General features: G+C 32.4%; 1 long non-coding RNA gene and 1 other non-coding gene across 2 annotated transcripts; both read left to right on the top strand.

Moving 5' to 3' along the window:
- The first annotated feature begins 9,389 nt into the window (after positions 1–9,389).
- Positions 9,390–9,496, top strand: LOC124898224. Its single transcript, XR_007055200.1, has one exon. It is a non-coding gene; the product is annotated as a small nucleolar RNA R71 (small nucleolar RNA).
- Positions 9,497–24,060: 14,564 nt separating this feature from the next.
- LOC107869716 lies at positions 24,061–52,862 on the top strand. The gene is made up of 4 exons (XR_007054816.1): positions 24,061–24,207; positions 24,353–24,433; positions 51,711–51,795; positions 52,496–52,862. It is a non-coding gene; the product is annotated as an uncharacterized LOC107869716 (long non-coding RNA).
- The last annotated feature ends 19,227 nt before the right edge of the window (positions 52,863–72,089 follow it).

The raw sequence follows: 72,089 nt of genomic DNA, 5'->3' as shown, positions 1-72,089 counted from the left end.
AGGTATACAATAATGCCATCATTCAAAACCAAGTCAAATAACCATATGCAAGCCCATACATACATACATATATATATATCATCCCGGGATAAGGAACAACGCTTAACATACACTTTGAAAATCTCAACCTGGGTTGAGTAGCATAACCGTCATATAATGAGGCACCCACGGGCTATATGGGCCTAACTCTCCCCTAGCGGAAGGGCCTCAGTGCGTGTAGCCGCATGAACTAGAGAATATCCATAACTATATATGCCATTATGGGGTACTCAAACCTCTCAGCATAATCAAGGTGACTTAATCACCAATGTATACAATATGGGGGACTCAAACGTCCCGGTCATATAGACACCCGCACCGGCTAGTGCAGTTTCCAGTGTTAGTCCTTTGGACTCTACTTTCATGGCTTGGCTATACATCCCGCTTTAAAGTTCAATTTAAAACATTCATTATACACATACATAACTATTAATCCATTTAATTACCAAAGGTATCCCCTTGCTATCGCCATACCAATCCTATTTGCAAGAATACAATATGCCATAACCATTATCAATCAACTTTGGGAATCAAACCCATTGTTTAAACCAAGACATCAATACAATTCAACATTTAGGGACTTGAACCCATTTAGCCAATAAATCCACCAAGTTTATTATTCAAATCAATTTATGGCCAACAAGGCCTTCATAAAACCATTTACCAATTTGACATGACCCGAACCAGAGCCTTGTCATAATGGGCATTCCAAGTCCCACCAGGACTGGGGACCCTCCGGTTACCCAACCCAACCTCCAAATACGCATACCTGAGTCGAATGAATTTTAATCGTATAACAAGGCGTTTATTACAATTTTAGACTCTGGGATAGGTCCATGACTGTGACCAACCCAAATAAGTCCAACTATCCGTTATCCAACCAATAGCCAAAACCAAAATAAAACCATAAACCAATCAACATATCCCATACCAAATGAGTTCCATTATGAATATATATATAATCCCGAAACATAAAAGGATGGAACAATCATAAATACAGTCAAACGGTATCATCCCCAATACCAATGTCAATACTAAGGTTGACACCACTGTCGACACCGCCCATACCAACCCATGGTAGTTTTACAAAGTCTCTAACCAAAAGTAAAATAATATCTGATAGGTACATGCCCCCAACCATAGACAAAACCAATGTCTATGAAATAACCAAAGTATGTAAAAATATCGATGACATGAAATGAGGCCTTCCAGAATATGGAAGATCACCACTTCAATCTAACCGAGTTGATCCCAAATCTGATGACTAATAAGGAGGAGTAGAATGGCCAGTTCCTGTATCGTGTGGGGATATAGCCGCCCAAAGATGAGTTAGCAGGTGAATGCTAGCATGCACTTAGGATATGGATAAAATAATTTCATCCTTTTAAATAAAGTAAACCATCTATATGCATTCACAACTATACACATAAATATATAACCATGGTGGGAGAGGGAACCAGGTTTAGCATACCATTAAAACCATTAACCTGGGTATGTGTAGCTTAACGATCTTAAAACCACCTATGGGCTATATAGGTCCAGTGTAACCCCCTGAATGGGCCTCAATATGTGTAGCCGCACGAACCAAAGATACTATAGGAGTAGAGAATTCTCGAGTACCCTTCGCTCTCTATGATACATATGTACAAATGTACTTAGGGGATTCCTATGTACCCCATAAGTATCATAAATGGTCACCCTGACTAATTCTCATATCGGCAAACATGAGTTTCTAGTGTTCATCCATTGAACTTACACCTTCATGGTTAGCTATCACACCCCGCTATTATTGCCCAATTAAGACCATTACCACATAGCCATACCACCATTCCATTTATTATTTATGAAGAATATAGTAGTAGTGGTATCATCATACCGACTATAGCTTGTAAGCACTGTCCTTAGCCATCCTTTTAGAGATTAAGGGATTCCCATGTACCTATAGATTACATTATTGAGTTGACTTGGAGGATTCCCATGTACCCCACAAGTAGGTCATTATTAAGTTTTCTTGCGGGATTCCCTTGTACCCCACCTATAACCACCAAGACTCACCATTTAACCATTTCAAACCATTCAAACCATTTATACCATTTAGGGTTCCATTACCAAGTTGTACCATGAAATAGTTCCATTAAAACTCCAATAATATAGAAAAAATATTCTCATAGGCATTTTATCAAACATGTTGGGGGCATAGTGTTTCCAAAGCCAAAACCATGTACCAATTAACCATTTCCATGCAACCAATTGTTAAAACCGCCATAATAATATAAAACCCGTAAGTAAAAGATATGGGACAACCATAACCAACCATTATAATCGAAACCCCAATAGATAATTGAAACCTAAAACCATACAACATTCATGCCATGAAAACAATTAATAAAACATGCCTTTAGTTGGAACTAACAATGGGGAGGAGTGACATGCCTTAGATTAAGAAGATGATGGAGAGAAATCACCCTTGTAAGTATTAAATTGATCCTACTGATTAAACCCTAGCCTTCCTTAACCCAAGAGCCTTAGAGAGAATTTAAGAGAGTTTCAAAGTGCTTAAGATTAGAATATTAGGCTAAATAATGTCCCAGGAGTGGTATAAGTCATGGGCCTTAAGAGTTTAAGAGAGTAAATGTCCAGGTTACCCCCAACTTAAACTACATAAAATCCTGCAGGAGGGTACGACTCCACTATACCACCTATACCCTATCATACGAGTGGTACCCAACACTCGTACCCTAGGCATCCCTTGGACCCCCTCAATACTGGACAACATACTACCACCAAGCCTCAATCGTACCCAAGCATATCCCGTACCTTAGGCAAAATTAATAGGGGTTGACACTGTCTAACATATGAGTTGGACCATACCACTCGTACCCTATTTCACGACTCAGGTTGAGCTACTCATACTTATATCCAAGTTAAGTTACTAAGTTTCAGATTAAGTGAAGCAAAACCCAACCCTATGACTCATCACCCACCATAATACTCGTACCCACACAAGTCGTATCCATTTCAGAAACTCAACTACCCAACACCATCAATACTGGACAACATACGACTAGGTCTCTTGACCTATACCCTCACCATACAACTAGTATGGTGAGTCATATGATATCCAGAAAGTCCAAAACCCAGGAAATTTTTAAGGACCGAAACCCAGGGTATTTCACAATCATCAACAATCATAGACCAATGCCTTAGTTCAAAACACAATTCATATGTGATAAGATTCTTCTTATTGGTATTTTCATAAATAGGTTGAGGGCATACCATTATCAAACCATTATTTATGACAAAAACTATCAAGTTAGGGTTAACCATGATCCCTTAGTTTAAATCACAATTCCCAAGCACCCACATGTGCAAAACCATTATTAAAACATGCATAAACATAATTTATATCATGAGAAAGCATTGCGCAAAATATTCATTCAAATCCTCAACCTTGGTTTTAGAAACCACCCTTAATAACTCATAAACAGTGTTTAAAACACATGATTATAGTTAACTAACAATGAGGGAAGAGTCGTATGCCTGAGTTATGAAGATTCACGCAGAGATTTTGATCCTTAAGCCTCTAGATGACCACCTTGATAAAACCATATATTAATCTCCTTGAGATGTTTTTAGAGAGTTTTGAGAGTGTTTTTGATCTTATAAAATGAAAAATAAAAAAAAAGTTTTATAAGATGTGGGGTCTTAGGGGCTTGGGGTGGGAATTATCCAAAATATCCTCAGCTTAAAAGCTGTAAAAAGAATGTAGGAGGGTACGGTTGGACACCTTAACTCGTATCCATATCATACGAGTGATACCCTTAATTCCTAACTTGATCAAAAAGTTGGACACCACATCCTATCCAACATACGACTCCTTATACTAACTCGTACCATCATCATATGACTAGTACCCTTCAAGTTACACCCTAAGTAGAACATCAAAGGCTAGGCACTGGACAACATATAATTGGGCATTATACCTCTCATATCATTAACGTACGACTCCTATGGAGTCTTCTCGTACCTTGAATAGAACTTAGCTAATATCACACTGGAAAATATCCACCTAGGGTCCTAGAACCATAACCACATCATACGAATAGTAGGGTGTAAGCCGTATAATGATCAGAAGGTTCAAGACTCTGAAATTTACAAGGGCCAAAGTTTGTGGTGTTTAAATCTCCCGCACTTAGGATCATTCATCCTCGAATGATGGGATGAGGCAATACAAGCACTATTATACCCTCAAACGTCTCTACTCTTATCTTTAAGATAGAAAATAACATACCAAAGAATTCATAATCCATCATTAACAAAGATAGAAAACAAAGATGTCAAGAACTATCATGTACCTCAAGCACGATTTTCTGGAATCCAAAAATAGGTACGGATACTTGAACTTTATGTCCTCCTCGGCTTCCCATGTAGCTTTCTTAAACTTTTGGTTCCACCATAGAACCTTCACCAAAGCCAAATCTTTCATTTTCAACTGATGAACTTGCCGATCAAAGATCCTCACTGGGACTTCATCATAGGACAAAGAATTCGAAATACCAATTTTCTCAAAGGGAATAACCAATGAAGGATCAGCCACACATTTTTGCAATATAGACACATGGAATACCGGATGAATGGAACTCATACTCGAGGAAAAAACCAACTCATACACACCACCAACCGTTCTCAAAATCATATATGGGCCAACATACCAGGGACTGAGCTTTCCCTTCTTTCCAAATCGCATTACTCCCTTCATGGGAGACACCTTAAAAAATACCCACTCTTCAACCTCAAACTCCAAATCCCTTCGCCTCACGTCCACATTGGATTTTTGGTGACTTTGGTCGATCTTAAGCATATCTTGAATTACCTTTACCTTCTCTATAGATTGGTGAACCAAATCTTGGCCAAACATCTCCACTTCTCCAACCTCGAACTACCCAATAGGAGATCTACACCTCCTACTATACAATACCTCAAATAGTGCCATACCAATACTAGTATGGTAACTATTGGTATAAGAAAATTAAATCAAAGGCAAATGGTAGAACCAACCATCATCATAGTAAATCACACAGGCTCGCAGCATATTCTCTAAAGTCTGAATAGTCTTTTCGGCTTGTCCAACTGACTATGGGTGAAAAGCCGTACTAAGACTTAATTTAGTCCCCAAACCACGATGAAAAGAGCACCAGAAATGCAATGAGAACTGGGTACCACAATTTGAAATAATCGAGATAGGCGTATATTCAGCTTCACCACTTCCTGAAAGAACAACTTTGCATAGTCTTAGCAAAATAATTAGTCCTCACTGGCAAGAAGTGAGCAGAGTTATAAGAGCCATGTCGTGCCAGTAAGTTCATGGGAATGATATCCGTGTTATGCGGGTCAGTTTAAGGAAACAGGGTCCGCACCACTGGGCTATTGCAGACCTTCAATAGAATTCGACTTTGCTACCAAAATTCCTAAGGCGATGCGGAGCACAGTCTGAGGGAATAGCCTCTATGCCGTGCAGCTTATTCCTTATCATCTCATTACTTTTTTACTTGGTTCAACCTTTAAATGAATGCTTCCCGAGCTCAATCTACTTTTTATTATGTCTAGAAAATCAATCCTAAAGCTTCAATCATTACTCGTTACTTGTCATGCATCCAATTTTAACAAAAATTAACCCTGCATCACTAATCATATCCATTAGCTAAGTAATGTAATTATAACTCAAACACAATAAGAATAATATATTTTATCTCTTAGAATATGTCCTAGTATAGGTAAATATTGGCTCTTGGGCACATAAATATGCCTAAGATCACTACCCCAAACTTAAAATCTTATTCATTCTCGAACAACTCTTAACTCTAAGAATCATAAACCGAGGTGACTCCACACTTCTACTACAAGAAAGACACTCAATCTAGTACTACAATGGGTAAAAAGAATACAAGTCCTTACACTAAGCATGTTACATACACAATTGACAGTTCAAGAATACTACTCCAAAACATCCAAGCCTCAAAAATTAACTCATCTAGTTTGCAAACTCATACAATTGATCAATCAAATACATCATACAATTCACCCTACTATCATCAAATATGTGCCCTCACTATGAGAAAGTTTCCCATAATAACTCACATAGATGCAACTTATTACAAATTGGGTATAAGAATCAAATTACGCTCACCCTCACAAAGAATTCACAAGTTACACAAGGTGAACCATAGGCTTTACCTTAGCGTAGTACCCCACTAATATCAGAATGATGAAGCTTAGGATCAAATAGGTCTTTAAGGGTTGTATTATAGGCTAAGGGGTGGGTAGGAACTATTTTGATCAGGAATAGTGAATATCTTCCCTAAGCGCTTTAATAAATCACAATTTTCATTCAATTCACCTTTAACAACTAATTTTCACCACTTTCGTCTGCGCCTATCTTTTGTTTTGCCCCATCTCATTAAGTTTATTCACATGCACTATACTGGAAGTATTGTTTATTAATTCATGATTTAGTTTTACCATTCTTCACACCCACTTTATATTATGCACCCTTATGATAGCCTCCCTCAACTTAAGTGATTAGCTTTAGTTGAGGTGCATAATATCCAAGGAGGATCAGGGTCAAAACAGGTTCATTGTAACACAACTGGGCTAAAAATAGGACTTTCCTTAACATAAATTTCTCTAACTCCCAACCACAACATATCAATTATACACACCAATAACTACTACTTTAGGGATTCACTTTCACCTTTCTCTTACTAGATTTCAAACTCCTTAACTCAATTAATTTTACACTCAAGCGCGTAGGAGCTTTGGATCAAAGAAGGGGATACATGCTATATATGAGGTTGCCAAAGAAAATAAGCTAAAGGCTCAGTTGTATTGACTAGGCTGATGCACAAGGGTAAGTAAGAGAGGTTATGAAATATGAATATCAAAGAAATGCCTATATCATCTCCTAAACCCACAATCTTTATTTTACTTTTCTCAGCTCAAGTAGGATCATTATAACCTCTCAACCAAATAATCGCATGAATTCAATATTAAGCCAACAAGTATACGAGTCATAATTATGAACCTAGAATCCTTTAAAGTAGTAATTCACATGATCAACATGCTATTTACAAACAAAACACTTGCATCATGCAATCAAATATAGCACTAACAAGAATATGCCGCACACACACAAAAACAATTACTCCTAAAAATGGAAATTTCCCCACCCCACACTTAAAAATCTACTTTTTCCCCAAAGTATACTCAAAAGCAGAGATAAAAATACTCCCTGAGGTCTCTAGGCCTAGCTAGTAGCATCTTTATACATCAAAAGGGTCCTTGGGACCCCATACTCAGTCTTCACTATGCTCCTTAGCTTAGATTTTTTATACTCAAACTTTCCATTAACCTATGACTCAACAAAAACAAATAATGGTGAAGTAAAAACTAAAAATACTAAAAGTAGAACCTAACTTAACTTGGGTTGCCTCCCAAGTAGTGCCTGATGTAGTGTCACAGCATGACCTACATCAAATTAGCCATTTTCGTTCATCTACTTCCTCCTACTTAGAGGCCATCTTATTATTTATTTCTTACCTCTTGAATGTTAACTCTCAAGAAAAAATTTCCAAACATTAGCCTTTTTAGGATCATCAGTCTACATCAATTCAGGCTGGGGTATTTGTGGCATGGGCAGCTCAATGAAGAAGTTTAAAAAGGTCTTTGATGGAGTAAACTCCACTACCCCATACTTATCCCCTTTAATCACTGTAATTATGCACAAGTCTTTGTAGTTTGATAGTGTTTTGAGCCTCTTTATCATCCAACCTCATTGTGAGTATGCCTTTTTTTCACATCTATCAATGCTCCTCCCATTTCTAAGAATAGACGACCTAAGATGACCGGTACTCTTTCATCTACCTAAAAATCTAAAACAATAAAGTCAGTAGGAATAATAAACTTACCAACCTTGATGAGAACATCCTCTATGATTCCTTCATGATAGGCTAGGGTCCGGTCTTCCAATTGGAGTATCACAGATCTCAGTCTTGGCTTTCCTAAACCCAGAGTGTTGAATAAGGAAAGGGACATCAAATTGATGCTTGACCTCAAATCACTAAGTGCATGGATCACCTCACTATTGCCAATTTGAATAGGGAGCATGAAACTTCAAGGGTCGTTGAGCTTTTTAGGCATCTTCTGCATCACCAAAAAACTACACTCATCAGTGAGTGCTACTGTCTCAACATCCTGTATCTTAACTTTGTCAGTGACCATATCTTTCAAGTACTCAACGTACTTGGAAATTCCCTACAAAACATCTAAAAGCGGGAGGTTGATGTAAAGCTCTCTGAATATGTCAAGGAACTTCTTGAAGCATGCATCCTTTATTTCTTTTATAAGACTCTATGGGAAAAGTGGTGGTGGTCTATTCTTCACCTGTTCATCAAATTTTGTTTTTGAGTACTCAGACTTTCTCAAATTTTTAGAAACTTTGTCATCTACCTGTTGAGGAACGAACTCCGTATCTACCTCTTTAGTTGTCATTGGAGGTTCTTTATTGAGATCTTTACCACTCCTCAAAGTGATTGCCATTACTTGTTTAGGTGATTCAGTATCACTTGGCAAACCACCTTGAGGCCTGACATTTTTCACTCTTGTCATCTGACCTATCTGGATCTCCAAGTTCTTTATAAGAATCTACTGATTCTTTACATCTACTACCAACTGTGCTTGAGTAGCCATAATATTCTTCAACATCTCTTCAATATTGCTAGTTTAAGTTGTGGTCTGATTCCCTTGAACTTGCTATTGCTGAGCTTAATTCACTGGCCTATAATATTGATTTGTATTTTTCCTGATTTCTACCCCATGAAAAATTAGAATAGTTTCGCCATTTTGGATTGTAAGTGTCACCAAAGTTCTGTTGTCCTTGATGATTAGAATTAATGGACTCTGGATTAACAACACAAGCCTTCGTTGCATGCCCACTACTTTCACAAATCTTACACCAAGTATTCGCCTGATGAATTGCATTAGCTATTGTTGCAGGCTGTGTAACCCCCTATTTTACATTGCTAAGTTGAGTAGTTAACTAATTTTGTAGTGCAGCAATCTGAGCTGATATAGAATTAAACTGGTCTACTTCTAACATACCTACAACCTTTTTTGGAGCACTTCTTGAGTTCGCATGCCCCTCAGGATTCCTTTGTGAAATATAATTTAGCAGTGCATATAATTTATCATATGTCTTCTCAAGAGCTTACTTACCTGCTGCTGAATCCAAGAGAATCTTGGTGTTTGAAACAAGAACCTCTATGAAAGTGTAAACCAATACATCATTAGACAGATGATGATGGTGAGGGCAATTTCTGAGCTTACCCTTAAATCTCTCCCAAGATTGGTAAAGACTTTCTCTTTCTTTCTTCCTAAAACTTAGAATCTCTCTTCTAAAATATGTTATCTTCCTAGATGGAAAGAATCGAATAAAGAAATTTCAAGCCAGATCGTCCAAAGAAGTGATGGAATTTGGTGGTTCAATATATAACCACCTCTTTGCTTCCCCAATTAGAGAAAAGGGAAAGAGAGTCTGTCTAACATAATCAGTAGATACCCCAGTAGGAATATAGGTATTGTTGATTTCAAGAAACTGTATGTGCTTTTGTGGGTCATTATGTGATAACCTTGAAAGTTTTCCACTCAAACACAACAACTTTACCATATTTTGCTTCAATTTTAACCAACCACCTGCCTCTGGATTGAGGATGCAATTAGTATCATGGTTTGTAAGTGGGATTGCCACTTCACTAACAAGTCTAGCTTATGCTAGAGCAGGAGCAGCTGGAATTAGTGGAGTTGGGGCTTGTGCAGCATTTGGATTAATTGGATCAATAAGATTAGGATCTTTTTGCTCTTCCATTTGAACTTACTGAATTGGATAGTGAGTTCTTCGCCTCTGATGAAATGCCTATTCTGGTTCAGAATAAGGCTCTACTAACTCTCTGTCTCTTGCCAGTCGTCTGGTACTTCGCCGGTCTTGCAAAAGTCAGCCACTAAGATCAAGTCAATAACACTTACACTTATTATTAAAAACCAAATAATTTAGAAAATTACTAATTATACTAGTTCCCAGTAATGGTGCCAAAAACTTATTGCGGTCTATCATACATGCAAGTGCATGCGATCGTACAAGTGATATAGTAACTCAGATTGCCGGATATCGTGCCCACGAGGACTACAAAACTTATAATTCTACTAACTTTTAGTTTCGACAAGAATGTATCAAGTGGTTTAAAGAATCAAGGTGATTGTGAAGATTTAATGAATAATCTAATTAATTAAGAAATAATAGAGTATGACAATAGCAACAAAATCAAAGTTATAAATAATATGAGTGAGGATTCCAGGGTTGAGACACTTTTAACAATCTTACAAATCCTTATTCTTATCATAGTTTTGTTGATTATTGGGTTATTGATTCATTGGGTTTAGAGTATGATCATAGTCTCTTGACCTCTAATCTTCTAGCTAGATGGACATTATAACTACATCGTTGAGCGGGGATGCAATAATCTATCTAGATGCATTAAGATATCATCCTGCAAGTGAACCAAACAAGGCTTCTAGGTACATCTCTTTCCTAAACGCTAATTCAAAACACTTATTTTATAAAATAATAAGAACCTTACTCCTTCAAAGGACTATAGGTTTATTTTAATGGTGTCTAATCATCAAAATACTAAGAATAAGAGATAATGAATAACCCATATGTAATTCAACAATAAATTACTGTAAGAATGTCAAAGTGTAATCATGTTTTTGGGCTCAACCCCAGAACAAGGGTGTTTATCCACTCATGGACATAGTCATAATCACCATAGATAAATACAAGATAAAATCCATCAATAAACTAAAGTAAAAGAAGAAAAACTCTATTTGAAGTATTTTCCCGCCCCTATCCAAGTTTCAAAGTCGTCCAAGGTGTCTAACATCTAGTTCAAGTGTCCTATTTATAGGAGGACAAGTTTAGCCCAATAAATACCTACCACCGCATCGCAGGACTCAATCCGGGGAAATAAGAGTCGTATCCCGCCAGTAAGTTCATAGGAATGGTGTCTGTGTTGTATGGTTCAATTCAAAAAAATAGGGTCCGCACCATCGGGCTATCCAAGACCCTTACTAGAATTCGACTTTGCTACCAAAATTCATAGGGCGATGCGGAGCACAGTCCGGGGGAATAACCTCCACGCTGTGCAACTTATTCCTTCCCATATCATTCCTTCTTTACTTGCTTCTACCTTCAAATGAATGCTTCTCGAGCTTAATCCACTTCTTCTCATGTCCAGAAAATCAATCCCAAATCTTTAATTATTACTCACTTCTCGTTATGCATCCAATTGCGTCCAATTTTATCAAAAATCAACATTACATCACATATCATGTCCATTAGCTAAATAATGCAATTATAACTCAAATACAATAAGAATAACACATTTTAGCTTTTAGAACAAGTCCTAGTATTATTGGCGCTTGAACATATAAATACGCCCAAGATTAGAGAGCTAGCATGTAACTCAAGGATAGAGGAATAAAATAATGTCATCATTCAAAATCAAGTTAAATCATAATATGCAGTCACATACATACATACATATATATCATGCCCGGATAGGGAACAAGGCTTAGCATTCACTTTAAAAACCTTAACCTGGGTAGTGTAGCATAACCATCATTTAACAAGGCACCCATAGGCTATAAGGGACCAGCTCTCCCCTAGCTAGAAAGGCCCCAATGCATGTAGCCGCACGAACCAGAGAATATCCATAACCGCAGATGCCATTATAGGGGACTCGAACCTCCTAGTATAATCAAGGTGACTTAAACACTAATGTATACAATATGGGGGACTAGAACCTCCCATAAAAATATCCATTTGGGGGACTCAAACCTCTCGATCATACAAACACCTGCACCAGCTAGCGCGATTTCTAGTGTTACTCCTTTGGACTCCACTTTCATGGCCTGGCTACACATACTGCTTTAAAGTCCAATTTAAAACATTCATTACACACATACACAACTATTAATCCATTTACTTACCAAAGGCATCCCATTGGTATCGTCATACCAACCCTACTTGCAAGTGTAAAACATGCCATAACCATTATCAATTAATTTCGGGACTCAAACCCACTGTTTAAACCAAGACACCAATTTAATTCAATATTTAGGGACTCAAACCCATTTAGCCAATTAAACCACCAAGGTTATGATTCAAATCAATTTATGGCCAACAAGGCCTTCATAAAACCAATTACCAATCATCAACAATCATAGGCTAATACCTTAGTTTAAAACACAATTCATATGTGACAAGATTCTTCTCATTGATATTTTCACAAATAGGTTGAGGAAATACCATTATCAAACCATTATTTTAGGCCAAAAACCATCAAGTTAGGGTTAACCATGACCCCTTAGTTTAATTAACAATTCCCAAGCACCCACATGTGCAAAACCATTATTAAAACATGCATAAATATAATTTATATCATGAGAAAACATCACCCAACAACATTCATTCAAACCCTCAACCTCAGTTTTTGAAACCACCCTTAATGACTCATGAATAATGTTTAAAACACATGATTTTAGTGAACTAACAATGAGGGAAGAGTCACATGCCTGAGTTATGAAAATTCACGGAGATATTTCGATCTTTAAGCCTCTAGATGACCACCTTGATGAAACCCTGGCCCAATCTCCTTAAGAAGTTTTTAGAGAGTTTTAAGAGTGTTTTTGATCTTCTAAAGTGAAGAATGAAAGGCTAAAAGTGTTATAAGATGTGGGGTATTAGGGGCTTGGGGTAGAAATTATCCAAAATACCCTCAGCTTAAAAGTTGTAAGAAGAACGCAGAAGGGTACAATTGGACTCTTCAACTAGTATCCACATCAAAAGAGTGATACCCTCTACTCGTAACTTGATCACAAAATTGGACACCACATCCTGTCGAACATACAACTCCTTAGCCTAACTCATACCATCACCATACGACTATTACCTTTCAAGTCACGCCCTAAATAGAACATCAAAGGGTAGACACTGGACAACATATATTTGGGAACTAACTTCTCGTATCATGAACTTATGACTCATATAGAGTCTTTTCATACCTTGAACAGAACTTGGCCAATATCATACTGACCAACATACGACTAGGGTCCTAAAACCATAATCACATCATACGACTAGTAGGGTGTGAGTCGTATGATGATCAGAAGGTTCAAGACTCAGAATCTTTTAAGGGCCAAGGTTCGGGGTGTTTCAGGTAATTAGGATTTTTATCATATGAGACGATCACTAGAGTTGTGTTCACCCTAACTTCATAACTCTACAGAGTTATCATGCTCGTCAAACTATTTTGGTGTCTTGCATGTAAAATCTAACAAGTTATGTATCACCCAATCGTCTCTCGATCTTGGTTTGGGTGAATTTCACTCATCTCTTCTTGGTTTGAGAGTGTCGCATTACTAACCATTATTTTGGATCTCATATTATCTATCACCTCTCAGTCTCAAGTTAATTAGATAAAAGTTGGTAGCTTCAAATTACTATTGTGATTTTTTTTCCTTATCTCTACCTCTCTCTCGAGCATGTATCGAATACAGGCAAGTTCCTAATGTTTGTAACAATTAAGGAAGTAATCAAAATGAAAGAAATTCCAATACATGCAAGAACACTAATTTAGAATGACTTTGCACTTTCTCTGGTTTGTTAATCCATCAGGGTTCCCATAACCCTAGTTATGGGGTTTAGCTGCTCGTGATTGGAACAACACACATAGATTCCTTAGATGAAAGCATAAGAATGAACTTACGAAGACTAATAATGAAAATTCAAAATTGTAAATTAATTTCAAACCCTAAAACCCAATAACAGTTCTTCCAAGATCAATAATGTATCTCAGACTTCAAAACAATGTAAACAGTGTATAAAGTGTGTAAACTGATATTAAGGCATCCACTTGGTATTATAGATATATCAGAAAATCTATCCTAAACAAAGTAGGAAACTTGAGTCGACACCAACCTACCCACTACTCCACTTACGAGTCGTAGGTTGTACGTACGGGGCATAGGTAGGCTCGTGGGAATCAGAAAAATCTTTAGACTACCGATAACTTAACTATGAGGCAAACTATAGTCCATAGGTAGTACCCACACCTCATAGGTAGTCTTCGTAGGAATCAGAGTGAAACACCAACTTTCAGAATCATCACATCTCTACTTACGTGGCCTACCTACTGGCTCGTAGGTACTACCTACGAGTCGTAGGTAGGCTTGTAGGTGCCTTCCAGCTACTCTTCATCACTTTTTGCTCATTCTTTACTCAAAACTCTATTTTCCTAAAAAATAATACAAAATCACATCACATCTAACAAAAATACCTAAGTACTTGCATAATTTCCTTATTTAAGCATCGAAAGTGTCATGAAACCATGACACATCAAGGGGCTGGTTTTTCAACAATTAGACAGACTTTGAAATACGTTTTCTAGAAAATTTTAACTTGCTCACATAAGTATTGGTTGAGAAAAAGTTAGTCAGGAAGTAGTAGAAGGTTTTTAGACTTGACGAGCAATGAGTAGAACAAGTTATGTGAAAGTTTCAACAAGTAAGTAGCTTTTTCAATCTTGTTTTAGTTAATTTTATCTAGCTATGATGTGAGTTAGATTGATCCATGAGAATTGCTTCCACTGTGCATGTTTTAGCACTTACATGAAGTCCGATGTGTATTATATTACGCATGACTAGCGTGTCTACTTGTTCAACTTTTTATAAGTTTAAGTGTCTACTTGTGCACATCCAAACTCGAAGGGCATAAATGCAAATTAGCCCCAAGTTAAAGGGTACGTTGATATATTATGCCTTTCTTTTACACTCCCTCACATCCCAGGTAATGTGATAAGTAGTTTGACTTGACTGAAGAAAAATTATTAAAATTTATTATTTAAAATAAGTCATACATGTTTGTATTGTTTTAAATTATTTTATTAAAAATAAAATAAATATTTTAAAATGAAATTATCAGAAATGTGTTATTGTTTTTCAATCGACTGAAAAAAGTGAAAATTAAGGTAAAGTATATAACTCTTCCTTTCGCTTCGAGGGAAAGGGATTTAAAGGAGCATTGGGTGATAGTTGGGATGTAAAGACATGTGGGAACTCTTTTTATTTATTTTTTTCTTCAAAGGCTTTAGGTGAAAAAAATAAATAAATAATGTGGTCATCAACTTTCATCATGCTAATTAAATTAAATTTTGAACTTTTAAAATATTCAATTTTTTTATGGTTAAATTAAAATATTCAACTTGTTCGCGATATTGGCAACCTTCAAATAAAAGCATGTATGGCCACTTTGTTCTTCTTCTTCTAAGTTTATAGTACTGATGTACAAACTTTTGGAATAGTTCGCGCTTTGCGCAATTATTAAAAAAAAGTAATATTATGTAGTTATAAAATAATTAATATTGCTTCAATCACAATAAAGTGTAATATGTTATTAAATTATATTGTATTTAAATAATCACTTTAACCGTCATATTTGATTAAAATACTAAAATATATTATTTGTAATTCTATCATTTTTTATAATTTTTTTAATATTTTATAAAAAATAAATTGTCAGGACATATTAGCGGATTGTATGTCAATATAAATACAAAATAACCAATAATTAATATTGCTTCAATCTAGATAAGGTTTAATATTTTAATTAAATTATTTTGGTATTTAAATAATCACTTTAAGCATCGTATTCGACGAGAGAAAATACTAAAACATATCATTCGTGATTCTATCATTTTTTTAAATAATTCTATTACTATTTTATAAAAAAGATCATCTGAAAACGTTGGTGGATTACTACTATGAAGAAGAGTGAAGAAGCATACAGCTGTTGGTCAATCTGTGTGCTTCTTGTCATTCTTCCATAGTTAAGGGCACTTCTGTCAATTGCTAATACTGATATTTAAAAGAAATTCTATAAGTTTGCTTTATGTGATTGTGCTTTTGCAATTTTGGTCAAAAAAAACCAGCCCATACTATGTTTATTACTTGGATCAGCCAAAATCTATAGTTATTCTTTTTTGCCGTGTGGGTCCTAGCATAGAAGTGGTGAACAGGTGTAATTGTTTTTGTTATACGTGTATTCTCAGGATGACAAATACAACAGTTGTCCTCTGAGATTGTTTATTACGGTGATGATATTCTGAAGTATGAGAATTTGTTTGGCCTTTTCGAGACATATTTGGTGTTGTGTGTGAAAGTTAGATAGCCCCGGAGTTACTCAATACGAGCCGGTACGTACGAATGGATGGCTGACAGATACACAATCGTCGAAGCAGTTACCAATAATAATGGATCAGAGGTACCCCTTCCGGCTCCAACAAAATTGGATACACTTTTTTTCTCAGCTATTGAACAACAACGTCCAGGTGTCAAATTTGGTAAACATCCATCTTATATTCTAGCCTTTTTAGGTGAACTAACTAGCGCCTACTAATCAAATTAACTGTTAACATGTTAATATTTATTACTCCAGACTTATTAGCAGTAGTAGTTAATTGTAGCTCTATCTAACATATAACTAACCAAACCAAGCACTTTCGGGAAGCGGTCGTCATAGACCAGAGGTGAGTTACTCACGTACCAACAACAACTTCACTAAGCATTCTATTTCCTTGTTAAACATGGTTGGATTGTAATAATTTTTGCATCTACTATTTCGACCAGCAAGAAACCTTTCCTATTTACTATATGGGGTGATCTAGCCGACAACGAAAGAGTAGCATTACTGCACCATCTACATGAGTACCCTGTCATTCTTGCCAGACGTATAGGTGTTACTGAATTTCGTGGTGGTATATTCGTTAGCCCATCTTCTACTGCCCTTCTTTTTTACTTTTTCCTCCTCTATATTGAATTAAAAAAGTTTCCTGTCTTTCACATACGCAGAGACTAGAAACAAGATATCAGTCGACAATATTAACAAATCCTCAGTATGCGCAGGCTAGTACACTGACAAACTGGTATATACTAACATGCTCCCTCTTCGTACTACTATGCAAAAATATGTTTTTACTGTTTCAACTAACTTTTCCCTGGGTGAAGCACAACAAGCGAATGTTATTGTCTTACACTTTAAGAAGCTCATCATCATTATCATCCTCGCTAAATCTTGTGCCAATTAAAGATCAAGTGCTAGCTATATCCACTATTCCAGAGCTGTTATCGACAGTTATTTTATCCCATAACGTATACATGTAGTAATTATTTTCTCACCCAAGTAAACCGGTATCACAGAGTACAACTTGTGAGGTCAAACAAGTTTCTAACATTATTCTACATTAACACTGCAGGTACAAAGTTTCCCGTGGAAGCCAGATTATCACTCCCTGACTGTCCTCAATTATTTTATCGGCTTGCATGCTCAAATTGCAGTCAGTTTATGCACCCAAAAACCAAAAAAATTATTCACTGCTTCAGCCGTAATGTAGAACGGTAATTAGTTCCCAGGTAACTACTACAACTATGAGATATCATATACATACTCTATTACACACTATCTTTTTCCTGCCATCTATGGTAAAACTTGAAAAAATGTTCATGTTGTCCTGTTTTTGGGATTTCTAAAATTTTTTTCTGCTGATCTCAAAGAAGGGCAGCTTAGCACTTTTTCAAAATGACCTCTTTATATCAATGAGATAGAGGTAAGGTTTACGTACATTCTGTAATTCCGTAAAATTGATTGACATAATTATGTTCTGAAACAGTGGCAGCAGAATAGTTTCCAAACATAGCCTCTTTACCTCGCAACCATAAAATAGAACATGTTTTTAGAGAACACATGGATGTTTTTTGAACTCTCCCAAAGAGTATATCAGAGAGAAAATACCTCTAAATTTATAGATCATATCTGGCCCGTCAAAAAACCTTAGACAAGAACCAGCTGAAGTTATAAGCACTTCTACTGGATTCCATGGGGTAAACTAGAAATAAATGAGTTAGACTTCAATAGGCCGTGAAACAAAGATGATTCTACATCTATACAGTAGTTTTAGAAGAGAGAAATGCCTGAAAATCAGTGAATTTTTTTGTCCGTCACTAAGCTGCTACTTCCCCTATGTTTGTATCTCATACTATAGTTAGCCGATTAGGATCCGCAGGTTTGTCCATATTTCTTAGAGTTTCCATTACTAATACTAATAGAGGAAAAATATGGCGATCAGATAGAGAAAAAGAGATAATCAAAGGGATAAAGAAATTAAAAGAGAAACTAAGTTAAACGGAATAAAAATAGCGATGAAATAGATGAAAAACAATACGGCCTAACCCAATCTAGAAATCGTACAAGATTAGTATAAGAAATACATGTCTTCACAGTTATGTTATTTTAGACGTGAAGTTTATGAAACTCTAAAGGAGTACTAGAGAAAAAGATAAAACTACAATTTTTATGAGTTAGTAATCTTTCAGACCATTTCCAATGTCTCATTCTTAACACCTTCCTTGGCTTTTGTTTATCTGGTATTTTCTTCTGGGTATTTGTTTTCTTCTTGTTTTCCATATTTTGGTTGACAGCAATTAGCTGCCTCAGTTTTCTGTCTCAACCTACTTTTTTCTCACTTAATGATATTGGCAGAACAAACTCTGCACCTTAGAAAATGGCAAACTATTTTATGAAAGACAATCTATCGCAAAGATAGCTTTACCGTTACCTTAAAGCTCCCTTCAATTTTTGACTCTTACACTGATAAACTTGACATCATATTAGAGAACACAATGTTTGAGGTAGTTACCTAATATCTAATATTGGTGTGGAGGTGGAAAGTGTCCCTTGAATTTAGCCAAGGTGCACAGAAGATGGTCTACACATCGCGTTTATAATTAAAGCTAAAGAATGAATAGAGGAATTCAAAAAGGCAACCTTCAATGCCTCTATTTTGGTAATAGAAGAATCCGTGGTTGTGGGAACTTTTTCCTGGTGGTATTTCTATTAATTAATTAGTTTTTGATTTACAGAATTTTATAAATCTTAATCTCACTTAAAAAGTTTAAATTTTTAGTTTTGAATGAGATGGAATATCAAATGAATAAGAGGATTCATAAAGGCGACCCTTACTGCCTCTTTTAGTAACAGAAGAAACTGTGGTTATGGACACTTTTTGTGTGATATTTTCCCTTCTTTTATAATGTTCTATTAAGTTAGAATGACGTTTACTGGTATCACACCTAGAAAGACATCTCTGTCTGCATGAAAGTCTAATACTTTTTCTAAATCCTACTTGGATGTGTTTGTAAATACATAATCACATTTCACTATATACTGTTAATTATAACAATATAGGTCTACACTAATTAGTAGTTGTGAACAGATAGCAGCTAATGCATAACCTACAATATAATATAAGGTCTGTACATACACTGCACTCCCTATCTTCATTCCAACATATTTGGACCAGCAAAAAAATATAACATAAACATACACCTTAACTTAACACACTTACATAAATTCCTATACCAACAGATAACTATATATCTTTACAAAGGAAAAAATATATCTTCACTGGATACATGAAGAGCTAATGGATACATTTGTCACAAATACAACATCCTGACCAACTCATGCTCATCGGGGATGAAGGCAAATATACTTACGTGTGTCCTCGGCTGTACAAGCCTTGGAGAAATTGGAATTCTAGCAAGCGAGTGTGGAACTACTAAAACATTTGAAAGTAAATATATAAAATATTTATTATTCAAATCTTAACTATTTATTTTAACTTAAGTCATGTGTCTCTCATTCAAGTAGAAACTTGAAAAAAATGAAGAGAATGAAAATAGAGGAGAGCTCATATAAAAAATCTTCAAACTTGGAGGGAAGAAAATTAAGTCCAACAAAAGATGGATGACTAATGACTGTCGTATATTGACAAGGAAATAAGCCCCTTAATTGCATGGTAAAATGTTCCATGTCATAAGCTTATAATATATGGACAACAAAGATATTTTAAAGATCAAGAAAGGCATCATCAGCTGAGAGGCTCCGGCAACCATGAACTGAATTTGATGTAACCTTTGTTTTGTTCTCTTATAGTATATGTTTAAGTTTATATGACTCCTAAATATTCTATTCTCTATTTTGTCGAAAATATGAATCTGGGGAACTACTACTGAATATTTTTGGACTGGTTCACTTCATTTACATTTCTATGCTAATCACAGGTGTCTCTTCGAGGTTAACATCATGGATGCTAGCGATATACAGTAATGTTCTCAGAAATGCTGGCTGAAAGAATGTTGTCCTTAACCGCCGAAAAAATATATGAACAGGTTGTTGTCTAGGTACACATATACATACAATTAACAACACAAAAAATTCATTTCCTTAAAATTTGGTTCTCTCAGTAAATAAAACCCCTACATTAGACAAACTTTGATTTACCGTGTTGTTTTTTTCCTTTTCTACTTAGCAACAACCATTATATATTGCACGCATAAACCAGCTACTCGCTCATAAATTATTTAAGCTCCAACTACAAAAGCCATTATTCAAATTTCCTAATAAAAAACTGGTATACTAGCTATTACCTCCTTCACTGAAACCCCACTTTCTCTTGAGGAGATAGGTAAGATGCAGAAAATCAACCCACCCACCCCAATGAAAAAAAATAAAGGCAACGATACTTTCAAAATTGAACTTGCTACTATGGGCTAGCTATTATGTGATTTACTTATGCATACCTTGTTCCATATATCTAAATTTCGGTGCTTATGAATTTACAAATATGCTTAATTATAACAAGTCTTAACACTGACGTTTTTAGAATCTCAGCCTTTTCATCATTGAATATTTTTATTAAAAGAACACATGACTGTCTTGGAATTAGTTTTCACATCTCTATTAAATTCACGAGCTACTTATCAGCTTCTACACGTAACTGTCATTGTGTCAATCTTTTCTTGAAACATATTTATAACATATTTCTTAGTTATCAACTTTCTTTAAGGTTTGTTTGCTATAGTTATATAACCCCTTTTTATCAAACCCTTTTAGTTTGACAAAGGTGTCACTTGGTGCATGGAAATTCTTGAATGAATGAAATACTGAATACTGTGGGGTTTGATTCATATTGGGATTATTGTGCAAAAGTTTCAATTCAACCATTTTGATATCTTGAGATTCTTAACCTGAAATATGGTTATCCACTATGGGGTTACTGTTATATCACTTAATTATATGTATTTATAATTCTGCTGGGCTTGTGAATTATATTCACATAAGTTCAACAGCTAACTATTCTACCCAAGTGAATTTATTTTAAAAAATATGTATAGTTGCAAAAAATTGATATTTTGTATCCAGTATACGCAACATCTCAATCTCAACAGGTAAATACAACATTCATCCTCTCCTTTTATTACATTATCTATATGTATGCTCAATACATTCAAGTAACTGCAGTCATCTTCCTCATCTTAACTGCAACTTGTCCATTCTCTGAACTTTCTGTCATAGATAACTACAACTACATTTTGGTGGCCTCTACCAGCTTCATCACATGGTATGGCATGTACAAACGAATTTCTCTTGGCTATACCAGCATCACAAAGTCAGGCTGCATAAACAAAGCTTTTGTGTTTTTATGTAATAATAAATAAAGCTTTTGTGTTTTTATGTAATAATCACACTTTAATGTTGATAGTTTGTTTTTACGTTTTGATGTAACAATCACAGTTTAATGTACGAAACCTGCATGTTAATAGTTTTAATATGCAACGTTTCCCCTGCAATATTATTGGGCCCATGCTTGCACGACCTTCCACATCTAGTTACTACTATGTAGAAGAGTGAAGAAGCAGGCAGCTCTTCGTCAACATGTCTGCTTCTTCACTTACTTTAGCTGCTCCGTGGTTTTATTATATTATTCCTAATTAATTATTTTAAGTCATTTATATATAAAAAAATTAATAATACTTAATTAAAAAAAAGGTAAAAATAGATATTTATGACATGTTTATTTCAGCTGCTTCAATCGTAGTTTTATTATATCACCTCAAATTAATTATTATAAGTCATCAAGGTATTAAAAATAGTAATATTTAATAAATAATCAAATAGATATAAATGATAAATTAATTCTTGATATTTTAAATTAATAGAACATCTTATATAAGATTCATTTAAAAAAATTCACAAGTATGTTTGCTCCATGATTTTACTATTTACCCCTAATTAATTATTTTAAGACATTTACATAGAAGAGAATTAATAATATTTAAGAAAAAAAAGATAAAATAGATATTTATGACATATCTACTCCAGCTGCTTCAACTGTAATTTTACTATATTACCCCTAATTAATTATTATAAGTCATTTAGGTATTAAAAATTTAATAAAAATAAAATTGACATAAAATGATAAATTAATTCTTGATGTTTTAAATTAACATAACATCTTATATGAGACTTATTTAATTTTTTTTCACAAGTATTTTCTAATAGTAGTTTTGTTATATCTCTTCTAATTAGGTATTATAAGTCATTTAGGACATATTTGCTTCGCTGCTTCAATCATAAAATTTGGTTGACTCTCGGATTTATTTTAGTGCTACTTAAATTAAAATAGAAGAAAAAATATTATAAATCATAATAATTAAAAACTTAAATTATTTTAAGAATATAATTAACTATCAATGCCACAAAAATTTAGATAAGGAGAGTAACATATATTATTTAAAAATTACATAAAAATATTATAAATGACAATAGCTAACAATTTAAAATATTTAAAAATATATTAAGAACCCGATTGATTATCTAAATTATATTTGTGTCACATAAATTTGGGATAATTTTGGCATTTTATAATTTACATGTTTTATTGTTTTAATTTAGTAATTTGTTGATCCAAATGATGTTTTCGAATTTAACATGTTTTGAAAATTTAGTACTTTATTTATTTTAATTTATTTACTTTATTTTGGTAAAATATTATATATTTAAAAATTATGAAAAATAATAATTATAAGTCATAACTATTAGCATCTTATAAAACTTTAAAAACATATAGTATAAAATATGATTGACTTTTGAAATTTTAATAGTGTCACATAAGTTGTGATAAAGCAAGTAACATAAATTATTTGAAATTGCACTAAAAGATACTAAAATCACAAAGATTAACAACTTAAAATATTTTAAAAAATATATTGGCAAAAAAAAATTGATTGATTCACTAAATTCTAAAATTGGGACAAAGCGAGTAACATAAATTACTAAATTGCATAAAAGATACTATAAATCACAATAATTAGCAACTTAAATTATTTTAAAATTTGTATTAATAAAAATTTGATTGACACTCTAAATGCTATTTGTGCTACATAAATTGACATAACGTAAATAACATATGTTGGGTCCGTGTTGGCACGGGCTACAGTATCTAGTTTCAATAGAAATATGAAATAACCCATTAAAGTTAGCTATTTAACTTGAAAAAACAAAAGATTAAAACAAAAGAAACATTAAAAAGAAATAGTATTGAAAATTAAAGTTGCGGCTTACATGGTGGCTAATAATTATTTTAACATATTTTTTCTTTATTTTTAGTGCATGTAAGAGAATTTGAAAATATCAAATATTTGATAATTTTATCTTCACTGTGTGGGAATATATTGGGTTGTTGTTGTATCTTGTATGATTGAATTACAAAAACTCAATTTATCTTTATACCTTGACCACCCTATCATTAAATTTAAAAAGAAAATAGAAAAACAATAAATAATAAAGAACTAAACTTTTATTAGAAAAATAATAGATTCATACTATACGTTAGTAACTAATTTCTTTTTTTTTTTAAATTTAAAATTGGACACAGGGCCCATTTTATTAAAGTAGTAAAATGTACACGGACCCAAAAGTGACCTGGTCCAACTCCTCCAAGTAAAACAACTAAACAACATACAAATCGAAAATGGAAATATAATTAACTAGACAAAGTCCAAAATGGAGAGTGCCTGAAGCATCTAGAACGGCATCACTCCATGAACTCCGGTCATCTTCACGATGATGGCGACGAACTTGAGGTGATTGCAAGGACCAAGGTAAGTAACCCTTTTCCTACTTTTTAATTGTAAATCTTTCCGTTGTCTATGCGATGGATTAAATCTCAAATAAGATTTATACCACCATTGGAGATGTAGACAAAAGGACACTATCACCAATCTGCTAACAGTTTTGATGCCTCAGAGCCACGATGGAGAATTTACAACTCAAATCAATCACTTCTGGAGTATCTATATACAATGTATATCATTCTTTCAAGGCCAGGTACAACACTGAAACTTATTCGAAATTTCCAATATCCATATCTATTCGTTAGTAACTATGTTCTTTTCCAACTATCCATACTTTTTTTGCTTACTCTACAAATTACCCCTCTCTCACGCGCACATGCCTATCAATCATAAGCTACTGATTCTTGTCTTGTGTCCAATAAAATTTATATATATACTGAAAAAGCAGTTCAAAATGCACATACTGAAAAAGATTGTTCATTAATTATGTTGTGAAATGTTATTCTTTTGATTATACATTTATTTTATAGTTCATATTCATTAATAAACTCGTTATTTAGTGATAATATGTTACCAAAAATTTATTTTTGAATAAACAAATCACCAAACTAACAAACTTATCTTTCTCAAGAGAGAAAAAGATACTATGATTAATTAAAATCATTTTTGATAAATAATTTTCATGTTTTAAATCTATGTTGTTTGAATGCAGTGTTCAACCTTCATATACCTTTTCTCTACATTAAATTTCATTTTGATTTAGTACAGATAATATATAATAAAGAAACTAAATTATTCATAGTACGAATTTATATTTGTATAAAAAAATTACAAAACTAACAAACTTATTTTTCTCAAGAAAGAAAAACACTATGGATAATTCAAATCATTTTCAATAAATGATTTTCCTGTTTCAAAACATTTTTTTTTTCAGGGAAGAAAAAAACTGTAAATAAGTCAAATCATTTTCAACGAATGATTTTCTTGTTTCAAACGAATGCTACATTGTTAATAGGCATAATAACTTGACTTCAAATCACATCTATGACCTCCAACTTTGAGTGTGCACAAGTAGACACTTAAACTTGTATAAAATTGAAAAAGTAGACATACACGTCCTATGTGGCGTAATACACGTAGGATGCCATGTAGGACAAGAATTGACCAGATAGGACGCCACATAGGATGTGTGTCACTACTATTGTAGGGGGTGCGGATAGTGCAGGTAACTTAACATAGCTCTTGAAATGCTATGTCATAGCATTTGTTTTGACTTTATTAATGTTTTAACTATATGTTCCATATTTCTAGTTTTTATGTAGTCAAGTAGATTCTTTTTCATAAGTGTTTCTATTAATCTTATTTGCTCCATATCTTGTCTCCAATATTCTAAGTATTCATAGTTTATCATTTTATCCTATAGTAGTTGTAATTTTATAAATTTTTGTGTAATAACTTATTGTAACCGTACTATATTTGATATGTAATTTTATGGTATCTAAGTGATCCATTAACATTTGTTGTTTATGTATAGTATTATATAAACTATCATTTGTATCTTTTTTTTCTAAGGTTAATTTTATTCTAAGTAATTTTTCTTCTAATTGTCTTTTTTCTCTTTTAAGCTGATTCCTGTAATTAATTTCTTCATATAGCCAACTTTGTTTTTCTCTAACTCTTCTAATATATTCTATCATTTTTTAATCTATATAATATCTATCTGAATAATAACTATCTAAATATGAGTAGTAGCTATCATTATATAAATGTAAGTTTTCTATAGAACTTAATAACTCTTCATTAAAATGAAATACCTTTTCGTATATAATTTTTCTTATATATACTATTTCTATATCCTTAAGTATATACAAAACAAGTATTTTAAATTGATCTATCATCTCATCAGATAAGTAAATATTCATTCTTCATATGATGCTATTTTCAAAATATTCCCTCCAATCATATACATAACAAAAATATGGTCATCTTAGATCACTATATACTAGATTATTCTTAAATAACATGTTCTTCAGTAACTATTAGCATGGTAATCTGGAAACTTTTTCCCTAAACAGCGCCTCTACTTTGGTTACTCCCCTATCACAGCTTCTTTGCCTCACCAGTTTCACCTTTAGGATGACATAGTTCTTGAGAATTTTTCTCCTTTTCCACTTTGCTAATAAACTTCTTAATGTGCTATTCTTCGAATAATTCTACTATAAAGTAACTAATATGAGCTTATTATATTATATCATGATTGTCAGGAATTTATGAATTTAGCTATTCATAATTATAAATGAAAATATATGTTCTGGTAGGTTTGATAAATCTGTGCTTTGCTCATCCATAGCTTTTCCTTAGAAATATACCTGTTTTTATTAAATATTCAAAAGTTTCTGTGTACAAGAGAGAAGGCTTGCTTTCAACACATGAAAGTCTTGCCTTAGATTGTCATATGGCTTACATATTTATAATCCTAAAAGATGAAAACGCGTAAACTATTTACACTATTTCTAACTTTACATCTGTCAAAAAAGTAAAAGACTAACAATGGTCCTAACTTTACATTTGTCAAAAAGGTGAAAAACAAATAATGGCAAGTGCCAAAAAAAAAACTAAGAAAAGTCAAAAATAGTAAAGACTAATAATGTTACACAATTATTTATGTATCTTAAGTCAAAAAGACTATTCATATGTCATTGTTATGTCATTTTCATAGCTTGTTTCTTTGTTCTTTTTTATTTCTCCATTGCTCCGTTGTTATCTTTCTATCTTCCAGCTGGCGTCCTTATCTTCTTTTATTCTAGTTGAACTTCAGGGATCACATTATTTTCTCTATGGCATTTTAAACATTGGTGGTCTGGATATTTGTGTCCTATTAATTTGCAATATCTGGTTAATAATTCTTCTGAAATTAATTCCTTTTTAATTGCCCTTGTAGATGGTTGTTTTTCTAGATTGAGCAACGTCATAATCCATTGTTTAACTTCTTCCATATCAGACTGTCGTAGCTCCCTTGAATTTGAATAGATCATTAATTGGTCTCTCGAATAGTAGCTCCATATGGGATTTCCATTGAGATAATTGTTTCCTGGTTCTTGAATAATTGTAGTTATTCCTATAGTTCGCTTATTTGCATAAAAATCAGGTATCTCAAGTTTAGGTATCTCTGGCTATTGAACAATATCTTCCAGTGTAATCATATCTCTGGTTAATCCTATTTTTAGAACTTGTATAACTGGTTTAATTTCGTCATAAAACATCTCTACTGGTGCAATATAAAACTTTATAAAAAATAGATTTTCTTTGGTTATTTTCTTATAAGTGGCGAATGCTCTATATAATTCTGATATAGCTGTTAGTTCAGCTCCTTATTGGGTATATATGGTATTTAATAGTCCATAACTGAAACAGGTTTTAACTAAATTTGGGTTAGTTTTTGGTAATGCGATTAACTTGTTGTAACCTTGTAGTTTTTGGATTATATAGTCTGTGTTTAGCTCTTAGATATTTGTGGCTATGGGTCTTAGGTTTAGGTGAGTCTATATTTTATGGATATTTTTTATGTATGCTCGAGTTATATGATTATAGGCTTTTTTATCTTGGTTTAAACTTTCTTGATATGTGGTAGTTTGTGGGGGGATGAACAAGGGGTCTTTTTGTGTTTTTAGTATAAATGGTTTTTCAAATATCTTGTTCTTGTACATGTTCTGATATCTTTGTTGTAACGCCCCGAGATGTCACACGGTGCTTATGACCTCGAAGGACCACAAGCTAACCCTTTATTGATATTTGTACTTGTACACTGCACAATGTCTAAATTTAATGCGGAACTAGCCATAAGGTTCAACACATTTATGAATACTCATAATACAGAAAATTGAATACTAATACATCCGTCTGAAAAGCCTCTAAACTGTCTGAACAATGGATTTGATGGAACAGGTCCCCAACTAACTCCGCCAACTAAAAATAAACAAAATCTGAAACAATAATAGTAAACTGAGATTCTTCCTCGAAAGAAGAAGACTCACTGCTACTGCTGTTGATGGGGACTAAACTGCTAAGGATAATCTGGATCCTGTGCCTCTGAACCTATGGTGTCAAATAAAATACCGTAGCGCAAATGAGCCAGTATAAAAATGTACCGAGTATGTAGATGGGGTAGGTTAATACAAGGGTTCATGCATGCACAATGTCTAAACTGAATAATCATGAAAATGCTGCATGAGAACACATAAATGAATGCACAGAACATGAATACAATTATCGCAGCTCTAGAAACTGAAACTCAGATACCACTTTACTGCAGACTGAACTCACTACTGACACTGAGATATTGAATCACTAACTCATCTGATACTGATAATTGAGGATCTGGATGTGCTTACATCAATGATTGAATTCTTGGACTTACAGCTTTTGACTGACAGGATTAGAGATCAACCTCTCTAACAGATGATTTTGGAAGCTTTATTAACGATAAGAAATATGATTATATCTGAATCTAATAACAAGAATACTCAACAAAAATCTGATATTGTGATCAAGCATGTCTGACGGCATATCTCTGAATATGATATCAAATAACTGTGTGTGAGACCAAGTCTATCTGATAGGATAGCCCATAAATCAATGGAACTATCTGAGTTTCTCACAATGATAGATGATTGTATCTGGTAGTCTTGATTTCTGAAGATTGATTCTAAAATTGAGACTGAATCTGAAACTAAAACTGTGGGAAGTAGTCACTTAACCAACATGCACCGACCTACCACAGGTGGGGTCCAACCTGTGCCTCAGTTGGAAGGGTGTCATTACCGCGCCACTGGTAAAGACAACTCTATATGACCCTCATCTAGCAGGTCCTCAAACGAGAACGGTGGAGCCCTCATCTAGCAGGTCAAGCCATCTCATCTACCCTCATCTAGTAGGTATAATGTCTCTCATCCACCCTCAACTAACAGGTATGACATCTCAACCTATGCTGGCTATGTAATTTTGGAGCATAAGGATTGCTTCTAAGAATCACACCCTCTACTAGCAGGTGAGTTCCCATCCTTAAGCTCGCTCGGTGCTAGTTTCTACTCCCAACTGAAAGACTCTGACTGAATTCTTAACTGAGAACAACTGAACTGAATCTGATACTGATCATGTTTCTCAAAAGATCTGACTGAGTTACACTGAGATTACTTAGTTCCATATTTGACGAAAAAGATATCGAATAACAGTATCTGATTAATAATACAGAGCTTGAATAGATTACTCAAATCGCGTCTGTGATTAGAATTGAATCACTTGAATACTATTAGAAATGAGCTGATTATAGGTCTGAGGCTAGATTACAGAGATACAAAGATTACAGAGATAACTGGGATTACTGAGCTTTATTAAGCTTTGCACTTCTCTGAGGATGCAGAGTTCTATAGTTCACTGAGTTCTGAAAATCATGGCTCGATTACAATTATCGAGAAAATGACATGGGCTCTAGACAATAGCTCTATTTTCGGGTATAAATACACCCAGGACTCGACAACATAGAAGTAATGCATCATCATTCATTCAAGCATCACAAGCATTCATACATCATTACCATCATTCAGGTATATTCATAAGAAACTCAGAAATCATGCCATATATTCAATTTCACAATCATTAGAACATCACCTCAAGCCTCCAAGGATTCACAAACGTCTACTCGTCCTCACAACTACCAAGGGGTCACTCAAAGCGTTTTAGAATTATAACATACTTTCCCTCTCACAAACCTAACGACATTGCATCTATCATTTAGGAAATATAAACCTCTATTAACCATCATGATTACCAAAGGATCTCTCCCAACATTTATGGTGTCATCAATATCGATTCATCATCAGAAACTACCTTAAGGAAGACATGCTATTAAATTATACCCCATTCAACGAAGTCTTGCATCAAGTACTTCACACCGATATCGGTCACGACATATATTTAGATATCACAAGATTTCGGGAAAACTTTACACTACCATGTCATTACTCTCTTGCTAACTACTTAGCATGTATCCAAAACTTAAAATAAATCAAAGAGCACTCACTTGGGAGATTTACCGCTATTTCGTCTCAACTTACTCACTACGGTCTTTTAAAAACCACTAGACATGTCCGGTTCTACACCTACTCAGGGATTCCATATTATTATTATGGCTCATTCCGCTTACTAAGGCATTTTATCAAATACTAGGTGTGCATGGACTAACCCACAACTTTGGGTTTCCCCTTTAACATACTACAATGCCCCTCTATGCTTCACCTCAGCCTTTCATCCAACCTATGGGGTGCATACTCCGCTTATTCAACTATCTCTACACCCTAATGTCATGAACACCTCACATATACACCAACTTCAAAAGGGCTTATTACAACATCACATAAATTCCACATATTAGGGTCAAAGACCATAAATCTTGCAAAAAATCATGAATCCAAACTCAACAACACAAGTAACATCAACTTCAACTCATACAAATCATGGAATATCACAAAGCATAAAATTCTTAAGTTTAAAAAAAGGGTACTTGATCTTCTTGGATGAAAGGGACCTAAGAATCAACATCTACATACCTGAAAATTTCTTTTCTTGAAGGCTCTTGAAAGGAGTTCTTGATTTCTCTAGATCCTTCTTGATCCCTCTTGAATTTTATGAAAGGAGAAGAGAGTATTTTGATTTTGGAAACCCTAATTTTTTGGTTGGAAGAGAGAAAAAATAAAGTTGAAGGCTCTTGGCCCGGTATTTATAGAGCTGGGGGAGGATGTTGAAAAAACCAAAATGACCCTTTAAAAGTTGTCTAGAAAATTCTAATCGGGGTCTGTGACGGTCAACCTGATGGTCCGTCAAAGGGACTGACGGTCCACCAAGTCATCCGTCACTCAAGTGCCAAAACTGGGATGTTCTGCCTCAGAGTGACGGTCAAAGTGATGGTCCATCATAAATCTGACGGTCTACCAAATCGTCCGTCACTCGGGGTCAAGGAATGGGACATTTTGCCTCGGTCTGACGGCCCCCTTGATGGTCCGTCAACTTTCTGACGGTCCACTACTTTGACCGTCAAAAGATGAACGAAAAAGAAAGCCACTGCCTTGGTTTGAAGGGACACTTGACGGTCCACCAAGGACTTGGCGATCCGTCAGATCGACCGTCAAACCTGTGATTCCGACAACGCTCAGTAAAATAGCCATAACTTCTTCGTCCGATGTCGGATTTTGATGAAATTGGTATTAATGGAAAGCTTGTTCAATGATCTACATGACTAAAAGTATAAATTAGGGAAATTATGCATGATTAAAAGTGTTTCATACTTGGGAATATACGTCTGAAACTTTTAGACTCAGATTTTCAGCTTTGCTGGATACGCTCTAAGGCTCAGACTAGAAGAGAACTTTGCGAGGTATTACATTATCTCCCCCTTGGGAAAATTCGTACTCGAATGTTTCTTGGTAGGATGGAATACTGATCAACAGAACTTACTCAAGAAATAGAAATGTCTCAAATCAGGACTACGCAACTGGAATGACTGACATATAGAGTTCTCACACTGGGCATCATATATGATGCATTGAATACTCAACTGATGATACTCATAGATGAGCTGATCTCACAAATGCATGGATGAACACGCACTGACAAGCTGAACTCTTTCTACTGAACGTGCATATCTAATGCATGAATGTCTAACTGAACTGACCTTTGGAAGCACAACTGACAATTTAATGATCACTGATGCTAGCTTCATTAGAAGAATATTAACATGCATCTAAATAAACTTAAGGATATGCAAACATCATAACACTATGGGGTATCTCCCCCTTGGGATCCTATGTCCCTCTAAACACACTTCGCTGAAATACTGGAGCGGTGCACGGGGCACCTATCGCTTGGGTCATGATTGACCGATTGAGATCTAAAACTTATGCATGACTCATGCTAACATATAGGCTCAAAATAGGAGCAAAGGATCTATCAATGCATTCTATAAAGATAAAGGGCATATAACATACCCGGGTCTATGTCAGGGAGATCTTCATGATCATGGTGAGTCTGAAGTGCATACAATCTATTATGAGCTGAAGAACGACTACGCTGACTTCGGGGATCTGGATTAGGATAGTCTCGAACTTTGTGACCGATCTCGCCACATCCAAAGCACACATCACTACCGGCTCTACATACACCCTTATGAATCTTACCATATTCTTCACACAATGGGTAGGTACAAACACCACTATTACTACTCTGGGCTTTGAAGCTTGGCGCTCCCTCAAATCTGACACCCCCAAACGCAGGTGCAAGTACACTAGCCAAAGATGGAGCTGGAACTAAAAGTATCTGACCATGCTGAGAACCACTACCACCTTGGTACCCTGACTGCGAGAAACCACGACTACCTGTCTTGGCTTTCTTACTCATACTTTCTCTTTCTTTCATCTTGTCCGCCTCAATTTGTTGTGCATGTATCATTAGCCAAGAAAGATCCATATCTCTATTTAGCATAGCAGCTGTACACTCTTTCAACACATAACTCAAAAACCCAGACAGAAACTTACTCATACTTGCTCTAGGGTCATCTATCAAGTAGGAAGCATACTTAGCTAATTGGTTAAACTTAAGACAAGACTCTTTCACAGTCATAGAACCTTGCCTTAGGTTCATGAACTCTTCTATCTTAGCTTCTCTCATCTAAAGTGTAAAGAATCAATCTAGAAAGGCACTCTGAAACTCTGACCAAGTGACAGGAGCTACATTCTCCCCTCTACTCTTCTCCCACATCACTACCCAATCATGAGCAATATCTTTCAACCTATAAGATGCTAACTCCACACTCTCCTCCTCAGAGACGTGCATAATCTGGGTAATCTTCTTCACCTCCTCTAGATAAAGTTGCGGGTCCTCACCTACTACTGACCCAAAGAATTCGGGCGGGTTCATTTTCATGAAGCTTCTAATCCTGGCTGCGGAAAAATTCCCATCTTGCTGAGGTGGGACTGCAGCCTGACGGTTGTCATAAACATTAGTCACCACCTAGGCTAGCGCTTGGAAAGCTGCCAAACTCTGCATGTGACACATTCTCATTTTTAGAATCTACTAGGTGAGGGGGCTGATCATCAACCCTATGGACAAAGTCTGTGCGAGGAGGCATATATGGACAAAGTCTCTGCGAAAAGGCATACTCTGTAAATTAAGAAATAAAGTGGATTAGACTGAGGACCAACTTGAGCTCATGCTCACTCGCACGAAATAATCACTGAAAGAAGGGAAACTGCTCCTAAGAAAATCATGTAGCCTCTTACACATAAATATGGCGTGCTATACACCCATGTACAAGACTCTACTAAATGCGGCTTTTCAGACTCCCCAAGACACTCTTGAACCTTAGGCTCTGATACCAAGTTTGTAACGCCCCGAGATCTCATCCTAAGATGTCACACAGTTCTTATGACCCCGAAGGACCACAAGCTAACCGTTTACTGATATCTGTACCTGTACACTGCACAATGTCTAAAATAAATGCGAAACTAGTCATAAGGTCTAACACATCTATGAATACTCATAATATAGAAAACTGAATACTAATACATCTGTTTGAAAAGCCTCTAAACTGTCTGAACTGTGGAGTTGATAGGACAGATCCCCAACTAACTCCGCCAACTAAAAATAAACAAAATCTGAAACAATAATAGTAAACTGAGATTCATCCTCGAAAGAAGAGAACTCACTACTACTGCTGCTGACAGGGACTAAACTGCTAAGGATAATTTGGATCCTGTGCCTCTGAACCTATTATGTCAAATAAAACACCATAGCGTAAATGCGTCAATACAAAAATGTACCGAGTATGTAGATGGGGTAGGTTAATACAAGGGTTAATGCATGCGTAATATCTAAACTGAATAATCATGAAAATGCCGCATGAAAACACATACATAAATGCACAAAACATGAACATAAATATCGCAGCTCTAGAAACTGAAACTCAGATACCACTTTACTGCAGACTAAACTCTCTACTAACACTGAGATACTGAATCACTGACTCATCTGATACTGATAACTGAGGATCTGGATGTACTTACAACAATGACTGAATTCTTGGACTTACTAATTTTGAATGACAGGATTAGAGATCAACCTTTCAAACAGATGATTTTGAAAGCTTTATCAATGATAAAGAATATGATTATATCTGAATCTGATAACAAGAATACTCAATAAAAATCTGATACTGTGATCAAGCTTATCTGACAGCATATCTCTGAATATGATATCAAATAACTGTGTGTGAGACCAAGTCTATCTGATGGGATGACCCATAAATTAATGAAACTATCTGAGTTCCTCACAATGATAGATTATTGTATCAACAGTCTTAATTTTTGAAAACTGATTCTGAAACTGAGACTAAAGCTGAAACTGAAACTGTGGGAAGTAGTCACTTAACCAACATGCCCTGACCTACCACAGGTGGGTTACAACCTGTGCCCCAATTGGAAGGGTATCATTACCATGCCACTGGTAAAGACAAATCTATATGACCCTCATCTAGTAGGTCCTCAAACGAGAACGGTGGAGCCCTCATCTAGCAGGTCAAGCCACCTCATCTACCCTCATCTAGCAGGTATGATGTCTCTCATCCACCCTCAACTAACATGTGTGACTTCTCAACCTACGCTGGCTATGTAGTTCTGAAGTACAAGGATTGCTTTTAAGAATCACACCCTCTACTAGCAGGTGAGTTCCCATCCTTGAGCTCGCTCTATGCTAGTTTCTACTGCCAACTGAAAGACTCTGACTAAATTCTTAACTGAGCACAACTGAACTGAATCTGATACAGATCATGTTTCTCAAAAGATCTAACTGAGTTACGCTGAGATTACTTAGTTCCATATCTGATGGAAAAGATATCGAATAACAGTATCTGACTGATGATACAGAGCTTGAATAGATTACTCAAATCACGTTTGTAATTAGAATTGAATCACTTGAATACTATTAGAACTGAGCTGATCACATGTCTGAGGCTAGATTACTAGCAATACAGATATTGCAGAGATAACTGAGATTACTGAGCTTTATTAAGCTTCGCACTTATCTGAGGATGCAGAGTTCTATAGTTCACTGAGTTTTGAAAATCATGGCTCGGTTGGAATTATCGAGAAACTGACACGGGCTCTGTACAACAACTCTATTTTTGGGTATAAATACCCCAAGACTCAATAACATAGAAGTAAAGCATCATCATTCATTTAAGTATCACAAACATTCATGCATCATTACCATCATTTAGGCATATTCACAAGAAACTCAGAAATCATGCCATATATTCAATTTCACAATCATTAGAACATCACCTCAAGCCTCCAAGGATTCACAAACGTCTACTCATCATCACAACTACCAAGGGGTCACTCTAAGCGTTTCAGAATCATAACATACTTTCCCCCTCACAAACCTTACAGCATCGTATCTACCATTTAGGAAATATAAACCCCTATTCACCATCATGATTACCAAAGGATCGCTCCCAATATTTAGGGGGTCATCAATATCAATTCATCGTCATAAACTACCTTAAGGAAGACATGTTATTAAATTATACCCCATTCAACGAAGTTTTGCATCAAGTACTTCACACCTATATCGGTCTCAACATATATCTAGATATCATGAGATTTTGGGAAAACTTCACACTACCATGTCATTACTCTTTTGCTAACCACTTAGCATGTATGCAAAACTTAAAATAAATCAAAGAGCACTCACTTGGGAGATTTACCGCTATTTCATCTTAACTTACTCACTACGGTCTTTCGACAACCACTAGACATGTCCGGTTCTACACCTATTCGAGGATTTCATATTATTATTATGGCTCATTTCAGATTTTTCGCTTTGTTGGATACGCTCTAAGGCTAAGACTAGAACAGAACTTTGCGGGGTATTACATTTGTCCACTAACTCCTTTGCTTGTACCTGCAGGTGTAGATTGATAAACCTTATGAGTTTTATGGAGTGTCCCAACGTCTTTTTTTATCTCTGAAATTTTATTGTCTTTCGATCATCATAGCTCTGCAAACTGCTGAGTTATCTGAGTCATAGCTTCAGACTTCAGTTTAACTTCATTAGTCTTTGACTTTTCTATTTCATTACCCATACTGTCCACTTTCAGTGAAAATGTAGTTAGGTTTTTGAGTATCTTTTCTAAAGCATCATCTTCTATTATATCAGTCTGTGTAGCTTTGTCTTGATATGTAATCTGCAATAACATTTTTGTTAGTGTTGATTACTTCAATTGTAAACGTAAAATTTAATATATTCAATACTAATCTCCGAATTTCCTTTGTTGTAACTGAATTTAGTATTTTTTTCTTGGTAACCACCATCGTACCTGTGTATTATCTGTTCGTACAATAAACTTACTATATACAATATATGGTTCAAATGCTAATAAATATTTATATAATAAGCATAATTCTTTTCTATTTATTTTTCATTTTATTTCTATTTCATTAAACGTTCCTGAGTAAATCTACAATGATGTTCTAATTTTTCTTCTTCATATTTGTATTTAAGTACTCCTCCATAACTATATTCACTTGCATATGCTTCTACTATATATGTAATTTTTTTATTTTCGTCTGGAAATTATAATTTTGATAATTCTTTACAAAGTATTTTGATAACAATGATTATAGTTACAAAGACATAGATATAGAAGAAGATTTAGAAATAATAAATGATAGAATAAGCACAACCAAAAGAATAGCTTTTGAAAAACCAGAAGTAGATGCAAGTGAATATAGTAGAAGCAGATGCAAGTAAATATAGTTATGGAGGAGTACTTAACTACAAACATGAAGAGGAAAAATTAGAACATCATTGTAGATACTACTCAGGAGCGTTTGATGAAACAAAAATAAAATGGGAAATAAATAGAAAAGAATTATGCTCATTATATAAATGTTTATTAGCATTTGATCCATATATTATATATAATAAGTTTATTGTATGAACATATAATACACAGGTACGATGGTGGTTAACAAGAAAAATACAAAATTCAGTTACAACGAAGGAAATTCAGAGATTAGTATTGAATATATTTAATTTTACATTTACAATTGAAGTAATCAGTACTAACAAAAATGTTATTGCAAATTACATATCAAGACAAAGCTACACAAACTGATATAATAGAAGATGATGCTTTAGAAAAGATACTCAAAACCCTAACTACACTTTCACTGAAAGTGGACAGTATAAGTAATGAAATAGAAAAGCTAAAGACTAATGAAGTTAAACTGAAATCTGAAGCTATGACTCAGATAACTCAGCAATGTGCAGAGCTATGTCGATCGGAAGACAATAAAATTCCATAGATAAAAGGAGACGTTGGGACACTCTATAAAACCCCTAACGTTTATCAATCTACAACTGCAGGTACAAGCAAAGGAGAAAGTAGACAAAGATATCAGAACATGAACAAGATATTTGAAAAACCATTTATACCAAAAACACAAAAAGACCCCTTGTTCATACCCCCAAAGCTACCACATATCGAGAAAGTTTAAACCAAGATAAAAAAGTGTATAACCATATAACTCGAGCATATATAGAAAATATCCAAAAAATACAAACTCACCTCCAGAGCCATAAATATCCAAAAACCAAACACAGACTATATAATGCAAAAATTACAAGGTTACAACAAGTTAATCGTATTACCAAAAACTAACCCAAATTTAGTTAAAACCTGTTTCAGTTATGGACTATTAAATACCATATATACCCAAGAAGAAGAATAACTAACAGCTATACTAGAATTATATAGAGCATTCGCCACTTATAAGAAAATAACCAAAGAAAATATATTTTTTATAAAGTTTTATACTGCACCAGCAGAGATATTATATGACGAAATTAAACCAGTTATACAAGTTATAAAAATAGGATTGACCAGAGATATGATTATACCGAAAGATATTGTTCAACAGCCAGATATACCTAAAGTTGAGATACTTGATTTTTATGCAAATAAACGAACTATAGGAATAGCTACAATTATTCAAGAACTAGCAAATAATTATCTCAATGGAAATCCCATATGGAGCTACTATTCGAGAGATCAATTAATGATCTATTCAAATTCAAGGGAGCTACGACAGTCTGATATGGAAGAAGTTAAATAATGGATTATGACGTTGCTTAATCTAGAAAAACAACCATCTACAAGGGTAATTAAAAATGAATTTATTTTAGAAAAATAATTAACCAGATATTGCAAATTAATAGGACACAAATATCCAAACCACCAATGCTCAAAATGCCATGGAGAAAATAATGCAATCCCTGAAGTTCAACTAGAATAAAAGAAGATAAGGACGCCAGCTGAAAGATAGAAAGATAGCAACAGAGCAATGGAGAAATAAAAAAAAACAAAGAACAAGCTATGAAAATGTCATAACAATGACATATGAATAGTCTTTTTGACTTAAGATACATAAATAATAGTGTAACATTATTAGTCTTTACTATTTTTGACTTTTCTTAGTTTTTTTAGCACTTGCCATTATTTATTTTCACTTTTTTGACAAATGTAAAGTTAGGACCATTGTTAGTTTTTTACTTTTTTTGACAGATGTGAAGTTAGAAATAGTGTAAATAGTTTACGCGTTTTCATCTTTTAGGATTATAAATATGTAAGTCATACGACAATCTAAGGCAAGACTTTCATGTGTTGAAAGCAAGCCTTCTCTCTTGTACACAAAAACTTTTGAATATCTAATAAAACTAGGTATATTTCTAAGGAAAAGTTATGGATGAGCAAAGCACAGATTTATCAAATCTACCAGAACAGGTATTTTCATTTATAATTATGAATAGCTAAATTCATAAATTTTTGACAATCATGATATAATAAAATAAGCTCATATTAGTTACTTTATAATAGAATTATTCGAAGAATAGTATGTTAAGAAGTTTATTAGCAAAGTAGAAAAGGAGAAAAATTTTCAAGAACTATGCCATCGTAAAGGTGAAACCGATGAGGCAAAGAAGCCGTTATAGGGGAGTAACCAGAGTAGAGGCACAGTTTAGGGAAAAAGTATATAGATTACCATTCTAATAGTGACCTAAGAACATGTTATTTAAGAATAATCTAGTATATAGTGATCTAAGATGACCATATTTTGTAATGTATATGGTTGGAGGGAATATTTTGAAAATAGCATCATATGAAGAATGAATATTTACTTATCTGATGAGATGATAGATAAATTTAAAATACTTGTTTTGTATATACTTAAGGATATAGAAATATTAGATATAAGAAAAATTATATACGAAAAGGTATTTCATTTTAATGAAGAGTTATTAAGTTCTATAGAAAACTTACACTTATATAATGATATCTACTGCTCATATTTAGATAGTTATTATTCAGATGGATATTATACAGATTAAAAAATGATAGAATATATTAGAAGAGTTAGAGAAAAACAAAGTTGGCTATATGAAGAAATTAATTACAGGAATCAGGTTAAAAGAGTAAAAAGACAATTAGAAGAAAAAATACTTAGAATAAAATTAACCTTAGAAAAAGGAGATACAAATGATAGTTTATATAATACTATACATAAACAACAAATGTTAATGGATCACATAGATACCACAGAATTACATATCAAATATAGTACGATTAGAATAAGTTATTACACAGAAATTTGTAAAATTACAACTACTATAGGATAAAACGATAAACTACAAATACTTAGAATACTAGAGACAAGATATGGAGCAAATAAGATTAAGAGAAACACTTATGAAAAAGAATCTACTTGACTACATAAAAACTAGAAATATAGAATATATAGTTAAAACATTAATAAAGTTTAAATTAATGTTATGACCCAGCATTTCAAGAGCTATGTTAAGTTACCCGCACTATCCGCATCCCCTACAATTGGTATCAGAGCTATGTTATTTAAAAAAATGTACAAGTAGACATGTGTTAATTATGAGAAATGTAAGAAATGTTAACTTAATTGTTAATATTATTAATTACGTTATCTTGTTAACTATGTTGTTATTTATTTGTTAAATATGAGAAGACCATTTAAAATAACACAGGCTTTTAAAGAAGTTAAAAGAATTCTAAATAGTAATTATTCAGAATATAAGAAACTAAATAAAACAAAAGAAACCTCCCACAGATTAGCTTACTTAATTACCTTAATATCTAGCAATGAGGCAAAATTAATAATCCATTTAAAATCTAGAAGAATGAGATACACACCACCTAATTATGATAAAATCAGATTTAGAGATCCACCAAAATTTTAGAAATATTAATGAATAATATCAATCCCAAAAATATAAAGAACTAAAACAAATAGTATCTGAGAAACGAAGAGAATTAAAAATAAAAAAAGAAAGACTACAATATAACATAATTGTTGGAGTATGCCAGAAATCAATAAAAGCACAAAAAGAAGAAATATCATATTTAGAATAACAAATAGATAATGAAGAATACATATATCAACATGATCTATACACTATCAAGTAGATAAAATGAACAAAGAAGAATTTATAATAGATGAAAAAACATATGAAAATCATGAAGGATTAAAGATAAGAATAATATTTTCTTATTTAGGAAGAAGATATAAGAAAATAGGTGAACATTTATACTTAATGTTAGAAAAAAAAAGAATTAAAATTAGAAAATAAATTAACAGTCATGATAAGAATAGCAAGAGAAAACGAAAAAATAGACAGGAAAAAAGAAATAGATAAAATAAAACAACAGACTACAGAAGAAATACGAAAAATAGAAGAAACTAAAAATAATAGGATTGCTGAATTAGAAAAAGAACTGTAAATGCTAAAAGATTTGTATGAAAAAGACAAAAAGAAAAAAGAAGAAAGGGATAAAGAACAAAATATTAATTGAGATAAATCAATTTAAAGAAAAATTAGAAAATAAAGAATTAGAAGCTAATAAAATAGAAATAAATACAATAGATGCTGAAAAAACAGATAATTATGATTCAGAAGATAGTGAAACATATGCAGAAATCTTAATAAATATAGAAAAACTAGAAATAAATGAAAATCAAGAAGTAATCAATAAAGAAAACTTAGAAAATACAAACACAAATAAACACTCTTGATAAAAAGGACGATGAAAAAAATAATACCTAGTACATCAGAAATAAGAAAACCTACATATTATTATAAAAATAAGTTTAAGAATTATAACCTAAAGGATGAATCTAACAAATGGTCACCAAAACAAATAATTAATAAAAATTATAACTTCTTAGACTTAGACTGTGTAATAGATGTAGATAAAACGATACAATTATGGATGGAATATGTAACAAAACAATTATTAGACAATGGTATAAATGCAACAGATACACCAGATATATAGAAAGAACACTAATAGGAACAACAAAATTATGGTTTTAAAATTTAACTGAAGATAGTAAAAATGATTAAGGGCTGATAAAAAAATGGAAGGAACAACAGTAACTAAACTAACACCTATAGACATACTGAATGAATATGAAATAGTTATAAGAGATGAATTTAGAAGTATGGCAACAAAAGAAGAAGAACAAAACAAAGAAAAAGATACAAATAAGAATTTAATGTTAAAACTAGCAATATGTAATATGTGTTATATAGATGAATATACGTGTGCATTTAAAGAATACTACTATAAGGGAACATATAATACAGAAGAAAGTAGAGAAGTAAGAAGATTATATTTTAGTAAACTACCTGAACTATTTAGTTCAAAAATAATAAAGAGTTGGGATGAAGCAAATATAGTAGATACCCTAGGAGCAAGAATCAAATTTCTACAACAATGATATAAAAATCTATGTGAAAAATACAGAGAAGAAATAAAAATGTAAAAAACATTGATAAGGAATTTAGCATGTTGCAAGGATAAAATAGCACCCCAGTTTGGATGTGAAGAAAAATATTATAAGAAAAGAAAAAGACATAAGAAATATAAAAAGTACAGAAAGTCGAAATATAAATATAAGAAACCAAGAAAAAGATATTATGTAAAAAATTATAAATATAAAAGACCATATAGGAAAAAGAAATCTATCAAAAAATGTACTTGTTATAATTGTGGAAAACTAGGACATTTAGCTAGAGATTGTAAAACACCTAAAGACCACAAAAAGAAACAAATATCAGAAATAAAGATAGAAAATACAGAATATATGCAAATAGATTATACAGATTACAAATTAGAAAGTGATGATAGTATATATGAAATTTTGGAAAATGAAACAGATAATGAAATAGGTAGTAAATCAGATGAATCAAATGACTGAAGAAGATATAAAAATAATAACAAAGGAAGAATATTTAAATGAAGAAGGAACAGATCAGAAAATAATATTTGATAATAATATATTTGACGAGATAAAAGGAAAAGAATTAGATTTAAATATAGAAAAAATATTTAAAATACCAACAATAAAAAACATATTTAGTAGACGAAAAGAAGAATAGTACGTAGTAAGCCAAAAAGAACATGTAATAGACTGTAGATATGCAAAAGGTAGAGCTAGTATGCCACTAGTAACAAAAAGAATAACTAATAAAGAAATAAATTATATAAAAAGTAAAGACCCAATAAAATACGTACACCTTGGAGGAACGAAAATATTAATAAAAGCATGTTTTAGAAAAGGAATAGATACACCAATAGAATTATATTTAGCAGATGGTAGAATTATAAAACCAATAGAAAAAAGTATAATAACTGCTATAAGAGGAAATTTAATATACCAAAAATTTAAATTTATAATAAGTGTGAATTATTCAGTAGCAATAACAGATAAAAACATAGATAAATCATTAGTATTGTATTGGAAAATATCAGGAATAGAACTAACCCCAGGAACTAAAATATTTACAGCAAGATGTAAAAATCTATATGTATTAACAACAAAACATAAAATAAGGAAAAAAATAAAATAAATAAAATACAAATAGAAAGTCTTTCTGAGCAATTTGTAAAAATAATTGATAACAATGACTATAGTTACAAAGACATGAATATAGAAAAAGATTTAGGAATAATAAATGATAGAATAAGCACAACAAAAAGAATAGTTTTTGAAAAAACAAAATCATCAGGATCATCGAAAAGAACAAATTATGAAATAACTTCAACAGTTAATTTAACCCAATATTATATAACAAGAACAATAAATAAAAAAGAATATTTAATACTCCTAAATACAGGACAAGAAGAAAATCATATAGAAAAATACCTAGTGTAAAATAAAGAAATAAAATCTAATAGTAATATATGCCCAGATCTACCAAGAAGTTTAATAACTATTAAAGATTCAGCGGAAAAGGAAATAATAATAGGAGTTAGAAAAATAAAAATATAATTTGAAATAAAGGAAGATATGCAAAAAAACATACATAATATTAGGAATAAAATGGTTAGAACAAGTAAAACCCTACAATATAGAACATACACAATTAACCATAACCTATAATAGAGAAAAATTGTTGATAAAAAGAACATTAACATGAAAATATATGTACTTATGAAAATAATAGTAGAAGGATATTATAACAGATATTATACACCTATGGTAGACACTGGAGCAAAAACCAACTTATGTAGATATAACTGTTTACCAGCAGACAAATGGGATAAGCTAAAAACACCAATAGTAGTCAAAGGATTTAATAATGAAGGAAGCTTAATTACCTATAAAGCTAGAAATATAAAAATACAAGTATGGAATAAGATATTAACAATAGAAGAGATCTATAATTATGAACTAACATCAAAAGATATGTTTTTAGGAATGTCGTTTTTAGATAAACTATACCCACATATAATAACTAAAACACACTGGTGGTTTACAATACCATGTAAACAAAAGGTAAGAGCAAAGAAGGTTATTAATAAAATAAGAAAGAAAACTGATTGGATAAAAGGAAGTAAAAAAATGACACAAAAATTAAAAAATATAAAAAATACTGAAGACACAATAGAACTAGCTATATTTTCAATAAATAAAGAAGAAATAACTATATTTTCAATAGATAAGGTAGAAATAATAAAGAAAAAATTAAGACAACTATATAATGAAATTCACTAAAAGGATGGGAAAAATATAAAACTATTGTAAAAATTGAGCTAATAGATAAAAATAGTATAATAACCCAAAAACCAGTAACATATAACTTTGATGATTTAAAAGAATTCGAAATACATATAGATGAATTATTAGAAAAATAATACATACAAAAAAGTAATAGTAAACACAACAGGCCAGCATTTATAGTAAATAAACACAGTGAACAAAAAAAAGGAAAAAATAGAATGATATTGATTATAGAAACCTAAATGCAAAAACCATGGCATATAATTATCCAATATCAAATAAGATATTAAAAATAAGACAGATACAAGGATATAACTATTTTAGTAAGTTAGAATGTAATTCAGGATTTTACCATTTAAAGCTCGAAGACGAATCTAAAAAATTAACTGCGTTTACAGTACCACAAGGATTTTATGAATAGAATGTGTTACCATTTGGATATAAAAATGCACCAAGTAGATACCAACACTTTATGGATAGTTATTTTAAACAACTACCTAATTGTATAGTATACATAGATGATATACTATTATATACAAAAACTAAAGATGAACATTTAAAATTACTAGAACAATTTGTAGGTATAATAGAAAATTCAGGAATAAGTCTAAGTGAAAGGAAAGCCAAAATTATGAAAAATCAGATAGAGTTTTTAGGAATACAAATAGATAAAAGTGGAGTAAAAATGCAACAACATATAGTACAAAAAATAATAAATTCAAAAGAAGAATTAGATACGAAAAAGAAATTACAATCATTTTTAGAATTAGCAAACCAAGTAAGAGAATATATACCAAAATTAGCAGAAAACCTAAAGCCATTACAGAAAAAATTAAAAAAGGATGTAGAGTATAATTACAATGAAGAAGATAAGAAACAAGTTCAGAAAATAAAAATACTTTGTAAAGAATTACCAAAATTACAATTTCTAGACAAAAATAAAAAATTTACATATATAGTAGAAGCAGATGCAAGTGAATATAGTTATGGAGGAGTACTTAAATACAGATATGAAGAAGAAATTTAGAACATCATTGTAGATACTACTCAGGAACGTTTAATGAAACAAAAATAAAATGAGAAATAAATAGAAAAGAATTATGCTCATTATATAAATGTTTATTAGCATTTGATCCATATATTGTATATAACAAGTTTATTGTACGAACATATAATACACAGGTACGATGGTGGTTAACAAGAAAAATGCAAAATTTAGTTACAACGAAGTAAATTTGGAGATTAGTATTGAATATATTAAATTTTACGTTTACAATTGAAGTAATCAGTACTAATAAAAATGTTATTGCAGATTGCATATCAAGACAAAGCTACACAAACTGATATAATAGAAGATGATGCTTTAGAAAAGATACTCAAAACCCTAACTACACTTTCATTGAAAGTGGACAATATGGGTAATGAAATAGAAAAGCTAAAGACTAATGAAGTTAAACTGAAGTCTGAAGCTATAACTCAGATAACTCAGCAGTGTGCAGTGCTATGTCGATCGGAAGACAATAAAATTCCATAGATAAAAGGAGACGTTGGGACACTCCATAAAACCCATAACATTTATCAATCTACAACTGCAGGTACAAGCAAAGGATTTAGTGGACAAAGATATCAGAACTTGAACATGAACAAGATATTTGAAAAACCATTTATACCAAAAACACAAAAAGATCCCTTGTTCATACCCCCACAAACTGCCACATATCGAGAAAGTTTAAACCAAGATTCAAAAGCCTATAACCATATAACTCGAGCATACATAGAAAATATCCATAAAATACAGACTCACCTAAACCTTGAACCCAGATCCACAAATATCCAAGAACCAAACACAGACTATATAACCCAAAAACTACTACAAGGTTACAACAAGTTAATCGCATTACCAAAAACTAACCCAAATTTAGTTAAAACCTATTTTAGTCATGGACTATTAAATACTATATATGCCCAAGAAGGAGATGAACTAACAGCTATACCAGAATTATATAGAGCAGAACTAACAGCTATACCAGAATTATATAGAGCATTCGCCACTTATAAGAAAATAACTAAAGGAAATCTATTTTTTATAAAGTTTTATACTGCACCAGCAGAGATATTATATGAAAAAATTAAACCAGTTATACAAGTTGTAAAAATAAGATTAACTAGCGATATGATTATATCGGAAGATATTGTTCAACAGCTAGAGATACCTAAAGTTGAGATACCTGATTTTTATGCAAATAAGCGAACTATAGGAATAGCTACAATTATTCAGGAACTAGCAAACAATTATCTCAATGAAAATCCCATATGGAGCTACTATTCGAGAGATCAATTAATGATTTATTCAAATTCAAGGGAGCTACGACAGTCTGATATGGAAGAAGTTAAACAATGGATTATGACGTTGCTCAATCCAGAAAAACAACCATCTACAAGGGCAATTAAAAAGGAATTAATTTTAGAAAAATTATTAAACAGATATTGCAAATTAATAGGACACAAATATTCAGACCACCAATGCTCAAAATGACATGGAGAAAATAATGTGATCCCTGAAGTTTAACTAGAATAAAAGAAGATAAGGACACCAGCTGGAAGATACAAAGATAGCGCAGAGCAATGGAGAAATAAAAAAGAACAAAGAAACAAGCTATGAAAATGACATAACAATGACATATGAATAGTCTTTTGACTTAAGATACGTAAATAATTGTGTAACATTATTAGTCTTTACTACTTTTGACTTTTCTTAGTTTTTTTGGTACTTGCCATTATTTATTTTTCACTTTTTTGACAAATGTGAAGTTAGGACCACTGTTAGTGTTTTACTTTTTTGACAGATGTAAAGTTAGAAATAGTGTAAATAGTTTACACGTTTTCATCTTTTAGAATTATAAATATGTAAGTTATACGGCAATCTAAGACAAGACTTTCATGTGTTGAAAGCAAGTCTTGTCTCTTGTACACAAAAACTTTTGAATATCTAATAAAAACAGGTATATTTCTAAGGAAAAGTTATGGATGAGCAAAGCACAGATTTATCAAATCTACCAGAACAGGTATTTTCATTTATAATTATGAATAGCTAAATTCATAAATTTCTGAGAATGATGATATAATAAAATAAGCTCATATTAATTACTTTATAATAGAATTATTTGAAGAATAGCACGTTAAGAAGTTTATTAGCAAAGTGGAAAAGGAGAAAAATTCTCAAGGACTATGTCATCGTGAAGGTGAAACCGGTGAGGCAAAGAAGTCATGATAGGGGAGTAACCAAAGTAGAGGCGTTGTTTAGGGAAAAAGTATCCAGATTACCATGCTAATAATGACCGAAGAAGATGTTATTTAAGAATAATCTAGTATATAGTAATCTAAGATGACCATATTTTATTATGTATATGGTTGAAGGGAATATTTTGAAAATTGCATCATATGAAGAATAAATATTTACTTATCTGATGAGATGATAGATAAATTTAAAATACTTGTTTGTATATACTTAAGGATATAGAAATAGCAGATATAAGAAAAAGTATACACGAAAAGGTATTTCATTTTAATGAAGAGTTATTAAGTTCTATAGAAAACTTACACTTATATAATGATAGGTACTGCTCATATTTAGATGTTATTATTCAGACGGATATTATACAGATTAGAAAATGACAGAATATATTAGAAGAGTTAGAGAAAAATAAAGTTGGCTATATGAAGAAATTAATTACAGGAATCAGCTTAAAAGAGAAAAAAGACAATTAGAAGAAAAATGACTTAGAATAAAATTAACCTTAGAAAAAGGAGATACAAATGATACTTTATATAATACTATACATAAACAACAAATGTTAATGGATCACATAGATACCACAAAATTACATATCAAATATAGTACGATTAGAATAAGTTATTACACAGAAATTTGTAAAATTACAACTACTATACGATAAAATGATAAACTACGAATACTTAGAATATTGGAAACAAGATATGGAGCAAATAAGATTAATAGAAACACTTATGAAAAAGAATCTACTTGACTACATAAAAACTAGAAATATGGAACATATAGTTAAAACATTAATAAAGTTAAAACAAATGCTATGACATAGCATTTCAAGAGCTATGTTAAGTTACCCACACTATCCGCACCCCCCTACAATATGTGTGTCACTACTTGTTTGACTTTATACAAGTTTAAGTGTCTACTTGTGCACACCCAAAGTTAGAGGTCATTGATTTGATCTGAAGCCAAGTTAAATGACATGTTTATGTATTGTGCCTTGTTAATGCATTGTTCAACCTCTTCATAAGGTTATTGTGTTGCTGAACTCTAATTTTGAATTGTCACTACATATATTGATACATATATGAAAGGAAGAAAATCAATAAAAATTAAAATTTTCTAAGTTGAAAATCAATAAAAATTAAAATTTTCTAAGTTATCACTGTTCCTACTTAAATATATAAAAATAGTAAAATATTTATAAATTATGTTGAAACGTGATGCAATATTTTCTCATCCAATTGTTGTAATTGATGAAAAACAAAAACTAAAAGTAAACTATAATTTCATTAATTATGAATATTTAGCTTTAAATTAAATAAGTCTAATCCCTTTCAAAACTTAAATTACTAAGTTTCATATAAAACTATCTAAATAAAGTATAAAAGAAAGGAATATAAGATATGTTAAAGTTCTACAATTACTACGGTAATAGTAGATTGTACAAAATCAACTAAGTGATTATTTGCATTCTCATTATTATTAGTTAATGTACAATATAAGTAATAAGATCATAGCGAAATGCATAAAACCAGCTAATTGATTTCAATAAAATAAAATCAATTTTATGATCGTAATATTGACTTATGCGGTTTAAATTTAACATTACAAATTTTAAAATATATCTTCGATTAAAATAATAGTCAGTATTATTTGTTTTCACCACAATATGTACATCAATTACGGAATACTGCATACATTTATTATTAAAATAGTTATCAGTATTAATTAATTTTCACCTCAATTTAATATAATTAATTTATTTGCATTAAATATGATTAATTACTTTTAATTCTTTTGTAATTTAAAGTACTTAAAATTAATTGAGTGAAAATTCATTATAAAATGTAGACGAATTCTCAAAATAAACTCTTTCCTTTTTATAGTTCAATCTTACCATTTGAAAAATTATTTCATTTGACAAAAAAAAATAATAGGATCATAACAGATTGCACAAAACCAACTAATTAATTATTTGCATTCTCATTATTATTATTTATTAGTTAAAACATTGTACAATGTCAATATAACTATAAGATCACAATGGATTGCATAAAATCGGTTGATTGATTTCAATAAAATAAAATGAAATAATTTAAAAGTTTAATATATAATGCAAGAAACTTTTGATGGAATTTATTTATAATTCAAGAAGACGTTTATAAGGACAAATTTTAGTTATTTTCATCCAATGGGAGTCAATCTTAATAGTTTTTCATCCAGAGTCAAACTTAATTAGTTTTCACCACAATATGAAATAAATATGGAATAAATATAAATTAATTAATAAGCTAAAAAATAAATTTTTTTATAAAAATATCTAGTGGCTAGTTTTCAATATGCTACTTGACTTAATTTTAGGCTAACTATTCTCCTTTATGATATATATAGATATGAAATAAATATAAATTAATAATCAACAATTTAGGTTTTCTTGATGACACTTAACTTAATTTTAGGCAAACTACCCTCCTTTATTATATAAAAATATATAAATGTGAAATAAATATAGTGGCTAGTTCTCAAGATGACACTTGACTTAATTTTAGGCAAACTACCCTCCTTTATTATATAAAAATATATAAATGTGAAATAAATATAAGTTAATTAATCATCTACAAAATAGGTTTTTGTTGTAAAAATATCTAGTGGCTAGTTCTCAACATGTCACTTGGCTTAATTTTAATCTCACTCTCTGTCTATCTATCTATCTATCTATCTATATAAATAAATAGATAGTTGTACGTGTAACTTTTGATTATTTAAAACTAGATAATATTTTTTATTGCAAAGATTTTTAATGAAATGCAAAAAAATTTAAGTAACTTCTCAAAGATCTTTCACACTATAATATAATAATATAAACATAACATTTATTTTATTGTAAGCATATATATATTTTACCACCAGAAGTTTCAAACGGTTAATGGATCGTCACTTTTGCGTTTCTCATGCAATACATCTTTTCCTTATTGTTAGAGGCTAAGAGAGATGCATCGATTTAAACTATATTTGTAGTAAGACTGTCTTTTTAATTTTTTTTGTATATTTAAAATCTTTTTTTATTTTTAAAGTTAACTCTTTAGAAAACCTTTGATTACTTACTAAAAACTTTTACAAATTTGATATTTCTTATATATTTTTATTATTCTAATGTTTTTATATTTATTTCTAGTTTTTTCAAATCTTATTAAAATCAACTTTAGTTAATTTAGAATTCTTAAACTAATGAAAAAGGTATTAATTTTTATTAATTCCAATGACTTCTAATAATAAAGATTTACTGTAATTATTTAATTATTTTTTAAATACTAAAATATTAGGAAAATAGTGAAAAAATGATTTTGTTTAAAATAGAGATTTTTAATGAAGCACAAAAAGTTCAAAAAATATTTCTAAGACCCTTCTCACTTTTAATATATTAGTATAGTATTAGTATAGATATAGATATAGATTATAGATAGATATAGATTTTGATATAGATCTCATATTTGAAAAAAATAGTAATTACATAATTAATAATAACTTGAAGTAGTATTTCATCAGACCGACAACTGATTATTGAAATATTGTGTCCACATATTTTAGGTCCAAAAGTCCATATATTATTAGGGTTTGTACATAATCGGAAAAGGATCATAAATACCCTTTAAGTATTGAAATTGGTTCAATAATACCCTTCTTTATCTATCGGGCCAAAAATACCCTTTCATCCATCTTTTTAGGTCAAATATACCCTTATAACTAATAGAATTTTTTTAAACTATAATTATAAATCCTATTAAACACGTGGCACATAGCTAACATTGCTGAATTTGAAAAATAACAAATAGAAGACTAAAACTACAAGTAGAGAAAACACCCCGTCGAGTAGAGAGATCTGAACCACATGAAGCTATTAAGAAGAATAGCCATGCTTGGGGCATCAGTAGACGGTTGATTAACATAATTCCAGTTACAAGGATGAAGCAATGGAAGATACCTTTACTTCTCATTTCCTTGATGTTACTGATCTTATATCTTTGTTTGTTCAGAGTTCCAAAACAAGTAAAATGGTGTTACTCCAGCTGAAGTTGAAATCAAGCCAGCATAGATGTCTTTTGTAGTACTTATTGGCAGGTTAGAGAAAGTTAATTCGGTTTTTTGATGCATTTTGAAATGGCTCTATGCTGCTAATGTCCAAGATCTAGATCTGTACTTTACCAGTAAAGCATAGGATGACACTTGTAAATTTTGTAGACTTGTATCATAGTAACAGAACTTTAGGTTTTGGCGTCTTTAACTTTAGATAGTTTGTATAATAATTTCTAATTTTGTAGTTGTATAATATGTAGTTCATTTTTTTCTGCATGAAAAATTATCAGTTCTGGTTCACATAAGGGAAGTTCAAGTTACATTATCAAGACCTAAGTTGCTCAGACTCTTCAAAACTATTGCCGCATCGGTGTCAGATCCTTAAAAAATATACTATTTTTTAAAGGATTCGATACACAACCATCGATATTTTTAAAGGGTCTGAGCAACATAGATCAAGACACTAATTTGAAATGCTCATCTTTGTAAGAATAAATTCTCAATTTGGTGTCAAGATGGTGATTATGGATACTACACAAGATACAAACAAAAATAAGAGTTAGAAATCAATTCACAGTCTAATATAAATTCTTCAAGGTATTAAGAAAAAAAGGATAAGGTTTTCCAATAATTGTTTCTGCTAATCCAAAATACACCAATGCTTTGTATTCTTTACAAGATACTTATTGCATCATCAGCTGTGTGATATAGTCCTAAATCTAAAATTTGGAAAATGTCTTTCCAGGAAGTTTCTGCATGAGATGTACTAGGCTTGATTCTCCTTTTGCAGTCTGAAAAATATGGAGCTGAAGATGGCTGGAAAGAATTTTTCTCATTCTATGTTGAAACAATAGAGAATGTTGTTAAGTCATGGCATGAAACTTCAAAAGTGGATCCTAGACTTTATTTCCTTCTGAACAAGAAGAAGACGGACACTGAAGTGAAGTTGGATATATAGCGTATGCTATCTAATTGTGTACTTCTATTCATGTGCTAGGCTTTTGAGTCACCCCATACACACATAGATTGTTTTGCATTCCTTCAACATTATGCTGAAGATTTTTTCGCTCAAGCTGCATGTTTAGTGACACAAAAAAATATCACATCTTATCCACGGCTAAATTAATCACTAAATACTCACTGGCAAGTTCAGAGAACTGTGCAAACATGAGTTAGCCAAGTTCAGTTGTTTAGCGGTGAAATTAGGTTTAGCTCTCAAAATCCCCTTTTGCTTTAACAAGTTGGGGTGATTTAATGGTTTGGGTCGGGTTTAGGTCGAGCATTTTAATTGAATTCCAATTTAATTTAATATTTTAATTAATTTAATTTACATCAATAGAAAGTTGCCATGTGTTTAATAGAATTTCTAATTATGGTTTAAAAAAATTCTATTAGTTATAAGGGTATATTTGATCCAAAAAGATGGATGGAAAGATATTTTTGGCCTGACAGGTAAACAAAGGGTATTATTGAATCAATTTCAATAGTTGAAGGGTATTTCTGACCCTTTTCTGTAATTATAATTTATCCAATTTAGAAATAATTTACATATAATCTAATATTAATTCGAGAAAAGGGTGAAAAGACTATATTATTTATTGCAAAGACTATTTAAGTACTCTTAATTTCTTCTCAGATATTGTAAGACTCTTAACTTTTAATTTCTTCTCATATATTTTAAGATTCTTGACTTTTAATTTCTTTTCATATATTTTAAATTCATATATTTTAGGACTCTTCATTTTTTTTCATATATTTATTTTATTAGGATTCTTCCCATATATTTTAGGACTCCATGATTTAATAAAATAATAATTGGAGAAAAAAAATAAAAAGATGATTTTGTCTATTGCGGAAACTTTTAATGAAGGGCAAAAGGTTCAAACAATATTTCTAAGACGCTTCATACTTTTACTACATGCAATACACGTGTGACTAAAATAAAATAATATGATAATCAAGATATCAAAATAATATAATTAAATCCAAACTTACAAATAAAATCCATAAAGTCAAAAATAAAATCTAATACTAATATAGTATAAAATTATTATGCTTACCTTCTAAAAACTAAAGTCTTGAGAGTAAAGTAAGATGAAACAATCTTAAAGCTTTAAAGCTCAAAAGTATGTCTTATAAAGCTCAAAACTATGTCTTAAAAAAAACTAATTTTACTTAGATAGTTTTCTAAAATGATTCAAACTTTTGTGTTGATAAAGATATAATCCCACTTCAGTTATAATATATGAATTATTATGATAATTAACATGATGACCCTTCATTATCTATCATATAAACCGTATCTCCCAAACTCCATAGATTAATTGATGTCCAAAAAAGAAATTCTATTTAACATAATGTATTTTAAATTCAAACATTTTATAAATAAATAAATAAGGCATTAGTAGCTATAACTTCTATATTATTCTCTTCTAATTGATTTTCATTTGTAACTAATTAATAAAATTACAAACTTCTAATCTACATGAGTTCTTTCTCCACCAAAAATTCCTACAATTTAGGAATATATAACCAAAAAGAAAAGATTTCCAAATCAAATTAAAAATTAGGAGTATATAACAAATAAGAAAAGATTTTCAAATTAAACATGAGTTCTGCACAATTTTTTTCTATTTTTACTCGTGTTATTTTTATTTATAAATTTATTATGTTACATAGTTTAAATAAGGATGATTTTATTACATAAAAAATTATTGAGTTTAATGTCTTCGATATCAGAAATAGAAAATGAAATACCACAAAACATAAATAACAAATTACAATCACACAATTAGACTAAGGACATAACCAAAACAACACTTAAAAGACAATAAGCTTAAACTAAAGGTGAAGGATCTTATCAAAGCACTTAAGTTGGTGCCATATGTAATAATAATGTTAATACAAATTAATACATTGAAGAAATACATATTGTTGATATATATATATATCAACACAATGCACACATATATGCAACCAAAAGATCAGAATCTCACCTCCAAAAAGATTCGAGTGTTGGGGTTTTGTGTTTGCTTAGACATGGCCATTGCCCGCACGTAGAATATAACTTTTTATACAGGTGATGAATTTTTTACCTATTCTTTAGGACTTAATTTCTTTCCATATATTTTAGAACCTCTTTTATTTTAGGATTCATATGTTTTATGTATTTTAAGATTTTTAATTTTTTTTCATGTATTTATTTAATCAGGGTTCTTTCTATATATTTTAGGAGTCCTTAATTTAATATAATAATAATTAAAAAAAAAAGGTGAAAAGATGATTTTGTCTATTGTGAAATCTTTTAATGAAGGAAAAAAGTTGATTCACTTTTCTAAGGGTATTCACACTTTTAATATTATATATATATATATATATATATATATATATATATATATATATATATATTTTTTTTTTTATTTTAAAAACATCATAGATATAGATATGAAATAAATATGAAATAATTAATAATCTACAAAATTAATTTTTGTTTTAAAAATATCTAGTAGCTAGTTTTCACGATTCCACTTGGCTTAATTTTAGGCAAACTATTCTCCTTTATAATATATCGTGACGATCAATTTTTTGATGAAATATGTAAAATACGTATTTCTATGTAATTTGACTATTTTACCCCTCTCTGTAGTACATTATGGTATTTTGGGGTGTGGGGTGATTGACATGATTTCTGATGCATTTTGGTACCATTTACGCGATATTGTGATTTTTGTTGGCTTCGAGAGTCTCATTTTGGACCTGTTTGATTATATTTTAATCCATATGATGGATGGCTGAATGGACTGTACGAACAACTCTGAAATATTGATTTTAGACTAGGTTGTCCTTTGGTTCGGGTCCTCATGCACCTGAACTCGTTTCAACCTATTGATTGGGAAGTTGAAAAATTGACAATATGGGTGTGGGACCCACATTTGGTCTAAACAAACTCAAATGAAAAATCTGAATTTCCAACACCTCCAGAACATTGATTTTAGGGTGGTAATATGTTTGGTTGGGTTTTATGACCTTTAAATCTCATTTCGATCCTCGATTTAAAAAATTATGATTTTGAATTTCGGGGTCAACTCTACAAAAATGATATTTTTTTTTGAATTTATGATATCGTCATTGAGTTCGGAGCGTCGAGTTTAGTGTGGTTACATTATTTGTTTGCACGTATCGGGCCTCGAATAAATCTCGGGCATCCCATAGAAGTCCGCGATGGACTTGAAAAGCAACGTGGCAATTATAGGGTAAATCACGCTTCACAAGGCTGATTTACGCCTTATTTTACCTAGTAAAGTATAAAAATAACCTTTTTGCCCATTTTTCTCATTCTTTCACCTTACCTTTTGAGAGTTAAACCCTAAAATAATGTAAGAACTTAAAAGTGAAGCTTGTGGGAGCTTGTAAAGCTAGATTAACATCTATTTCTTGATTTTATTATGGATTTAAGGTGAGATTTCATCCCTTTCTTACTTCAGGATCATTCATGAGAAGTAAGGTTATGGGTTCGAAATGTAGCGAACTGATTCCAGTATTCAAGATAGGTTATGGCTTAAGTCTTCAGACTGAGTTGGGTAGTTAAATTGTATACTAATGTATGTTAAAGGATGAAAACTAATCATAAATAGTGGCTATCTATGTGTTGTTCCTGTGTAGGGGCCTATATGTGGTATAATTGTTGACTTTGGGACATTATGTGACATGTGTGACCATGTGGGGTCCTTTGTGATTATTGATAGCCGTATAATCATACAAATAACTATATCTTGTTGTAACAATGTCTTGTGGCTAGTTCTCAAGATGACACTTAGCTTAATTTTAGGCTAACTACCATCCTTTATTATATATATAGATATGAAATAAATATGCAATAAATTTAAATTAATTAAGAATCTACAAAATAAATTTTTGTTGTGAAAATGTCAAGTGGCTAATTCTCAAGATGCCACTTGGCATAATTTTAGGCTAACTATTCTCCTTTATTATATTTACTAATTTAAACCTACGTGTGTTGCACGTGAGTCTCTAGTTCTATTTAGCAACGTATTATCAAAAATTAAATTGTTAGCTACAAGCAATTTAGCGATGAATTAGTGAGGACATTCATATCTAATTTCTAATTTTATTGTATATATTAAATGAATATATAATGTATTTGTTAAACATGTAAATAAAAATTCATTTACTAATACAATAAAGACATCTCTATAAGTTACAACAACATCCTGATATAATAGTACTTCATTATAGCAATTAAGTATTTCTTGAAACTAATATTTAAGGTTATATTTTATCTTTCTATTACAACTTTTTATATATAACAATAATAATAATCATTTTTATAACAATACAATATTTGTAAAATTATCTCTCCATAACAAGTATATTCTTTTTTCTTGATACATAATAATTAACCATCTTTATAGAAATAGACTCAAGATTACCAATAATAAGTTTGGCGATTTTGATATTTTAATACATTATTTATGACAATAAATATCACTCCTATAAATATATTTTATCATTGTTATAAAAGTTTCCTTCTTTATAGAAAGTGTAAGCTTAGGATTTAATCTTAGAGTACCTATGTTTATACCTTTGAAATTTAAAAATCACATAGTTTTATTATTTTTTATAATATAAAAAATGACAAACTAAATATGCATCTTTTTCTCCATATTCACAACTGCATAATTAGGAAAACAACAAATTAAATTTTATGCATCTTTTTCTCTATACTCACAACTGCTTAATTAGGAAGTTTGGTCCTATAGTCATTGCAAACTCACTCTACCAAAATTTTAACATAATAATACAAAAGAAAAAGGAGTGACTCGAATGGATATCATTAAAATCAGATGGATGCTAAGTTTCCTGGAGCTTTGAGCTAAAAGTGACATAAGAGTTTAAAAATGAGGTGTAGGTGACTCAAATTTTAATAATTGAGTGTAGGTGACAATTACTGTATTATGGATTAATAAAGTTGGATAAATTTGAGAATAGCCCACAAGTTTTTAAATTTACACTTTGATCCAAATGTTTACCTAATATAACAGAAAATGAAGGAAAAAAGCATGTTTCTCTCTCTTCTCATCCATTATTGTTTTCTCTCTCTTAGCAATTTTTGTTGTTCATTATTGTTGCTGCATTATTCATCATCTTCTACTTCATTATCATCATCTTCTACTTTATTATGATCTTCATCTTCTTCTTGTTGACCATTGTTGTTGTTGTTGTTAATGTTACTACTGCTTTGACCAATTTCTTAGATCAAATTTTATTTCGTACATCACTTTCCACTTTGGCAATACTTCACAAGAGACTTTGGTAAGTCAAATTATGATTTTTAGTTGAATTTGTCATCTGGCTAACTGCTATTGTGCAATTTTTTCAACAATAGATAGTACGCGAACATGAATGCAATATACAAGCCATCTGTTTAAACAGATCAAACATTTGTTGCAATAGATGATCCATCTATTGCAACGAAGATTCATATGTCGGATTCATGCTTATGGTTCTATAGTGCCATAACATGAATCAAATAGATGGGTCATCTGTTGCAACATATGACCCATCTGTTGTAACAGATTAGTTATTTGTCACAATAGGGTAAATATCTGTTATAACAAATTAGTAACCTATTGCAACAGAACCTAAACTCGATTCCAACAGACGTGTCATCTATTGCAACAAGGTAAATATCTGTTGCATTAAATTAGTAACCTGCTGCAACAGATGCATCGTCTATTGCAACAAGTGAGTCATCTGTCGCAAAAGGTTAATTATCTATTGTAACATGTCACTCATCTATTGAAATCAGCTTCAAAGGTTCCTTAGTACTGTAATATCTATCCCAACAGGTGTTTCATCTGCTGCAATTGATGTAGTCTGTTGTAATATATAATTCACTTGTTACAATAGATGACTCATCTATTGAAATTAGCTTTAGGAGTGTAACATGAATCCCAACAAGTAAGTAATATGTTACGACTGATCACTTACCTATTGTAACTTATTTTTCACCTGTTCTAATAGATTACACATCTGTTGGGATTTATGTTACTATAAAATCACAATTAACTTTTTTTAATAAATGACTTTATTTAGGTACCACTAATGGAGGGATCAATAACAATAGGGGTAGATTGTCATGGTCAATTGATCGAGAAGAGCATTCAATATGTATGGCGTTGGAAGAAGGGTGAAATGCTAGAGACGATAGCTATAACAGTCCAAAGTGATGTTTCGTATGATGATTTTGCGAACTTAATCATCAAGTATTGTGAACTAAATTATCAACTGGAAGAACTCATCATCATCTACATGCACAACTCCTTTGAAAATCAGAGGGTACTACCTTTTAAGATAATCGATCAAAATTGGTTGTATGCTTATCTTAGTGATTCATCCATTCCAGTATTAAGGGTGTCAATGGTTGAAAAGACGAGAGAGAATGAGAACTAGAATATAGAAAAAGAACAACAACAAGACATCTTTAATGATAGGTTGGATGATCTAGACATGAATATTCCAGATGATGATCAAACATCTATGCCCGTTGATACGACAATACAGTGGGCAGTTCTTTTTGATCGACACAGTCTGGAAATAGTCAAGATGATGAGATTGATTTTTAGAAGGGAATGTCATTCAAGGACAATAAACAACTATCTACTACTTTATTTATTTCTTGCTTGAAAAAATACTTCAGAATAATGAAGGTGATTAATCCGAGCAAAGACTTTTGCTACAAATGTGCTAATCCGAACTACAAGTGGTGGTTGAGAGTGGTAAAGTACTTAAGTTCTGACAAATTTTTCATTCATAAACATTAAAACTATCACACATGTGGTTCGGAGCACATTTCGGGCCAAAATCCTCATGCTACGACAAAGGTCCTCGGTGAATACTTCAAAAATAGATTCCCCGATGGAAAAGGCCCTTCTACAAAGGTTATGTCCAATCAAATTCTAACGGAATTGGGTGTCCTGGTTAGTTATTAAAAGATATATACGTCCATGGGAATTGCCAAGGACTTGGTTAGGGGGACACACGAGCATGCGTATGCAATCCTCGATGCCTACCGCTACATGCTTGAGTCCATAAATCCCGGAAGTAAGACGGCGTTGCATGTTGATGAAAATGGAAGGTTCAAGTACTTTTTTGTATCCTATAGTGCTTGGATTCAAGGTTTTTCATATTTTAGAAAAGGCATAGCCGTCGACGGTACCTTCTTGAGGAGCGGGTATAATCGAGTTCTGCTAGCGGCGGTGGCGCAGGATGCGGAGAATTACATCTTTCATGTCGCTTTTTGTGTAGCGGACAAGGAATGTGATGTCTCTTATGGATATCTTTTTGAACAACTGTGAGGCTGTGTCGAAGATACCGAAGCATTGTATTTTGTTTCGGATAGGCATCCAAGTATTCCAAAGATGGGGTTCAATTTTCTTAACTTCAACTCACTTTGGTTGTTGCATCAGGCATCTTGGAGAGAATATTTGGACCAACTTTCACAATTAAAGGGTCGTGACTCTTTTTTATAGAGAAGCTAAAACATATAGTAGAGAGGAGTGTTTAGACCATTTCAATCAAATAACGGATATGCATCCCAAGGCAGCAGAACATCTCATATGTGTCGGTTCTGAGAGATTGAGCCAGTCATTTTGTCTGGAAAATAGGTGTATTCTTATGAAGTTAATATCTTGTTTGAGTTACAAGTTTAGTATGATGTTGTACTAAGTGATTCTTTTGTACAGTTACAATATTATGATGTCAAACATAACTGAATTGTTGAATTCATTATTTGATAATGAAAGAGAATTTCCCATCATGGCTCTGTTTGAAATAGTAAACAATAAGTATGAACAATTTTTTCATGAAAGGCGTGTTATTCGAGGATGCAGGAACCCCATTTGTTCTAGAAGCAGAAAAATTAATATCAATGAACATCAGTCTGGGGAATAGGTTATTATCACATCAAAGAGCAGATTACAAGTTCAGTATCAACGGTCATGGTGATGTTGCCACGATCGATCTTTAAATAAGATCTTGTACGTGCAGATTTTTTGACTTGGACAAAATACCCTGTCCACATACTATGGCTGCTTTTCGAGCTCAATACAGTGTAAAATATGGAACTAAAATTTATAAGTACTCCTCTCCATATTATTTGGTGAAAAAATAAACAATGGGATATATTGGGCATATTACTCAGGTGCCTCCCGAAAAATCTTGGGTTGTTCCTGCAGAGCTTTTGGGGAGATTAATACCTCCTCTATTTAATGACCCAAGCACTATTAAATCGGGAAGAAGGCTATATACGAGGAGGCATAGAGTCAGAAAATCATTTTTATCAAGAAGAAACAAGTGCTCCGTATGTAAGAGCACTGGCCACAAAAGAACTACATGCTCGGATCGTAATCCACCATGATTGTTGTAATTACAAAAACTTGTGTTGTCGTTTGTTGTGGACTTTTATATATTTAACTCATTTCTGTGAACGTAAATGTTATCATTTATTATATAAAATATCTATTTTAATAACTTGTGCATCAATAAAAAGAGGCAAAACATGAACTAAATACTGGGCATCAATAAAAAAAGGCAAGACATGAACTAAATACAACAAACCATAAAATCATTTTCAATAGATTACCCATCTGTTGCAACAGATGGACACTAGCTGGAAGAACACAATACAGTTCATCAAACTGGAATGTTTTCATTCAGTAGATGACAAATCTGTCGCAACAGATGGATAATTTGTTGACAGAAACCCAACCGATAACCAACTTGTTCCAACACGGTCCATCTATTGAAAGAACTCAAAAGCCAAAATTGCTATTTCCAATGGATTCAAAATTGCTTCTTACCTCCAACTGTCGATATGTTAACATGTTTAGAAGAAGAAATAGACAGAATGAAAATTAAATAAGAATTAAAAAGCCAACGTCCACCAAAAATTAATTTTTTATTAAATAAAAATAAAATACATTAGGTATAGATTCGATATAGAAAAATTAAAATACATATGCTAAAAGAAAAAATACATTCTAATTATAATTATCAATATCATCATCATTATTATTGCCAGCCGACCAATCATCAACCGACAGCAGCAGGGCCCTCATTAGCCTCTGCATCTCTCTGAACATCCTTGCTCTCATAGTGACCAACTACCTCTGTAGGTCGTTAAACTGCCTATGAAGTTCTCACATGGTGTCGCGTAGAATAGCAATATCTCAAACAGGATAAGCCATATCTAGAACACGCATGAATTGATAAAAAATGTAAACACAAAAGTAAAGAAAAGATTCCAAATGTAATACAACGTATACTACCAACTGGTAGATTTACACAGAAAAAAACTTACCTCAAGGAGAAAGGAATATGCTATTTGAATAGAAGTGGTTGGAGATGTAATATGAAAAGACAAAATGCAAGAAATAAATACAAGTAGAGTAGAATGAAGATATAAGAGAGACTTATTTATAAAGGATTGAATTGAATGTGTTAGGCAAAAAGTCATGACTGTTAAACTCCATTGTATTAATTACATTCAAACTGTTGCCTTTTTTTTTTGTGAGAAGTTGCGACTTTTTATTTTACATTCAAACTTCTCACCTTTTCAAAACAGTTTGAGACTTAATAACAATCATTATTATTGAGTTGTTGCAATATATCATCTATTTGTCATAATAGATAACCCACTGTTGCTATAGATTTACCATCTGTTACAATAGATGGTTTGTATGTACAACAGATGAGACATTTGTTGCAACATATGGATTATTTGTTGCGATAGATGGACCATCTATTAGAGAAGATATTTTGATTTTTTTAACAGCTGATTCATCAATTGCAACAGATGGGTAATTTGATTCATCAGCTATTTTGAATGTGTTAGACAAAAAGTCACGACTGTTCACCTCTTTTTTAATAGTTATCACATAACTTAATTAATCCAAATTGGTGACTTTTTTATTATATAATCATATTTAAAAACAAAAAAGGTAAAAATTCACGACTTGTAGCACTTGTATTTTCTTGACGGGCAAGTAGTCATCTGACATTGAAGATGGTTACCCTTTGAGCCCCTGTAGTTTTGTACACTACTTAACAATGGGAAGTGAAGAATAAGTACTATTTGACATTGATGGGGTAGGAAGAATAAGGTGCGTGTAGATGAATGGATCTACTATCATGCGTGGGAGTTATATATTATTGATCAGGCTATCATGACAGACACACATAAAGTACAATAATTTAATGAATATAATTGTTTACCGATTAGACATTGATCCTTCAAACAAGATCCTACATTTTATAGTTTAGTTTAATAGGTGCGAATTAATAAGGCCGAAAGGTCCCAAGACAGTAGTGTCGATACCCTGTTATATTTAATGATGGTTTTGCTTATGTTTATATGTCAAGTTTGGAGAAGGGTTCAAGTTTTTGTCGGCAGTGTAAATATCCAATAGTGATTGGACCAATTTTAATAGTGGAATGGAATTTTGAAAGGCCTCCGAAATTTTGCACTACAACAAACAAGAATGAAAAACCAATAGAAATTCCCCTGGTCTAAATTTATATGGATGGGTTGCTCAAAGAGACTATTATACAACAAAAGGTGCTTGGGAAAATACCTGTGCGGGAAGGGAGAGGTGGAGAAGATCATATATGATCTCAGAACTTATTTAAGATAAAACACAGGGAAGCAAGTAAGGAACTTCTAGTGAATCTGGCCAATAAAATTGACTTGAGAGATGGAAAAACTGAATGAGCTTTAAATGTGGAAGTGTATCCAAATATTAAAATCCGTCAGTCGTTCTTGAAAAAGAAAAATGTTCAAGAGGACCGGAGCTGGACACTTTACTTGGGACTGTGACTAGCGAGCGTGACCTCAATGAAGACCCACAAAGTGTAGGATCAGAACTCTAAAGCAGCAGCTTGGCGAACACAGAGGATTGGTAAGATTTTCAATCAAGAATAAAACCTGAACCAATAACTCTAGTAGTAAAAATAAGGGAAGCCAAGGAGTCAATTTCTAAAGTCTAACTAGCATCCCATGCCTTCTGCTTGTGGTTCTGATCAGGTCAATGACAGTAGAAACAAAAAGGTCTGAAGTTGGGAAGAAATCCCATGCCTTATTGTTTTCGCTGCCTTTGACCAGACCAGAGCCATAAATAGGAAGCATGGTGTGTAAGTTTAACTTGAGAAATTGCCACTTTGGCTTGATCCCTTTATTTTACTTTAGGAGTTGTTGGTTCAGGTTTTGTTCCTGAACAAAAATATTACCACCATCGGTGCTCGCAAAGCAGAAACCTTAGAGTTCTGGTCCTGCATTTTGTGAATCTTCATTCAGGACATGCTAGCAAGTTGCAATCCCCTAACAAAGTGGATAACTTCAATCCACTTCAGTATTTTTCTTTTCAGAATGGACTGATGGATTTTCATTTTTGGATACACTTTTACATTTGTAGCTCATTCAATTTTTTCATTTTTTAGGTCAATTTCATCAGCCAGTTTCTCTACACTTTCCTTCCTACCCTGTGTTTCTTCTTTAATAAGGTCTGAGTTGATATATAGTCTTCTCCACCCCCTTCTCGTACAGGTATTCTTCCAATCACCTTCTGTTGTATAATAGTTTCCTTGAGCAACCCATCCATATAAATTTGGACCAGAGAAATAACTGTATTCATTTTTATTCTTGTTTGCAGCAGTGTGAGGCTTTGGAGGTCTTTCAAAAGTTCATTGAACCCTTAAAATCAGTCCAATCACTATTTGAATATTTACACTGCCACCAAGAACTTGAACCCTTCTTCATACTTGACACATAAACATTAGCAAAATTTTATCGAACCGTAATACGGTATCGACACCACCTACTTGGTCCCTCATCCTTACCAGTTCGAACATAACAATCTTAACTGTAAAATGCCATATCTTGTTTGGAAGATTAACGCCTAATAGGTAAAGAACCAACATTCACAAAATTAGTGTATTGGATATGTATTTTCATGATAGGCTGATCAATAATACATACCTCCCACATATGAAGTGGTTCCATCTGCAAGTAGCATATTCCTCTGAACCCATTTTTAGTCTAGCCTTTAATGCTATTTGGGCAAAAGTTGATCCAGTTTTGCTTTGTTTTATCTGCAAACAAGAGAAAAATATTTGATGTCAAATAAGAGAAGAACAAAAAGAATATTACAAAATATAAATACAAAATTGAATGAATCAACAGATAACCCATCTGATGCAACAAATTTCCCATCTGTTAAACAGATGAGTCATCTGTTGCAATAGGCAACATATTTGTAGCAACAGGTGTATGATATGTTGCAATAGATAGGTCATCTGTTGGAACAAATCAAACCAACCTTGTTACTTGTTTGATTTCTTCAAGAAGTTGCTCCATCTGTCCCAACAACTGATTCATTAGTTGCAACAGTTGAAAAAATTATTGTAACACCACCACTAACATCAACAACAGGATCAACAACAAAGAAACAATACCATATATTCTAATATCAATAGCATAAACACCACATATTCCAACAACACCAACACCCCCAATAACAGCACCACCAATGTAACAAACAAAAGACATAAAAAAATGATATTGATAACAAGGCTTTTTAAGTTCTCCCAACAGATGACGTTTTTTTCACATATTTTAATAAAAACAATGGTTCATTAATTCAAGACTGAAAAGTCACCTTTTCTTTAATTTTCTAAATAAATAGAAAACTGGTAATGGGTAAATCAATAATAAAAATAGATGTAAGTATCTAATTTAAATAACATAAAAAGAAGAAGATGAGATGAAAAGAGGAACACTGAACAATACCTGCAATGTCAAAAAAGCAAAGGGATGAAACACCCATTTCAGTCGAGAAAAGATATTGATTGATTGAGATCCAAAAGGATCCTCATGAAAAAGAGGTGAGAAAATAGAGGAAAAAAGGAGACGGTTGGGATTACCCTAAAGAGGAGAGAAAGAGAATTCTAAATAAAAGAAAAAGAGAAGAGAGATAAGTTGAGTTAATTTATGGCTGAAGGAAAGAGAATTATAGAGATGGGTTTTAAATATTCTTTAATAACTTTAAGGGGCATGAGGAGACGGTGACATTGAAAAGACAAGATAAGACTACTTAATGAGGAGATCTTTGAGTTATGCAAGTCATATTTTTTATCGCCTTAGTATTTTATCTTTTTTATCTCGGAGAAAATTAGGAAATTGCTTTAAAATAAAAAAAGATCTTAAAGCATATAAGTCATCTGTTGTAATAGATGACAATTTTTGTTTGAAATTTCCAATGGATCAGTCATCTGTCGCAACATATGGCAATGCCTATTTAATAATTTACAACAGATAGTTAATATGTTGCAACAAATGACTTAATCTGTTTGATAAATTCCAATAGATAAGTCATATGTTGCAACAGGTTGAACATTTTTTTATACAATTTCAATTGAGTTCATATGTTCAACAATAACTTCAATTGATTTAGCTATAACTAGGGATGAGTTGATAGGGCCAACTACAACTTCAGTTGAGTCTTTGCAATTGAATAATGTTGGTATTGCATTCTTCTCGACTTGAGTCATCGATCGATAACTCTGAGTTGAAATAATTATTATTAAATTATTATCAAGTTAATCCCTAAATTGATTTAGCTAGAACTAAGGGTGAGTTCATAGGGTTAACTACAACTTTAATTAAGTCTTTGACAATTGCATCATGTTGGTATTGCATTCCTCCTGACCTGAGTCGTTGATCGATCACTCTGAGTTGAAATGATTCTTATTTACCTCATTATCAAGCTAATACCTAAATTAATTTAGCTAGAACTAGGGGTGAGTTCATAGGGTCAACTACAACTTTAATTGAGTCTTTGCAATTGCATCATGTTGGTATTGCATTCCTCCTGACCTGAGTCGTTGATCAACCACTCTGAGTTGAAATGATTCTTATTACCTATTATAAAGTTAATACCTAAATTGATTAAGCTAGAACAAGGGGTGATTTCATAGGGTCAACTATAACTTTAATTGAGCCTTTGGCAATTGTATCATGTTGGTATTGGGTTCCTCCCGACCTGAGCTGTCGATCGATCACTTTGAGTTAAAATAATTATTATTACCTCATTATCAGGCTAATACCTAAATTGATTTATCTAGAAATAGGGGTGAGTTCATAGGGTCAACTACAACTTCAATTGAGTCATTGTCAAATGCATTATGTTGGTATTGCATTCTTCCCGACCTGAGTCATCGACTAATCACTCTAAGTTGAAACATTTCTTATTAACTTATTATCAAGATAATACCTAAATTGATTTAGCTAGAACTAGGGGTGAGTTCATAGGGTCAACTACAACTTTAATTATGTCTTTGGCAATTGCATAATGTTGGTATTGTGTTCCTCTCGATCTGAGTCGTCGATCGATCACTCTGAGTTGAAATATTTCTTATTAAATTATTATCAAGATAATAACTAAATTGATTTAGCCAGAACTAGGGGTGAGTTCATAGGATCAACTATAACTTCAATTGAGTCTTTGGCAATTACATCATGTTGGTATTGTGTTCCTCCCAACCTGAGTCATCAATCGATCACCCTGAGTTGAAATAATTCTTATTACCTTATTGTCAAGCTAATACTTAAAATTCATCAGTGTTCCAGTTGAACTTAATACACTTTATTATGATGAGACAGTTAAAATATGTATATCTTTTAAAATTTTAAAAAATAATTAAGATCAATTCAGACCAAATTAACATTTTCAAAACTTTTCATTCTTTTCCAAAATATAAATCAACTGACACAAATTGTATATTTGCGGGAAAAATATTTCATCATTTCAAATCTCGAGTTCTCGCCCTTTTCTCTCTCTCAATAATACAAATAACAATTACTCAACATATTGCTCAACCTTTCACAAAAAATTAATTTTCTTTCCATTTTCGACCACATAGGTGTTATTTTCGACTTCATTCTTTCTTTTATCTGTCATTTCTCTATCTTCATAGGCAACAAAGTTCGAGAAGAGTTTTATATTTTTTCTTTTTTCTAAAAATTAGGGCTTCTAAGTTAATGATTAAAAAAACTTTTAGCTGTATTATCTTCGAGAATGGGTTTATAATTTTGAGTTTTGATGGTAAAATTATAGGAAGAACCCAAGAAAACCCTAGTTTTTGTCACAGTGTTCCATTGTCTGTCGTGGTATTATTGATGGTGTTTATGGTGGTGGTGGTGGTGGTCATCATGGTGGTACTGGTGGTGTTTGTGGTGGTGGTGTTAGTGGCATTAGTTGGTGGTGTTTGTGGTCGCTGTTGGTGGTATCGGTATTGATGGTGTTTGTAGTGTATTTTTAAAAATTTATGCATGCATTAATTATAATGTAATTTTTTTATCTTTCTATTGTTTGTAGGTAAAACATGTCTCCTAAAATAAAAGAAATTGAAAGTGGATCAACTTCTAACCATCTAACAAAAAAGTTATAATACAGAGGGATTTAGAGGAGCTTCCTAAACAATCTCAGTCAGGGAAAATTAAAGCTTAGGATATTTATGAAAATGACATTGAGGGAAGTGGACAAGGGTCTATAGATGGTAATGAGAAAAATAAAAGTGAGGAGGGGGAGAAGGAGGAGGAAGAAGCTAAACAAGAAGAGGAAGGAGAAGAAAGTGAGAAAGAGGATGTAATGCATCACCAATGGGGCGTGAATTAATATCGAAATCCCAGCATGAGGCCGTCAAAACTATTAGTATTTATAGGTTTCAAGTTGCAGTGCTGATAGATGACCCTGTAGAACTAACTGGTGATCTTGCACTTAAATGTCAGTTGGAGAAACCTTTTGACGAATTTAGGAATATTATGAAAAATGAAAACATAGATGGACTTTTGAAGAAGAGCTGCTTTAGACACTTTCTTGAGCTGCCTAAGGACCACACTGCCCATTTCCAAATGATCATGGTATATGATCTTCTCAAGCACTGGATCAAGTACATGGGGGATGATAAAGAATCGAAGGAGGGGAAAAAAATAGATGAAATTTGGATCAACTACTGTGGCGTGTCGGTTTGTTTTGGCTTAAAAGAGTTTGCCATAGTGACAGACTTGAAATTATCCAGAAGAACATCTCACCAAGGAAATACTACGCAAAAGGTCCAAGTAAAGCAGGACAGCCATACCACCACCATCATATAGTAGGAAGGCATTATCCCAGCGACCACCCACCAAAACCAATGAACGCAAGAAAAAAATAAATGGGTTGTTGGATATTGTTGGACGTGGAAACAAAGCCAATAAGTTGATAGAACATCTCAAAGATAAAACCATATCAAAGAAGGCCAAGGATAAATTATGCTTAATTTGGTTTTCCCATTCTGTTATATTGGTAAGAGACGTCAACATAGTCATAGAAGATGATTTGTTGAAGCTTGCTGAGAATTTTGAGAAATTCAAAAACTATTCCTAGGGATATGACAACTACTACTTGACTGTCAAATATTTATTGACAAAGCTATCCCCAAAGACGATCAAATTATATGGCTTTCCTTAGGATTTCATGGTAAATTTAATCACTATTTATTTACTCATCAATTGATTTATATTGAATAATTATTATGAATTTTTTTTTGCATGTCTCCTATTTACATCTTTTATTCTTGGGCATTTGAATCCATTCCTCACCTCCGAAAGAAGGTCAAGGACTACTCGGATGAAGTTTTTCATCCAAGGATCCTTAGGTGGTTGGCTATAAAGAGAAACATAAGAATTAAGAAGGTTGATCTCTTTAACACTCCAGATGATGTAGTACGTCTTCTTTCAAGTAAAATAATTTGACTCAAAGAAAGATATTGAAATACATTTGCTATTTGTTGCAATAAATTACCCTTCCACTGCAACAGGTACAATATATGGGTAATCTGTTGTGATAGATGATTATATTTTGCATCAGATTACCCATCTATTAGTTTGGTTCTATGAAACCGACTCAATAGATTACCTATCTACTGTAAATTATGCAATAAATAGGTAATCTGATGTAATATATTATTAATCTATTGCAGCAGACAGATCAGCTGTTGTGACAGAAAGATCATCTGTTGCATAAGTTGTCTGTGTTAACATGTAACCTAATTAATTGAAAATTATTATATGATTTAAATGTATCTATTTTTTTTATAGGTTGTGTATCCATGGATCGTGCCTACTGAGCAGGAGTTGGGAATGACTTCTTTTATTACTCTAAGTCTTGTTGATACAATAGCAGACCCAATGGTGGAGTTAATAAAGAAGAAATTGGCTAGAGCAACATCCATAAGAAGAGCAGTTAGGCAAGGTCAGCCTAATATTGAGGCTTTTCATGACCAATCTACTGCAATAGATCCAGGTGCTTCTTCTGGGGTATTGCTGGTGGAGTTGTTGATATTGGTGGAAGGCATGCTGATGCTGCTGCCAGCCGTGATGATAAGCATGTTGATTCTTAATAAAAAATAAATATGTTTGAAAACATCCTTTTCACAGGTCCCTCTCACCCTTACACAGGTCCCTCTCACCCCTCTTCACTCTTATGTTCTTATTGTAAATACAAAGAGTGTAAGGACAGAAAGGATAAAATCTTTGAAAAAGTAGAGGCTATTGCTAAAGCTGTTGAGGAATTGAAATCCAAGAGGGGTTTCTTACCATCCAAGAAGGTGAGGGAGACATACACTCGTACAGTGGCGGTTGGAAGAAACAAAAGAGAAATTAGCCAAGCACTCTCCAATCGAAAATAAAAAAAATTATAACTCCTCCCTCTCCAAAAGTTGTTGAAGTTCAGGGGTCATTCAAGAAGGTGGACATGTCAAAGAGAAGAGGGATCTGCGATGGGCTAAGAATGCCAAGCAAGGCGCACAAGATTACCCCATCCATACCTTTTCTGCCTAAGACTTCAAGGGTATGACAGATATGCGTACGCAGTACGTGGATAAGGTAAGTTTACTTTTCCTAACCTATCCTTCTAATCTACTTCATGAAAAAGAAGCTACACAACAGATGTGTTATCTGTTGCAACAGCTATGTATTTTGGTACAACTTGTGGTGGTTCTGTTGCAACATATTACCCATTACTTGCATAAGTTGCATTAGATAGACAATCTTTGCACAGATTCAGAGAACCCTCTACAATAAATGGACCATCCGTTGCATCTTTCCTCTATGTTTTCCTTCTTTAAAATTACTAACCTATTTAAAAATTAACTTCTTATATCACAGTATGTTGAATAACTTCTCTGCCTTATGAGAGGCAGACAATTAGCGTACCCTGAAGCTTATGATGCTGCCAATAGGATAGTGGACCTCGAATTTTACAAGAATTCCTAGAATAGGTACGATGATCATAGTAAGCTAGAGTCAACTCCCAGTGGCACATGATTTGATTCGTTAGTTTCTAGGTTCCAATGGGATGAAGAAATATTAAAATATGTTAGAGGGGAGAGGCCAAATCCACAAGGCAAGAGCTGGACTGAGGCAAAGAGGATTCTTGGAGTCATGAACGTGGACAACATACATTATCGGGTTGTTGAGATACTACTCGAGGAGAGAAAGATCAAGGTTTAAGACTGCAACTTACCTGCCTTGGACGAGGCTGATTTTCTTATCCACATGTAGTCACTGTTGGAGTTGTTCCCCATATTATTGAGGTAGAGTAAACTAAAGGATCATTTGCTAGCGAAAGTGTTGATGAAAAAACCATAGGATTTTGAAGATTGAAAAAAGGACGTGGACCTTCCAAAAATAAAACTGGTGCCGCGTGCGGGTCGCACACACTTGTACACAACAAATATTTGCTGACCGAAATAGAAATGGCCGAGCCAATGACCTTTCTATGCGATAATGTTGTGGAAAACATGCAATAGGTCTAGGCTTATAGGGTACTAATTAGACTTTTGGAGCCTCTGTATAAACAAAAGTCTATGTAATAATAATTTTTTATTTTAAGTTACTTCACTTTACATAGTTTACATGTAGTGACAATTTTTTTGTCTGATGAAAGTTGAATTTTTTATAATAATTTCCAACAGATGACCTACATGTTGCAACATATGTCAAAATCTGTTTGATATTTTTCAACAATTACGCTTGAATGTCCATATGCTCAACAACACCAAACCAGTAGCAAATACAAATACACCACTATGAAAAGTTTAGCAATTAGGCTTGAATATCCATGTGCCAAACAACACCAAATTAGTAGTAATAATGCCAACAATGTAGTATCTTCTTGCTCGATTTTGTTTCTCTTCAAAAGCCTTGACTTTCTTCAACAAAC

Source organism: Capsicum annuum, chromosome 4 (assembly GCF_002878395.1).
Source record: "Capsicum annuum cultivar UCD-10X-F1 chromosome 4, UCD10Xv1.1, whole genome shotgun sequence".
NCBI lineage: Eukaryota > Viridiplantae > Streptophyta > Magnoliopsida > Solanales > Solanaceae > Capsicum > Capsicum annuum.
This window is presented reverse-complemented; position numbering and strand designations above follow the sequence as displayed.